General features: G+C 44.8%; 2 protein-coding genes across 3 annotated transcripts; both read left to right on the top strand.

The window, feature by feature from the left end:
• Positions 1-38904: 38904 nt before the first annotated feature.
• LOC127306138 (uncharacterized) lies at positions 38905-43096 on the top strand. Of its 2 annotated transcripts, none has more exons than XM_051336749.2 (4): positions 38905-39191; positions 40194-40722; positions 41674-41714; positions 41836-43096. In XM_051336749.2, the coding sequence occupies exons 2-4, from the start codon at positions 40395-40397 to the stop codon at positions 42838-42840; spliced, it is 1374 nt and encodes a 457-aa protein (XP_051192709.1). In that variant the 5' UTR covers positions 38905-39191; positions 40194-40394; the 3' UTR covers positions 42841-43096. The 2 variants fall into 2 exon arrangements, with proteins under 2 accessions (XP_051192709.1, XP_051192708.1); XM_051336748.2 differs by having other exon boundaries at positions 38905-39221.
• A 3032-nt stretch (positions 43097-46128) lies between these two features.
• On the top strand, positions 46129-58006 carry LOC127306137 (exocyst complex component SEC6). The gene is made up of 25 exons (XM_051336746.2): positions 46129-46482; positions 47343-47381; positions 47547-47635; positions 47746-47836; positions 47973-48062; positions 48172-48251; positions 48772-48864; positions 49533-49559; positions 49911-50018; positions 51283-51421; positions 51521-51568; positions 52150-52205; positions 52789-52897; positions 53031-53171; positions 53242-53421; positions 53541-53624; positions 53717-53803; positions 54404-54448; positions 55311-55389; positions 55899-55968; positions 56398-56485; positions 56713-56802; positions 57211-57327; positions 57430-57492; positions 57645-58006. Exons 1-25 carry the CDS (start codon positions 46360-46362, stop codon positions 57774-57776), a joined length of 2268 nt encoding a protein of 755 aa, XP_051192706.1. The 5' UTR covers positions 46129-46359; the 3' UTR covers positions 57777-58006.
• Positions 58007-72089: the final 14083 nt, after the last annotated feature.

The following is a 72089-nucleotide window of genomic DNA, read 5'->3' as shown; positions in this document are numbered from 1 at the left end:
GAACACGGGGCTGGCTCGGGCTCCCATTTTGCAACGGTCACCTGGGTAAGCTGTGGGTCCTGCGCACTTAACGTGGACAAGTTGTGGGTCCCACGAGGATCTGGATAAGTGAAGACGTGTCCACTGCGGGGCACCAACAGCGGCCCCACTTGCCAGCACCAACCAACGTTAACTAAACGGGATTCCTTCCGTCCGAGCTCCTTCTGCGGGTTTCAGACAAGGTCTTGGGGAAAACTGAGGAAAAACTAAGGGGCTGGGGAAAACTGAGCACAACTAAGGAGCCAGGGGCACGAAAATAGAAATCCCTATGTATAATATATCCTACAAGTTGCAAGCATCATGCATAGATTACCAATAGTGCCCGCACCTTGTCCTAATTAGCTTGGATTTACATGGATTATGTAATGTCCCAGGTTTAGAGACGATCGAGGGGTAGATTTTAGAAAGGGATGTGCATTGCATTGTAAATTCCGGGGAAATTTCGAGCTTTTAAAACAAAACTACATCGAAGGGGGACAGGTTTCTCTCACGACACCTTACAGGGTTAGGGTTTCGAGAGTGCGATGAACTTGTTCCTACTTGTCTAAATTAGGGTTTTGAGAGGAGAGAAGTGAAATTGCATTAAAATCATAAGTTGCATGACTGAATTACAAGTTAAGTTGTTTGAATGAATTCAAACCAAATTTGAATTTGAATTTCAAATTCAAACATCAAATGATTATCACATAATTCAAATTTGAGATAATTTAACAAATAATTATCATTAATCAAGATTATAAGTAATACAACAATTACATAAAGCTCATTAAGGAAAACTTGAGCTTTATTGATAATCACACACATAATACATTGTCTTTACAATATTCAGATTTGAATTATGGAATTACAACACATTACAAGAATTGAATAAATAGAAAAAGAAAAAGGAAAATTACAAGGTATTTAAATGACCTAAACTACATTGTGATCTTCATGAATTCTATGATCAAGATGATCTTGAGTTCATCTTGAGCATCTTCTTGATCCCTGCACACACACACAACAAACAGAACATTAAGCCAAGTGGCAAAGCCACTTGGCAGGTTGGCAAATATTACATAGAGTGGATATGATCAAGCTGCCGAGCTGATCCAACCCACCAGCCCAAGTCCCAAGCCACACACACACAGGCAACACACAAGGCTTGCTGCATGTGTAACAACACACAAGGTCAGGGGGAGTCACCAAAATAGCCAGGCAGTGCTGTCGACCAACAGAGCAAGCCTGGAACATATAAAATCTTGCCACAGTAAAACCTAGCCATTCCATCGACAGACTTGCTCTGGTAAGCCACCAAGAACACCAAGAACAGCTAGAACAGATAGAACAGCTTCACTGTTCAATCTGCTCCATAACACCACAGAATCCAATCAAGCTTCAGAAGCTCACAAGGAGGAGCAGGGCAAGCCAAACAAACCACCAGAAGCAAAACCTCTACATCAACTGAAATTCTTGGAGCTGGAGTGAGGTATACCAATCATCATGAACAAACCAGATGGTTTTGTTCATAAATAAGCATATGCACCAATCACACACAAGCAAAAAGGGTATGAAACCCTGGATGTATCATCACTTGGTTGCTAAACCAATTGGTGCCAGCAAATACAACTTAGGCTAGAAGGAAATCAAACCAGGGAACACTGGTTGTGACAACACAGTGTCACAACCAGAGAAATCCAGCATGGATTTAATCCTATGTAGCCATCCAGATCCACCAAGCACCTAATAGTCTAGCTTAACCATCAGACTGATAGGCAACATGTGCCTATCTTGTTTATCAACACCAAAGCCACTGGTTATTCACCAAGTGATTAGCCAGTGAGCACTTATTCATCAAAGAAAGCCAACACTGGTGGGAGCCACCCTAACAGCAAGGATTTACTGTCAGGGTTACCTCAACCACACAACCAATCCAAACAGTTAAGTCTTACACATGCATCATCACCCAAGTGGGTTCAGAGTGGGCTAGGGTCCCCAACAATTGTTGGCATCCCTCTAGCCCAAGCAAATCAATTGATATGATCACCACTGTGTCACAGTTCACATCATTTATCCAAATAACAAGGCAAACTAAGCAGATAAATGAAACAGATAAGCTACTGATGCACAGGGTCTTGCAGATGATCCAAAGGATCATTGCACACAGTCACTGATGCTTGGACAAGCACCAGCACACCCAGACTAAGTCTGTAGGAAGCACAAATAGCACTGAATGAGTACCAGTGAGTCACAGAGAGGGGCACCCACTAATTCACAAACAAGAAATGATCATATGATCATCAGGGCTTGCTATAGCATGCCAACATATGTTAGAGCATCACTGAGCAGCAGAGCATGAACTAGATAATTAAATAGCCACACATAATCAACAGTTGCTTCACAGATAATCACATGGATGATTTATAATTGTATCCAGAAGCACATCAAATACAGGATGTACCACTGGATCATGATAAACAAGTAAAGCACTTAGTGCTCATCACTAAACCATACCATTAAACCAACAGTAATGCTCAGATGAGCATGCTCATGAATTTGAGCACAAGAACTAGCCACAGAAGCTCTGGCACTTGCAAATTTGCAAGAATTGCATACTGCAATGAAGCCATTGAAGCATATATGAATACACATGAGTGTCAGGCAAGCATAGAAACAAGAACAGAGGCACAGGGAAGAATTCTGGCAAGTAATGCAAGCTTTAACAGGCACATAGCTTAGCAATCTAGCACACGCAGCACACGCAGCACAGCAGCAACGCAGCTGCAGTAAGCACGGCCACAGAGCAGCATGAGCACGGCTAGCCTCTCCACGAGGAGGAGAAGCTATGACCAGAGCTAAGGGAGGAGGAAGAAGAACAAGCACACAAGAGAGAGGGAGAGATGGCAAACGTACCAGGGTCGAGCTGGCAGGCAACCATGGCGGCCACGGCGGCACACGCCAGGGCGCGGCGGCGCCAGGCCAAGCCAGGCCATGGCGGCACCACAGCACCAACCCACCATGGCAGCACAGCCACGGCGGCGCCATCACGCCAGGAGCTCTGGGAGCCGCGGGATCACGCGGATCCCGTAACCCTAGCCATGGCGAAGAGGGTCGAGGACGAGCGGGAGCGGCGTCTGCTCCAGATCGACGCGGATGGAACGGATCGCCATCACCTGGTGGTACGATTGCGCCCCATGGCGAGGGACATGGCGGCCGGAGACCGCCGGAATCGGTCGGCGATGGTGAGGGCGACGCAGGTCGCCAGAGAGGAAGGGGATTAGGGTTAGGTCGAGGCGGCGCGGGGTGGTGAGTGAGCGAGCGACCGCTCGGGTCGGTTGGACCCGAGCTGGTCTAACCCAACCCGCTGGGCTCCACTGACAGGTGGGCCCAGGGGCAATTGTGACTTTTCACAATTCAATTAAAAACCAGCAACTTTGAAATTCAATAGAAAATTGATTAGAGCTCTAAAAAAATAATTAAAAATATGAAAATCAATCAGCATAAAATTCTCTATCCAAATAAAATATCAAAGAGAATTTTTGAATATAATTAAGAATAAGTCTTAATTTGATGATTTAAATAATGATTTAAATCACACCTATTATTTTCAATAAAGAAAATAAGTCCATTAATGCTATTGGACTTTAAAAACATCTTGACAATATTTCAAGATTATATTTTACCCTAAATTAAGTATCTCCAAATTATTCTTAGTATTAACCTCTCATATGAAATAATACCGACATCGGAAGGGGGGAACAAACCCTAAAAACTGGAATCATGCATAATTGCTTCTTTAACCATTGCCCTTATCGGACAATGATGCTATTTTTCAGAGACAGAGGACAAGGGTCAGTCCACACCATCCAAGTGCAAAACTTTGCAGTGTTCAGGCAAGTTCATCACTTGCACATGTCATTTGAGTATTTCTATCAAATTACTTGCAAAGTACTATGATTATCACTATTGCATAAAAAACCAAAACCACTACTTTCATAACTATGAATATGACTATGTGGTGGGCAATGGAACCATGGATTGTGTTGATATGGTGGAGGTTCCATTGCAAGGGTTTATATCCATCTAGGATTAAACAACAAATGTCGCCAGTGATTCTTGTGCCGTAATACCCGTGTTAACCATAAGATCCGGAGTGGGACGGAATAGTCAAAAGTGTTTCCACCTCTCGTTCATCAACGGATGCGCTTTACCGTAGTGCACTTGTAATCCAAGGGGGCAAGCGGTGAGGCTGGGGAGTCCTAAGTCCCCACGGCATAGTCCGTAGTACACTTGTCGCCCGAAGGAGCAAGCGGTGAGGCTGGGGAGTCCTAAGTCCCCACGGTATTGCGGTCTATGATGGGTTGCAGCTACCGGCGTAGGAGTGTATGGTAGAGCCCAGCACTGTCGTCGTGGTCGGGGTCCACCTTGAAATCTACAGGAATAATGGGACCGGCGTGGACCCAGGGTCAGGGCATGCAACAAAGGGTGGGTGTTCGAGGTAGCGGAAGAACATGATTGGCTAGACCTTATACCGGGCCTCACACCGAAGGAAGTGTGGACGGGAAAGCTGCCCGGTTGGCACCAAGGTTAAGATCTCTTATGGGTAAAGCAACACACCTCTGCAGAGTGTAAAGAACTGTGACCTGTCACTCCCTGTTCCGGGATATGGAACTGCGAACGCGGCCGGAAAGGAGCTCCATGAAGTTCTAGTAAACCGGTGAAGGCTGACGGACATAGCTCTTTGGAATAAAAGCAAACTCTTGAAGAAATGTTTATCAAAACTTGCATTGGTATTAGACTTTCTGGTCTAATATCGTAGCTAGAGCATCAAACACCTCTTATCTATAATGAACTTGTTGAGTACGCTCATACTCATCCCAATCTTAAATCTCTTGCTTAGATTGTCTGAATCATCTGGAGGAGGACTACGACAACAATGAAGGAGCCGAGATCATCGGCTATGAAGAACCAAACCTCTCTGGAGGTATCGAAGGCGTAGACTACCTCATCGTCTACGGATCCGGGGAGGCTTCCGGAGGAGATCAAGCCTAGAATCATCTAGTAGTGGTAGTAGCTGAGCGGCGTGAACTCTTATTACTTAGCTGCTCGAGAGAATAAATGTACAACTTAATGAGACATCTATATTGTAAGCTAAGTTGGGTTCGCCTCGAACCCAGGAGTATTCCTCTTAGGACCCAAGAGGAGCTCCGAGACGATATGTGTATGATATGTGTAATATTAATGAATGAGTTATGGACCTGCTATGTTCTGTTGTACTACTCTGAGGGATGTAATATTTGCGGAATGGTACTTCGTGAATGTTATATCAACGACTGGCATACTACAACATGCAGTGGTATGCAGGGTCACCACAGATTATCATCGCAATACATATGTTTTAACCAAGTATCACAAAGGGGTACCTCTATGCCGCCTATACAAAGGTCTAATGAGAAAGCTCGCATTGGATTTCTCGCTTTTGATTATTCTCAACTTAGACATCCATACCGGGACAACATAGACAACAGATAATGGACTCCTCTTTAATGCATAAGCATTCAACAACAAATAATATTCTCATAAGAGATTGAGGATTGTTGTCCAAAACTGAAACTTCCACCATGGATCATGGCTTTAGTTAGCGGCCCAATGTTCTTCTCTAACAATATGCATGCTCAAACCATTCAACTCATGATAAATCACCCTTACTTCAGACAAGACGAAAATGCATAGCAACTCACATGATATTCAACAAAGGATAGTTGATGGCGTCCCCAGGAACATGGTTATTGCTCAACAAGCAACTTATTAGGAAATAAGATACATAAGTACATATTCAATACCACAATAGTTTTTAAGCTATTTTTCCCATGAGCTATATATTGCAAAGACAAAGGATAGAAATTTTAAGGTGGCACTCAAGCAATTTACTTTGGAATGGCAGAGAAATACCATGTGGTAGGTAGGTATGGTGGACACAAGTGGCATAGTTTTTGGCTCAAGGATTTGGATGCATGAGAAATAATCCCTCTCAATACAAGGCTTAGGCTAGCAAGGTTATTTGAAGCAAACACAAGTATGAACCGGTACAGCAAAACTCACATAAAAACATATTGCAAGCATTATAAGACTCTACACTGTCTTCCTTGTTGTTCAAACCCTTACTAGAAAATATCTAGACCTTAGAGAGACCAATCATGCAAACCAAATTTTAGCAAGCTCTATGTATTTCTTCACTAATGGGTGCAAAGTATATGATGCAAGAGCTTAAACATGATCTATATGAGCACAACAATTGCCAAGTATCAAATTATTCAAGACATTATACCAATTACCACATGTAGCATTTTTTGTTTCCAACCATATAACAATTAACGAAGCAGTTTCAACCTTCGCCATGACCATTATGAGTAAAGCTAAGGACATATTTGTCCATATGCAACAGCGGAGCGTGTCTCTCTCCCACACAATGAATGCTAGGATCCAACTTTATTCAAACAAAAACAAAAACAAAAGCATACAGACGCTCCAAGTAAAGCACATAAGATGTGATGGAATAAAAATATAGTTTCACTAGAGGAACCTGATAATGCTGTCGATGAAGAAGGGGATGCCTTGGGCATCCCCAAGCTTAGATGCTTGAGTCTTCTTGAAATATGCAGGGATGAACCACTGGGGCATCCCCAAGCTTAGAGCTTTCACTCTCCTTGATCATATTGCATCATCCTCCTCTCTTGATCCTTGAAAACTTCCTCCACACCAAACTCAAAACAACTCATTAGAGGGTTAGTGCATAATCAAAATTCACATGTTCAGAGGTGACATAATCATTATTAACACTTTTGGACATTGCACAAAGCTACTGAAAGTTAATGGAATAAATAAATCCATCAAACATAGCAAAACCAGCAATGCGAAATAAAAGGCAGAATCTGTCAAAACAGAACAGTCCGTAAAGACGAATTTTTTAGGTGCACAAGACTTGCTCAAATGAAAATGCTCAAATTGAATGAAAGTTGCGTACATATCTGAGGATTACTCACGTAAATTGGAAGATTTTTATGAGTTACCTATAGAGAACACTGCTCAAATTCGTGACAGCAAGAAATCTGTTTCTGCGCAGTAATCCAAATCTAGTATGAACCTAACTATCAAAGACTTTACTTGGCACAACAATGCAATAAAATAAAGATAAGGAGAGGTTGCTACAGTAGTAACAACTTCCAAGACTCAAATATAAAATAAAAGTGCAGAAGTAAAATCATGGGTTGTCTCCCATAAGCGCTTTTCTTTAACGCCTTTCAGCTAGGCGCAGAAAGTGTGTATCAAGTATTATCAAGAGATGAAGCATTGGCATTCTTACCAGAGGTTCTGCGCCTACCCTTCTTACTCTTATTCTTACTCTTTGGTTTGGGGAATATATGACTACATCCAGGTATGGAGGAATTTAGAGTGCCTTTTCCCACATCTATGGTTACTCCGAAGAGCTTCAGCAGGGATCTTCCAAGTGTGATTTGTCCTGTACCTACACATTCAATAACGAGATAATCAGTGGATACCGTTTTTCCAATCAGCTATTCCCTTAGGAATTATAACAGAGTTATCAGTGAGAGTTATTCCTTCTCCACCTTCAGTAAGTCCCCAGAGTGTTAGAGTTTTATAAATACTTTCAGGCATAAGGCAAAATTCAGTCATAATATCACAACGAGCATCAAATTTTTTACCATCAATAGTAACTTTAATAGTGGGGTCCCACATTGACGGTTCAGAGTTTATTGGAACATAATCAAAATGCTCACGAATCCGACCATACCCTTCTTTTAAGCAAGATACACTTGTCTCAAGAGTGTTCAATCTATTAAAAATACTAACAAGGGATGGATCAAAATTATTAGTGGAGCTAGATGATGTAACCAATTTTTTTATGGCATTAAAAGCTTGATCCCCATCACAGTGAAGGAAATCTCCTCCCACTACAGCATCTAAGACATATCTATAACGAAGAATAAGCCCAAAATAAAAATTACTAAGAAGCAAACTTAGCATCATTTTAGGTTCAGTTTTATTATAAGAATCAAAAATTCTAGACCAAGCTTCTTTAAAAGTCTCTCCACCGCCTTGTTTAAAAGTGAAGATCGATTCCTCGGGTGATAGAGTAACAACTACGGGAATAGTCATGATAACAAAAATAAAGTAAATGCAAGTAACTAATTTTTTGTGTTTTTAATATAGAGAACGCAAACAAGATAGTAAATAAAGTAAAGCTAGTAACTATTTTTTTTGTATTTTGATATAATGCAGCAAACAAAGTAGTAAATAAAATAAAGCAAGACAAAAACAAAGTAAAGAGATTGGAAGTGGAGACTCCCCTTGCAGTGTGTCTTGATCTCTGCAAGAACGGCGCCTGTAAATTTAGCTTGACACGCGTACAGCACGCGACCGTTGGGAACTCCAAGTGGAAGGTGTGATGCGTACATCAGTAAGTTTCCCTCAGTAAGAAACCAAGGTTTATCGAACCAGTAGGAGCCAAGAAGCACGTTGAAGGTTGATGGCGGCGGAGTGTAGTGCGGTGCAACACCAGGGATTCCGGCGCCAACGTGGAACCTGCACAACACAACCAAATTACTTTGCCCCAACGTGACAGTGAGGTTGTCAATCTCACCGGCTTGCTGTAACAAAGGATTAGATGTATAGTGTGGATGATGATGTTTGCAGAAAACAGTAGAACAAGTATTGCAGTAGATTGTATTCGATGTAAAGAATGGACCGGGATCCACAGTTCACTAGTGGTGTCTCTCCCATAAGAAATAGCATGTTGGGTGAACAAATTACAGTTGGGCAATTGACAAATAAAGATAGCATGACAATGCACATACATGTTATGATGAGTAGTGTGAAATTCAATTGGGCATTACGACAAAGTACATAGACCGCTATCCAGCATGCATCTATGCCTAAAAAGTCCACCTTCAGGTTATCATCCGAATCCCTTCCAGTATTAAGTTGCAAACAACAGACAATTGCATTAAGTATGGTGCGTAATGTAATCAACACAAATATCCTTAGACAAAGCATTGATGTTTTATCCCTAGTGGCAACAACACATCCACAACCTTAGAACTTTCTCACATCGTCCCGCATTTAATGGAGGCATGAACCCACTATCGAGCATAAATACTCCCTCTTGGAGTTACAAGTAACGACTTGGCCAGAGCCTCTACTAATAACAGAGAGCATGCAAGATCATAAACAACACATAGATGATAGATTGATAATCAACATAACATAGCATTCTATATTCATCGGATCCCAACAAACGCAACATGTAGCATTACAAATAGATGATCTTGATCATGTTAGGCAGCTCACAAGATCTAACAATGATAGCTCAATGAGGAGAAGACAACCATCTAGCTACTGCTATGGACCCATAGTCCAGGGGTGAACTACTCACACATCACTCCGGAGGCGACCATGGCGGTGAAGAGTCCTCCGGGAGATGATTCCCCTCTCCGGCAGGGTGCCGGAGGCGATCTCCTGAATCCCCCGAGATGGGATTGGCGGCGGCGGCGTCTCTGGAAGGTTTTCCGTATCGTGGCTCTCGGTACTGTGGTATTCACGACGAAGACTTTAAGTAGGCGGAAGGGCGCAGTCGGAGGGCTGACGAGGGGGCCACACGCTAGGGCTGCGCGGGCCCCCCTTCGGCATCTTGTTAATAGGTTAGTGCCGGAAAATGCATAAATATGACATAAAGTATGTATAAAACATGTGTGTATCATCATAAAACAAGCATGGAACATAAGAAATTATCGATACGTTGGAGACGTATCAGCCACCTCTGCAAGCTTTATTTCCCGCGAAAACTTCTTGGATTCTCTTTTTGAAATGTTGGATTTGTGAATCATGTTCACATGTCCTCGAGATACGGGGTAAAGTTCGACTGGCACGTATGAACGTTCCTGTGATTGAGCAGAGGCATCTATACCCTCTTTTATCGGGTGCGCCATTGCTTCTGAGTTGAAACTCAATTCTTCGCATAACTTATGAATATCGAGGAACTGTCGACAATCCTTGAGCAGATGCGATGCCTTCTCAATGTTGTCGTTTGGGTCGATATAAACATGCAAGTAACATGGGGCAACTAATTGTTTTGCAGCTGGCAGGTGAGGTGTCTAAGGGAGGCGAACATGTCGGTTGCGACTTCTGGCTAATCGCTCATTATAACAACCTTCGTCGTGATTGTCATACTGATAAGGGCGACTTACAGCTCGGTCAATCGTCTCGTAGTGAAGATCTCTTCTCCTCTTCTGGCGCCCCTGCCTGCTCCCGATGCTAATAGGATTCCTTTGGACGCTTTCGTTGTTGTTGCTGAATGAATATGACAGATCTACCGTGGTTAGTGGTGGAGCGGCGATCGTTGGTGAAGTCCTAGTCCTTTCCAGGCTAGGTGCGACCGAGCCCGGGAGTCGAAGGAAACCTCCGGAATCGATGATGAAGTGGACGTTGCCGAACGTTGTGTCCATGCCGCCACGTAACTCCGAAGGAGTTGAACGCGACACATCACTACGCGGAGTGAACTCGAAGGATCCACAACGAATCGGATTCCCAAAGCTTGAGGATGTTGAAGCCGATGATATCGGTGACATCGGCAAAAACACAGTCGACATGACTAGAACTGCTAATGAAGTGCCTTGTACCAGCAGGTTTCCCATAGATGGCGCCAATTGTCAAGGGTGCTCCCCGGCAATTCCCACCATGAGGGACTTAGGGTTGACGGAATCCTGCAGGCTAGCACGAGAGACATCGGATACCAAACAAACGGGGGAGAGATTTACCCAGGTTCGGGGCCCTCGATGAGGTAAAACCCTTACTTCCTGCTTGTCTGATCTTGATTATCGAATATATCGGGTTACAATGGGATAGCCGATAGGCTGTGTTGGTTGTCTCGTCGAGAGGCAAGGATTCTAGGTTTTTGGCTCTAACTTGCGGTGGTTCTACGTACTGAAGTTGTGTGTCGATGTTGAAGCGTAAAGCACACGCCCGTTGGGAACCCCAAGTGGAAGGTGTGATGCATACAACAACAAGTTTCCCTCAGTAAGAAACCAAGGTTTATCGAACCAGTAAGAGATGAAGGCCACGTGAAGGTTGTTGGTGGAGGAGTGTAGTGCGGCGCAACACCAGGGATTCCGGCGCCAACGTGGAACCTGCACAACACAATCAAAATACTTTGCCCCAACTTAACAGTGAGGTTGCCAATCTCACCGGCTTGCTGTAAACAAAGGATTATACGTATGGTGTGGAAAATGGTGTTTGTTTGCGAAGAACAGCAGAGAACAATGATTGCAGTAGATTGTATTCATATGTAAAAGAATGGACCGGGGTCCACAGTTCACTAGTGGTGTCTCTCCAATAAGAAATAGCATGTTGGGTGAACAAATTACAGTTGGGCAATTGACAAATAGAGAGGGCATAACAATGCACATACATATCATGATGACTAATATGAGATTTACTTAGGGCATTACGACAAATTACATAGACCGCTATCCAGCATGCATCTATGCCTAAAAAGTCCACCTTCGAGTTAGCATCCGTACCCCTTCCAGTATTAAGTTGCAAACAACAGACAATTGCATTAAGTATGGTGCGTAATGTAATCAACACAAATATCCTTAGACAAAGCATTGATGTTTTATCCCTACTGGCAACAGCACATCCACAACCTTAGAACTTTCTGTCACTGTCCCAGATTCAATGGAGGCATGAACCCACTATCGAGCATAAATACTCCCTCTTGGAGCCTCTACTAGAACGGAGAGCATGCAAGATCATAAACAACACATATATGATAGATCAATAATCAATTTGACACAGTATTCCATATTCATCGGATCCCAACAAACACAACATGTAGCATTACAAATAGATGATCTTGATCATGATAGGCAGCTCACAAGATCTAACATGATAGCACAATTAGGAGAAGACAACCATCTAGCTACTACTATGGACCCATAGTCCAAGGATGAACTACTCACACATCAGTCCGGAGTCGATCATGGTGATGTAGAGTCCTCCGGGTGATGATTCCCCTCTCCGGCAGGGTGCCGGAGGCGATCTCCTGAATCCCCCGAGATGGGATTGGCGGCGGCGGCGTCTCTGGAACTTTTTCCGTATCGTGGCTCTCGGTAATAGGGTTTTCGCGACGGAGAGTTTAAGTAGGCGGAAGGGCAGAGTCGGAGGAGGCACGGGGGCCCCACACCATAGGCCGGCGCGGGCCCCATGCTGGCCGCGCCGCCCTATGGTTAGGGCGCCTCGTGGCCCCACTTCGTATCCTCTTCGGTCTTCTGGAAGCTCCGTGGAAAAATAAGATCCTGGGCGTTCGTTTCGTCCAATTCCGAGAATATTTCCTGTGTAGGATTTCTGAAACCAAAAACATCACAAAACAGGAACTGGCGCTTCGGCATCTCGTTAATAGGTTAGTGCCAGAAAATGCATATAAATGATATAAAGTGTATATAAAACATGTGAGTATTGTCATAAAACTAGAATGGAACATAAGAAATTATAGATACGTTTGAGACGTATCAGTCGACAGACCCTCTCCTAGCCTTTATATAGCAGGCTAGGTCCCGAGAGTCATATCTGAATTTGACTAGGTTACAATGAGATCTATTCTAGTTTTTTCTTGCACGGTTTTGTTGATTCGCCAGTGTCCTTCTTCCTAGAAACCTAAGTCCATCATCATGGGCATTGACATGGTTAACCCTTTATCACTACCTTTGTCGTAGGCACCTCTGAGGCAGACAAGCTCTACAGGACGAGACCGAGCCAAGCCAACAATTTGGAGACAAGGAGAACATGACAAAGGGAGCGAGGAGCAGCCTTAGCCGTCCTCCCGGGGCAACCCCGGAAGAAGGCTGGGAACGGCGGACTGGGGCAATCAGGCCAAGGCTTGGCCTCGACTGCCACCCAGAAGGACCAGGAAGGCACCTCTCCTGGGACACGAGCGGCTCGGGAATGGAGGTCAACTGAACTTGACAAGGCGTGTCAGGCTCAACCTTGGGAACATGCAAAGCGCCTGCGTCCCTGCGCGCCATCATGGTGCGGGTAGACAGTTTTCTGCACGGTAGATAGGAGTGACAGCTCGCTGTACGAGCTGTCACACCACCATCAAGTGCGCCGGCGCACAGCCCGTGGCCATCCATTGGCCACCGGCACCACCCACATGCGTGAAGACCACGTGTGGTCAAGCGATTGAGCCCGGGAACACCCTTGGGTGGTGCTCGAGCTAGCTGTTTGTAACATCCCACTTTTCAATAAAATGAACAAGGGAGATTTTCAAGAATCCAAAAATCAGGGTTAACAAAAACTTTTTCTTATCGTATAGGTTTATGCATATAGATCACCTCATTAAGTATTTTGAGTGTGCAATTGCCATGATGCTTGTTGTGTGTTACTCTCACTCTAAAAACCTATCAATGATCACTTGACCACCCCTAGCCAAATAAAATGGAAATATAAAGAAATTCCAAAAAATCCATTTACCTCTCACATAAGGCCTATGCCATTTTTGCTAATACTTAACCTAGCCCACTTTGGCTTGCACCTTTGTGTGTAAATGGTTACTAAACACTTTTAAACACTATTGGAAGTGAAGAAACTCAAATCAAACCAAAATCAAATTCAATTTCCAAGTCACATGAAATATGGTCACTTGTGCCATTTTTAGTCTGATGCCCACTTTGAGCCCCTGGTTTTCTTCTTTCCACTTCTAAACTTTGTCAACTCTTCACACCTCATCCAAGACAACATCAAGCACTTCAACATTGCCCAAAGTCACCACCCCAAATTCATCACCAATTTGAAATGACAAGCAAGCAAAGTCAGGACTTTGAAACAGATTTAAGATCATATGCAAAATGTGATTTTGCATATCAAATTCATTTTGACCACTACCACCACCAAAATGCTCCACTTAATATATGATTTCAACCCACCAAAAAGAATTTCAAAATTCGAAAATAACTTTCTTGCGGGCATTTTGTCGAACACATTGCAGGCAGGGTAAAATCTTGAGCCCATGCCTCATTTTTCTACTTGGACTTGGTCCAACCTGGACCTCCCTGCACCCTGGAGTCTCCCTCTCACCTCACCACATCAACCTCACCACTTGCACTGGACAGGGTTTGAATTAAACAACCCAAACCATGCCATGCCGTGGCATGGCATGCCACTTCATGCCATCTCCTCATCTGGTCAAATTCAGCATGCATCACCGTGTCAAATCTCTCCATCTCACTCCCCTGATGCTGCCCAGCCACTGCCCCGACGAAGCCAAGCACCAGAGACGTCAGCACACGCGCGCCCAGTGGCGCCCAGGACACGTCCATGCCGCGCCAGAGCGCGCCTGGCGCCGACCCTGGACGCCCAGAGCGTGACGACGCCCCGCGCCCCTGCGTCACCTCCGCCTTCACGCTCACCACCAGTAGACGCACCACGGAGCCCTGCCTCGCCTGGACACGCGCACGAGGCCGCGGGAACGCCGTGGACGACGACCGCGTCCACGACCAGCCGCCACTGTACCCCACGGACGCGTGACGCACTCCACTGTGCTTGACCACCGAACGCTATTCGGAGCTCGCCGTGACGTTCCCTGAGCTTGCCTGGACACGCCCATGACCTCGCCCACGCCGTTGATCGACGGGAGCGCGCCAGAGCCACCGTCACCATGACCGCCCGCCCTGGCTCGGAGCCGCTATAAAAGGGGCACTCCGCGCCCCAAATTGAGCACGCCACCCACCTTCCCTCACCTCACAGCTTCTCCTCGCCGCCTCAATTCCATCGATTAGCCACTGCCTCGCCCCAATTGCTAGCTCGCCGCCGCATACCGTAGCCGAAGCCCGCCGGAGAAGGAGGCCGCCCCAGGACGCGCCGCTGCTTCCAGGCGCCTCCCCATCATCGACAACGTCGCGGCGCACCACTCCGACGACCGCCGGAGCTCCGACGACCCCTCCGACCCCCTGCGGCCGCCGCGCTCGCCACTGCCTCTCGCCGTCGACGACGACAACCTCCAGCCGTTAGATCATCGCCTGATCCAACGCCTCTCCTTCCCCGTACCGGTTCGGTAAGTAAGTTCCGCTGACGTGTGGGTCCCGCCGTCAGACGGCCTGCTCGCGCTGGACGCGAAGTGGGCCGGCCCAACTCTTTTTCCCGCGCGAGCCCACCAATTCAAATTCGAATTTCCAGAGTATATGAAATTTACAATCTGATGCAAACTTTGAATTTCAATTGGGACAAATCTACTGGGCCAAATTTTGCAAACTTTATATTTTTAGAAACCTTATGAGATTATCTACACAATGCCACTGGATAGAACCCTAGATCTTTTGTAGAATTAAAATGACAAAATAAACAAGGCAGGGACTTTTCTGCCTTATAATAATTCTTAAAAATCAACCATAAATGCTTTTCAGTTAATTCCACCTCCAATAATTCACTTTTCACTTATACTAATTGTTTCTACAAAAATATGCCATGCTTACTTTGAATGATCATGGTTGAGTTGATTTAAATGCCCTTATGGCTATTTTCTAGTCAAAGATTTTGTCCAAAACTATTAATAAATCTTATGTGGGAGTTTCCCTCATTTAAATCTTGTCACCACCAATTCCAAGTGAAGTGGAGACTCTGGTTATTTAGGTCCCATAGGAATTGTTGGTGATATTAAATCCTTGTTATGCTAGAATTAAATGGTATGGGGTGCTCACCTCATTTAAATCTTTTCTCCAAATGATAAGTGTGAAGAGGTTGACTTGGGTCAACCTAGGTCACATATTATGCATAAGAGAAATTAAATCTTAATAAGATAATGAGAGGAAATTATTTTTCTTAATTGATAAGAAGAAACCATCCACCATTTTAATAGTAATATGTGATGCTAGTTTAAGTGTGTGAACCATGATTGTGCATAGTTTAGTAGATTAGTTTGGTGTGATGATTGTGTACCCCGTATTCGTATTTTAGACGCTAGTACCGAGGAGTACCAGGAGGAGGAGGAGGTCTACTTCCAGGAAGAAGAAGACCACCTTGATCAGTTTCCCAACCAAGGCAAGATAATACTCTTGCAAAGTGCAAAGCTCACCATGAGCAAGGCATTACCCCATTTACTTTATGCTTATAATCCTATTTCCCAGTTTTACTCTACAAGCTTTATTTACTTTTGTTTTATCAAAGTACTTGTTGATTTATGCTTTACTGGGTTAGTTTGGAGTTAGTACAAGAGTATCAAACTTAGCCTAGAAGCAAAGCAAATACTTAGCACCCCTCACACCTAGTGGCTAGTGCTAAATTTAAAATGACTACTCTAGATGGGAACATGTGTTGGTGAAATGATGATGGTGAAAACCTTGGAATGATTAGTCATTTCCATTGAAAGATTTTGAAGGTGAATATGACACTGAAGTTGACGTGGTGACTTTGGCTAAAAACTGATGATTGATTGGATGCGATACCACTCCAATTTTTGAGTACCCCCACAATACCTGATTATGGGTAGGGCTTAGCTGGAAATTTATGTGTCTTAGTATGGGTTCCCTCTAAACAAGCGTCATCGGGGTTATGCCGAAAGCTGCCTCTACAACAAAAGAGATGATATGATATGACGTGAATATGAGGTGAATGTCCGGCCCAAGCCCTGTGCAGTTCCCGGGTTAACAGTTGGTTTTCACCGGGAGGCCAAGCTCATGGGGAGAGGTGCCTATACTAGGGTGCGTAAGTGAAAGGTTAATGGTTGATGATCCGCGTACTGAGTTACGATTATTCAGGGTTTTACCCCTGACGGATGTAATCAAATGTTGTGGCACAAGTGTGCGACCTCTGCAGAGTGTAGAACTATTCGAATAGCCGCGTCCGCGGATATGGACAATTGGAAAGGCCATTCTGTTTCCGTCATCAGAATTTATATATTGGTGACTGGTGTTTTTGAACTGGAACTGGAAAGGTGACTTTGACTTTGAATCACAACTGAGTTGTGGGAATGACACTAATGTTCCCACTTGAGTTAGTTAGCACTTGAGGAGTTGTTTACAAAAGTGTTTACGAAATAAAATTGGCTTTATGCAAATAAACTTAGAGCTTAGAACACATTTATGTCAATACTAGTACTTACTTTAGTGTTAGATTGCGAGTACTTAAAGTACTCACGGCTTTGTCCCTGGCTATTCAAATGGCCAGAATATGAAGCCGAGCAGCAGTACGAGGAGGACGATCAGCAGGACGTCTACCACAACTAGGAGCTTCTAACGTCAAGCGTTGGCCTGTGGACTAGAGAGTCCTTGTATCTTACGCTTCCGCTATGAACTTATGTTTGTTCGTTGATCATTAGATCAACTATTTGTGTAATATGGATCATGTGATTCCAAGTTGTAAGACATTATGGTTTGTAATGAATGATGACTGTGATACTTAACTATTATGCCTCGCAACAACAATTTCCTGGGATTGCGATGTATGACATAATAGGCATCCGGACTTAAAAATCCGGGTGTTGACAAGTTGGTATCAGAGCCATTGTTTGACCTTAGGAGACCCTAGTTAGAAATGGACGTTCTGAAAAATTAAGTTTCAAAAAGGAATGAAGTATTTCTGAAAAATGTAAGTCTTTGTCTTCTCCTTAAGCTCTTTGGAAAAACAAAAAAATTCATGCTCTTCCTTAGAAAGATAACTAAAATTTTGCCACACTTGTTCACTTCTCTAACTTAATCCTTTACTTCACTTTCAGATGGAGCCCGTGAACACGAAGTTTTACCAGCTTGGGAACGGGGGTAGCTTGATCTTCGAGCACGACCTCAACGCCCTGTCCGACCACCTTGGTCGCCCGCACCCCGAGTTCCACGGTTCGCAGATCGCGAACCAGCCAGGAGGCGAGCTGCAGTGGATCATCACCGCTGACTTGAGGGGCAAGATGGAGCCTCCCACTTCTGAGAGGATCCTCTTCTCCTTCATGGAGAGCAACTGGCTGGACGGACTGGCCCGCGGCCTTCAGGAGGGACTCGCACGCTTGTGCGGGATGAGCGGGGAGGCACTCCAGCACCCTCGCTTTTCCCACCTCGCGAGGCGTAACTCTGCTGGAGAACCCATGGACATGTCATCGCACCCGCAGCTGAAGCACCACGTGGAGCATCTCGACTTCATGCATGTACCACACACAAGCAGGGATCTCGACCACTCCCGTGAGTACGCCAACCAGACTCACGCCCGCATCATCGAGCAAGGCGACTGCATCAAGATGCTCGCCAAGGACCGCAGGACTCTCCGCCAGCAGCGCGCGAAGAAGGATGCCACCATCGACCGCCTCCGCGCGAAGATCGCAGCACTTGAGGCCACTGTCAAGGCCCAGGAGGAGCAGATGAAGAAGATGGAGGAAGATGGAGAAGATATTCAGGGAGGAAGCAACTACCTGAGTGACGACGACGACTTCGAGGAGGATGAGAACCCCGAGGGGGAAGACTACGACTTCCTGGACGACGAGGATGATGACCACACCCCCATCGATGTTGATGAGGAGGAGGAGTAGTTCACTTATGCACTATCGTAGGTGTGAGTTGTATCCCGCCCCATGTATCGTAGCTTGGAGAAGAAGGGTTCTTAAAACCCTTAGTGTGTTAGCTTGTAATGTGTGTTGTTTGCTATGAATGAATGTATGGTTGTGTCATCATGAAAAGACTTCAAGTTTTAAGCCTTGAACTTAAACACAAAACAAGCCATAGAAATTTCCCTCTTTTCTCATGATCAATCTCAATACTCAGATGGCCCCTCCAAATCGCAACACGAACCAAGACGCTATGATGCAGATGTTGCAAGTTATCTTTGGAAGATAGAGAAGCGAGAAGAGCTGAAAGGCAAGCCAACATTGCAGCACTTCAACAGCTTGTCAACAACAATCAAGGCCACCATGATCATCCAGGATCTAAGCTCAAGAACTTCCAGAATACCAACCCGCCAGTTTTCAGCAAGACTGAGGAACCACTTGATGCAGATGATTGGCTCCAAACTATGGAGAACAATCTAGAAGTAGCTGGAGTGGAAGAGAATGAGAAAGTGCTGTTTGCCACGCACTACTTAGCAGGACCCGCAAGAGCTTGGTGGACAAGCACCCGTGCCATGAACGCGGGACAGTTCATGACTTGGACTGATTTCAAGCTCAAGTTCAGCAAGTACCATGTACCCCCGGGTCTGATAAAGAAGATGAGAGATGAATTCCGTGAACTGAAGCAAGGCCGGATGTCCGTGGTGGAATACCGCGACAAGTTTCTCACACTGTCAAGGTACGCCCCGGATGAGACCGACACTGCGAGAAGAGGAAGGAAAGGTTCCTGAATGGACCGCATGATGAGATGCGGACTGTGTTGATCAACATCCCCTTTGCCGACCTCGAAGCCCTCGTTGACTCCGCCATCCGGATGGAAGGCAACCGCACCAAGCCAGCGAGAACCGCAAGCGCCGCATGATGAATCAGAGTGGGCCCAGCAATGCCCCAAGGTACCGCCCCAACTCAGGCGGAGGTTTCAGAACCAACAAGCCCAATGCACCGATGTCACGTCCGGTTTATCAGAACCGGAGTGGAGGAAACCCCAGGCCAGGAGGCCACCACAACAACAGCAACTACAACACCAACAACAACTTCAACCGCGCTCCGCCGAGAGCCCCCAACAACAACAACAGCAACAACAACTCCAACACCGCACCAAGGACCGGGAGCAATGCAATCCCCGTCGCGAACAAGCAGGACAAGACCACCATCACTTGTTATGAGTGTGGTGTAGTGGGGCACTACTCCAATGAGTGTCCCAAGAGGCTCGCCAAGCTCGCAGAGCAACCCCGCACCACCTGCTCAGCAGCAACGCCGTGTCTCCACCGGCAAGAAGTTCGCCCCCAACAACCCGAACAACCGCGGAGGTCGCCTCTACCACATGAATGCTGAGGAAGCCCAGGAAGCACCTGACGTGGTGCTGGGTATGTTCTCTGTTAACTCAATACCAGCAAGAGTGTTGTTTGATTCTGGAGCATCGCATTCGTTCGTTACAGAAGATTTTGTGTGCACTAGTAAGATTCAACCAATCAGCTTGAAACATGTCATGGTAGTTCAAATACCTGGATCAACAACTAAAGCTAGAAAATTTTGCAAAGATGTACCCATCAGAATCCATGAAATAGACTTTTATGCAAACTTGATTGTTCTGGGAACAAAAGGATTGGAAGTAGTCCTGGGTATGGACTGGATGGCGAAACATCATGGATTGATAGACTGCGCCAAGAAGGCCATCACCATGACAAGTAGCACCGGAATAATAATAGAACACTTATCTGAAAAACTACCCAGAAAATTTACCTGCAATCAAAGTGTAGCAAAGCCAACTCTGGATCAAATCAGGGTCGTTTGTCGATACCCTGATGTGTTTCCGGATGATCTACCCGGTATGCCCCCAGATCGGGATATCGAGTTCATCATCGAGTTAATCCCTGGAACAGGACCTATAGCCCAGAGAGCCTATAGCATGAACCCCGCAGAACTGATGGAACTGAAAAAGCAACTGGATGATATGCTGCACAAAGGTCTGATTCGACCAAGTGCGTCGCCTTGGAGATCACCAGTTTTGTTTGTGGATAAAAAGGACGGTGCCACTCGTTTGGTTACGGATTATCGTAAGCTTAACGATGTCACCATCAAGAACAAATATCCTCTGCCAAAGATAGAAGACCTGTTTGACCAGCTAACCGGTGCCCAAGTTTTCTCAAAGATTGATCTGAGGACAGGTTACCATCAACTGAAAATCCGAGCAACAGATATTCCAAAGACTGCCTTTACCACCAGATATGGACTGTATGAGTACAATGTCATGTCCTTTGGACTGACCAATGCCCCCGCTTACTTCATGAATCTCATGAATAAGATTTTTATGGAATTCCTGGATAAGTTTGTCGTTGTCTTCATCGACGACATCCTTATCTACTCCAAATCAGAAGAAGAACATGAGCAACATTTGGAAGTGGTTCTAGAAACCCTTAGGCAACATCAGTTGTACGCCAAGTTTAGCAAATGTGAGTTTTGGTTGAGAGAAGTGGGATTCCTGGGACACATCTTGTCTGCAGGAGGAATTGCGGTAGATCCCGCAAAAATCAAAACAGTTGAGGAATGGAAGGTCCCAACCACCCAGACTGAAGTCAGAGCATTTCTAGGATTGGCGGGATATTACCGCCGATTCGTTGCAGGATTTTCAAGCATCGCAAGACCAATGACTCAACTGCTGAAGAAGGACCGGAAATTTGATTGGAATGACAAATGTGAAGAAAGTTTTCAGCTACTCAAGCTCAGATTAACCACAGCCCCAATATTGATCATGCCCGATGTCACCAAGCCTTTTGATGTCTATTGTGATGCATCCAAGACTGGACTTGGATGTGTGTTGATGCAAGAAGGCAAAGTGATATCTTACCTATCAAGGCAACTGAAGCAACATGAACAGAATTATCCAACCCATGACTTGGAGTTAGCAGCCGTAGTGTTAGCCCTGAAGGTTTGGCGTCATTACCTCATGGGTAATCGATGCGAGATATATTCAGATCACCAGAGCCTGAAGTACATTTTCACCCAGAAGGAGCTGAACATGAGACAGCGCAGATGGATTGAATTAATCAAGGATTACGACATGGAAATTCACTACCACCCCGGCAAGGCCAATGTGGTAGCGGATGCCTTGAGCAGACTGCCGTGTCAGTTAAACTCCATGATCGCAATAGAGCAACCAAGCCTGTACCAAGAGTTTGAACATTTCAGACTAGAGCTAGTGAGCGAAGGATTCCTCGCCAGCATTGAACTCCAACCCACCTTGATGAGCCAGATAAAGGAAGCCCAGAAGGGAAATGCCAGCATTGACGGAATAAAGAGTCAGATAGCTGCAGGAAAGGCACCAGGATTTACCGTAGATGAAGCTGGAGTTCTTTGGTACAAAGAACGTCTCTGCGTACCATCGGACTCTGACTTGAAACAAGTCATTCTGCAAGAAGCCCATGACACCCTTTACTCAATCCACCCCGGAGGTACCAAGATGTACCAAGACCTGAAGGAACAATTCTGGTGGCACGGAATGAAGCGAGAGATAGGAAGCTACATCGCCAAGTGTGATATCTGCCAGCGAGTCAAAGCAGAACATCAACGACCCGCAGGACTGTTGCAACCTTTACAGATTCCGGAGTGGAAGTGGGATTCTGTCGGTATGGACTTTATCACAGGATTGCCCAAATCTAGCCGAGGAAATGACTCCATTTGGGTAGTCATTGATAGGTTGACCAAGGTTGCCCATTTCATCCCTGTCAAGACCACATACCAAGGCCCAAAGCTAGCTGAGTTATACATATCCAGAATAGTCAGCCTGCACGGAACACCGAAGTCAATCGTGTCAGATAGAGGATCACAATTCACCTCAAGATTTTGGCAGAAAGTACATGAAGGATTAGGAACCCGACTGAATTTCAGCACAGCGTATCACCCATGCATCGACGGACATCGAGAGAGTCAATCAGATACTAGAAGATATGTTAAGAACCTGTGTGCTAGAGTATGGATCCAAATGGGAAGACTGCCTACCATATGCAGAATTCTCCTACAACAATAGCTACCAAGCCAGCTTACAGATGGCCCCCTTTGAAGCCCTGTACGGAAGGAAATGCCGTACCCCTCTGAACTGGTCGGAAGTCGGAGATAGTCAAGTCTTCGGCCCCGATGTTCTCCGCGAAGCTGAAGAGAAGGTGCACAAGATCCGCGAGTACCTCAAGACCGCCCAATCCAGACAAAAGAGCTACGCCGACAAGAGACGCCGAGAGATGACATTCGAGATCGGAGATTTTGTGTATCTCAAAGTCTCACCCCTCAAAGGAATGCAGAGATTCCAACTCAAAGGAAAACTCGCCCCCAGATATGTCGGACCATTCAAGATTCTGGATCGCCGAGGAGAAGTCTCATATCAGTTGGAACTGCCGGAAGAGATGTCCGCCGTACACGATGTGTTTCACATCTCACTACTTAGGAAGTGCCTAGAAGTGCCGGAAAAGACCGAAGTATTCAAGAACATCGACCACAGAGCCATTGATATCAACAAGGACCTAACCTACCGCGAAGTGCCTATTCGCATCCTTGAAGAAGCATTCAGGACCACCCGCACCAGGAGTATCAAGTTCCTGAAAATACAATGGAGTAACCACACCGAAGAAGAAGCAACTTGGGAACGTGAGGAGGACATGAAGAAGGAATACCCAAATCTCTTTAGTACCTAGTTTTCTCTAGATCTCGGGACGAGATCTTTTGTAAGGGGGAAGGGTTTGTAACATCCCACTTTTCAATAAAATGAACAAGGGAGATTTTCAAGAATCCAAAAATCAGGGTTAACAAAAACTTTTTCTTATCGTATAGGTTTATGCATATAGATCACCTCATTAAGTATTTTGAGTGTGCAATTGCCATGATGCTTGTTGTGTGTTACTCTCACTCTAAAAACCTATCAATGATCACTTGACCACCCCTAGCCAAATAAAATGGAAATATAAAGAAATTCCAAAAAATCCATTTACCTCTCACATAAGGCCTATGCCATTTTTGCTAATACTTAACCTAGCCCACTTTGGCTTGCACCTTTGTGTGTAAATGGTTACTAAACACTTTTAAACACTATTGGAAGTGAAGAAACTCAAATCAAACCAAAATCAAATTCAATTTCCAAGTCACATGAAATATGGTCACTTGTGCCATTTTTAGTCTGATGCCCACTTTGAGCCCCTGGTTTTCTTCTTTCCACTTCTAAACTTTGTCAACTCTTCACACCTCATCCAAGACAACATCAAGCACTTCAACATTGCCCAAAGTCACCACCCCAAATTCATCACCAATTTGAAATGACAAGCAAGCAAAGTCAGGACTTTGAAACAGATTTAAGATCATATGCAAAATGTGATTTTGCATATCAAATTCATTTTGACCACTACCACCACCAAAATGCTCCACTTAATATATGATTTCAACCCACCAAAAAGAATTTCAAAATTCGAAAATAACTTTCTTGCGGGCATTTTGTCGAACACATTGCAGGCAGGGTAAAATCTTGAGCCCATGCCTCATTTTTCTACTTGGACTTGGTCCAACCTGGACCTCCCTGCACCCTGGAGTCTCCCTCTCACCTCACCACATCAACCTCACCACTTGCACTGGACAGGGTTTGAATTAAACAACCCAAACCATGCCATGCCGTGGCATGGCATGCCACTTCATGCCATCTCCTCATCTGGTCAAATTCAGCATGCATCACCGTGTCAAATCTCTCCATCTCACTCCCCGGATGCTGCCCAGCCACGGCCCCGACGAAGCCAAGCACCAGAGACGTCAGCACACGTGCGCCCAGTGGCGCCCAGGACACGTCCATGCCGCGCCAGAGCGCGCCTGGCGCCGACCCTGGACGCCCAGAGCGTGACGACGCCCCGCGCCCCTGCGTCACCTCCGCCTTCACGCTCACCACCAGTAGACGCACCACGGAGCCCTGCCTCGCCTGGACACGCGCACGAGGCCGCGGGAACGCCGTGGACGACGACCGCGTCCACGACCAGCCGCCACTGTACCCCACGGACGCGTGACGCACTCCACTGTGCTTGACCACCGAACGCTATTCGGAGCTCGCCGTGACGTTCCCTGAGCTTGCCTGGACACGCCCATGACCTCGCCCACGCCGTTGATCGACGGGAGCGCGCCAGAGCCACCGTCACCATGACCGCCCGCCCTGGCTCGGAGCCGCTATAAAAGGGGCACTCCGCGCCCCAAATTGAGCACGCCACCCACCTTCCCTCACCTCACAGCTTCTCCTCGCCGCCTCAATTCCATCGATTAGCCATCGCCTCGCCCCAATTGCTAGCTCGCCGCCGCATACCGTAGCCGAAGCCCGCCGGAGAAGGAGGCCGCCCAGACGCGCCGCTGCTTCCGAGCGCCTCCCCATCATCGACAACGTCGCGGCGCACCACTCCGACGACCGCCGGAGCTCCGACGACCCCTCCGACCCTGCGGCCGCCGCGCTCGCTGCCTCTCGCCGTCGACGACGACAACCTCCAGCCGTTAGATCATCGCCTGATCCAACGCCTCTCCTCCCCGTACCGGTTCGGTAAGTAAGTTCCGCTGACGTGTGGGTCCCGCCGTCAGACGGCCTGCTCGCGCTGGACGCGAAGTGGGCCGGCCCAACTCTTTTTCCCGCGAGCCCACCAATTCAAATTCGAATTTCCAGTATATGAAATTTACAATCTGATGCAAACTTTGAATTTCAATTGGGACAAATCTACTGGGCCAAATTTTGCAAACTTTATATTTTTAGAAACCTTATGAGATTATCTACACAATGCCACTGGATAGAACCCTAGATCTTTTGTAGAATTAAAATGACAAAATAAACAAGGCAGGGACTTTTCTGCCTTATAATAATTCTTAAAAATCAACCATAAATGCTTTTCAGTTAATTCCACCTCCAATAATTCACTTTTCACTTATACTAATTGTTTCTACAAAAATATGCCATGCTTACTTTGAATGATCATGGTTGAGTTGATTTAAATGCCCTTATGGCTATTTTCTAGTCAAAGATTTTGTCCAAAACTATTAATAAATCTTATGTGGGAGTTTCCCTCATTTAAATCTTGTCACCACCAATTCCAAGTGAAGTGGAGACTCTGGTTATTTAGGTCCCATAGGAATTGTTGGTGATATTAAATCCTTGTTATGCTAGAATTAAATGGTATGGGGTGCTCACCTCATTTAAATCTTTTCTCCAAATGATAAGTGTGAAGAGGTTGACTTGGGTCAACCTAGGTCACATATTATGCATAAGAGAAATTAAATCTTAATAAGATAATGAGAGGAAATTATTTTTCTTAATTGATAAGAAGAAACCATCCACCATTTTAATAGTAATATGTGATGCTAGTTTAAGTGTGTGAACCATGATTGTGCATAGTTTAGTAGATTAGTTTGGTGTGATGATTGTGTACCCGTATTCGTATTTTAGACGCTAGTACCGAGGAGTACCAGGAGGAGGAGGAGGTCTACTTCCAGGAAGAAGAAGACCACCTTGATCAGTTTCCCAACCAAGGCAAGATAATACTCTTGCAAAGTGCAAAGCTCACCATGAGCAAGGCATTACCCCATTTACTTTATGCTTATAATCCTATTTCCCAGTTTTACTCTACAAGCTTTATTTACTTTTGTTTTATCAAAGTACTTGTTGATTTATGCTTTACTGGGTTAGTTTGGAGTTAGTACAAGAGTATCAAACTTAGCCTAGAAGCAAAGCAAATACTTAGCACCCCTCACACCTAGTGGCTAGTGCTAAATTTAAAATGACTACTCTAGATGGGAACATGTGTTGGTGAAATGATGATGGTGAAAACCTTGGAATGATTAGTCATTTCCATTGAAAGATTTTGAAGGTGAATATGACACTTGAAGTTGACGTGGTGACTTTGGCTAAAAACTGATGATTGATTGGATGCGATACCACTCCAATTTTTGAGTACCCCCACAATACCTGATTATGGGTAGGGCTTAGCTGGAAATTTATGTGTCTTAGTATGGGTTCCCTCTAAACAAGCGTCATCGGGGTTATGCCGAAAGCTGCCTCTACAACAAAAGAGATGATATGATATGACGTGAATATGAGGTGAATGTCCGGCCCAAGCCTGTGCAGTTCCGGGTTAACAGTTGGTTTTCACCGTGAGGCCAAGCTCATGGGGAGAGGTGCCTATACTAGGGTGCGTAAGTGAAAGGTTAATGGTTGATGATCCGCGTACTGAGTTACGATTATTCAGGGTTTTACCCCTGACGGATGTAATCAAATGTTGTGGCACAAGTGTGCGACCTCTGCAGAGTGTAGAACTATTCGAATAGCCGCGTCCGCGGATATGGACAATTGGAAAGGCCATTCTGTTTCCGTCATCAGAATTTATATATTGGTGACTGGTGTTTTTGAACTGGAACTGGAAAGGTGACTTTGACTTTGAATCACAACTGAGTTGTGGGAATGACACTAATGTTCCCACTTGAGTTAGTTAGCACTTGAGGAGTTGTTTACAAAAGTGTTTACGAAATAAAATTGGCTTTATGCAAATAAACTTAGAGCTTAGAACACATTTATGTCAATACTAGTACTTACTTTAGTGTTAGATTGCGAGTACTTAAAGTACTCACGGCTTTGTCCCTGGCTATTCAAATGGCCAGAATATGAAGCCGAGCAGCAGTACGAGGAGGACGATCAGCAGGACGTCTACCACAACTAGGAGCTTCTAACGTCAAGCGTTGGCCTGTGGACTAGAGAGTCCTTGTATCTTACGCTTCCGCTATGAACTTATGTTTGTTCGTTGATCATTAGATCAACTATTTGTGTAATATGGATCATGTGATTCCAAGTTGTAAGACATTATGGTTTGTAATGAATGATGACTGTGATACTTAACTATTATGCCTCGCAACAACAATTTCCTGGGATTGCGATGTATGACATAATAGGCATCCGGACTTAAAAATCCGGGTGTTGACAAGTTGGTATCAGAGCCATTGTTTGACCTTAGGAGACCCTAGTTAGAAATGGACGTTCTGAAAAATTAAGTTTCAAAAAGGAATGAAGTATTTCTGAAAAATGTAAGTCTTTGTCTTCTCCTTAAGCTCTTTGGAAAAACAAAAAAATTCATGCTCTTCCTTAGAAAGATAACTAAAATTTTGCCACACTTGTTCACTTCTCTAACTTAATCCTTTACTTCACTTTCAGATGGAGCCCGTGAACACGAAGTTTTACCAGCTTGGGAACGGGGTAGCTTGATCTTCGAGCACGACCTCAACGCCCTGTCCGACCACCTTGGTCGCCCGCACCCGAGTTCCACGGTTCGCAGATCGCGAACCAGCCAGAGGCGAGCTGCGGTGGATCATCACCGCTGACTTGAGGGGCAAGATGGAGCCTCCCACTTACGAGAGGATCCTCTTCTCCTTCATGGAGAGCAACCGGCTGGACGGATCGGCCCGCGGCCTTCAGAGGGACTCGCACGCTTGTGCGGGATGAGCGGGGAGGCACTCCAGCACCCTCGCTTTTCCCACCTCGCGAGGCGTAACTCGCTTGGAGAACCCATGGACATGTCATCGCACCCGCAGCTGAAGCACCACGTGGAGCATCTCGACTTCATGCCGTACCACACACACAGGGATCTCGACCACTCCCGTGAGTACGCCAACCAGACTCACGCCCGCATCATCGAGCAAGGCGGCGCATCAAGATGCTCGCCAAGGACCGCAGGACTCTCCGCCAGCAGCGCGCGAAGAAGGATGCCACCATCGACCGCCTCCGCGCGAAGATCGCAGCACTTGAGGCCACTGTCAAGGCCCAGGAGGAGCAGATGAAGAAGATGGAGGAAGATGGAGAAGATATTCAGGGAGGAAGCAACTACCTGAGTGACGACGACGACTTCGAGGAGGATGAGAACCCCGAGGGGGAAGACTACGACTTCCTGGACGACGAGGATGATGACCACACCCCCATCGATGTTGATGAGGAGGAGGAGTAGTTCACTTATGCACTATCGTAGGTGTGAGTTGTATCCCGCCCCATGTATCGTAGCTTGGAGAAGAAGGGTTCTTAAAACCCTTAGTGTGTTAGCTTGTAATGTGTGTTGTTTGCTATGAATGAATGTATGGTTGTGTCATCATGAAAAGACTTCAAGTTTTAAGCCTTGAACTTAAACACAAAACAAGCCATAGAAATTTCCCTCTTTTCTCATGATCAATCTCAATACTCAGATGGCCCCTCCAAATCGCAACACGAACCAAGACGCTATGATGCAGATGTTGCAAGTTATGCTGGAAGATAGAGAAGCAGAAGAGCTGAAAGGCAAGCCAACATTGCGAAAAGCACTTCAACAGCTTGTCAACAACAATCAAGGCCACCATGATCATCCAGGATCTAAGCTCAAGAACTTCCGAATACCAACCCGCCGGTTTTCAGCAAGACTCGAGGAACCACTTGATGCAGATGATTGGCTCCAAACTATGGAGAACAATCTTGAACTACATGCAGTGGAAGAGAATGAGAAAGTGCTGTTTGCCACGCACTACTTAGCAGGACCCGCAAGAGCTTGGTGGACAAGCACCCGTGCCATGAACGCGGGACAGTTCATGACTTGGACTGATTTCAAGCTCAAGTTCAGCAAGTACCATGTACCCCCGGGTCTGATAAAGAAGATGAGAGATGAATTCCGTGAACTGAAGCAAGGCCGGATGTCCGTGGTGGAATACCGCGACAAGTTTCTCACACTTGTCAAGGTACGCCGGATGAGACCGACACTACCGAGAAGAGGAAGGAAAGGTTCTGAATGGACCGCATGATGAGATGCAGACCGTGTTGATCAACATCCCCTTTGCCGACCTCGAAGCCCTCGTTGACTCCGCCATCCGGATGGAAGGCAACCGCACCAAGCCGGCCGAGAACCGCAAGCGCCGCATGATGAATCGAGTGGGCCCAGCAATGCCCCAAGGTACCGCCCCAACTCAGGCGGAGGTTTCAGAACCAACAAGCCCAATGCACCGATGTCACGTCCGGTTTATCGTAACCGGAGTGGAGGAAACCCAGGCCAGGAGGCCACCACAACAACAAGAACTACAACACCAACAACAACTTCAACCGCGCTCCGCCGAGAGCCCCCAACAACAACAACAGCAACAACAACTCCAACACCGCACCAAGGACCGGGAGCAATGCAATCCCCGTCGCGAACAAGCAGGACAAGACCACCATCACTTGTTATGAGTGTGGTGTAGTGGGGCACTACTCCAATGAGTGTCCCAAGAGGCTCGCCAAGCTTGCAGGCAACCCCACACCACCTGCTCAGCAGCAACGCCGTGTCTCCACCGGCAAGAAGTTCGCCCCCAACAACCCGAACAACCGCGGAGGTCGCCTCTACCACATGAATGCTGAGGAAGCCCGGGAAGCACTCGACGTGGTGCTGGGTATGTTCTCTGTTAACTCAATACCAGCAAGAGTGTTGTTTGATTACGGAGCATCGCATTCGCTCGTTTCTGAAGATTTTGTGTGCACTAGTAAGATTCAACCAATCAGCTTGAAACATGTCATGGTAGTTCAAATACCTGGATCAACAACTAAAGCTAGAAAATTTTGCAAAGATGTACCCATCAGAATCCATGAAATAGACTTTTATGCAAACTTGATTGTTCTGGGAACAAAAGGATTGGAAGTAGTCCTGGGTATGGACTGGATGGCGAAACATCATGGATTGATAGACTGCGCCAAGAAGGCCATCACCATGACAAGTAGCACCGGAATAATAATAGAACACTTATCTGAAAAACTACCCAGAAAATTTACCTGCAATCAAAGTGTAGCAAAGCCAACTCTGGATCAAATCATGGTCGTTTGTCCATACCCAGATGTGTTTCCGGATGATCTACCCCGTATGCCCCCGAGATCGGGATATCGAGTTCATCATCGAGTTAATCCACGGAACAGGACCTATAGCCCAGAGAGCCTATAGCATGAACCCATGAATCGATGGAACTGAAAAAGCAACTGGATGATATGCTGCACAAAGGTCTGATTCGACCAAGTGCGTCGCCTTGGAGATCACCAGTTTTGTTTGTGGATAAAAAGGACGGTGCCACTCGTTTGGTTACGGATTATCGTAAGCTTAACGATGTCACCATCAAGAACAAATATCCTCTGCCAAAGATAGAAGACCTGTTTGACCAGCTAACCGGTGCCCAAGTTTTCTCAAAGATTGATCTGAGGACAGGTTACCATCAACTGAAAATCCGAGCAACAGATATTCCAAAGACTGCCTTTACCACCAGATATGGACTGTATGAGTACAATGTCATGTCCTTTGGACTGACCAATGCCCCCGCTTACTTCATGAATCTCATGAATAAGATTTTTATGGAATTCCTGGATAAGTTTGTCGTTGTCTTCATCGACGACATCCTTATCTACTCCAAATCAGAAGAAGAACATGAGCAACATTTGGAAGTGGTTCTAGAAACCCTTAGGCAACATCAGTTGTACGCCAAGTTTAGCAAATGTGAGTTTTGGTTGAGAGAAGTGGGATTCCTGGGACACATCTTGTCTGCAGGAGGAATTGCGGTAGATCCCGCAAAAATCAAAACAGTTGAGGAATGGAAGGTCCCAACCACCCAGACTGAAGTCAGAGCATTTCTAGGATTGGCGGGATATTACCGCCGATTCGTTGCAGGATTTTCAAGCATCGCAAGACCAATGACTCAACTGCTGAAGAAGGACCGGAAATTTGATTGGAATGACAAATGTGAAGAAAGTTTTCAGCTACTCAAGCTCAGATTAACCACAGCCCCAATATTGATCATGCCCGATGTCACCAAGCCTTTTGATGTCTATTGTGATGCATCCAAGACTGGACTTGGATGTGTGTTGATGCAAGAAGGCAAAGTGATATCTTACCTATCAAGGCAACTGAAGCAACATGAACAGAATTATCCAACCCATGACTTGGAGTTAGCAGCCGTAGTGTTAGCCCTGAAGGTTTGGCGTCATTACCTCATGGGTAATCGATGCGAGATATATTCAGATCACCAGAGCCTGAAGTACATTTTCACCCAGAAGGAGCTGAACATGAGACAGCGCAGATGGATTGAATTAATCAAGGATTACGACATGGAAATTCACTACCACCCCGGCAAGGCCAATGTGGTAGCGGATGCCTTGAGCAGACTGCCGTGTCAGTTAAACTCCATGATCGCAATAGAGCAACCAAGCCTGTACCAAGAGTTTGAACATTTCAGACTAGAGCTAGTGAGCGAAGGATTCCTCGCGACATTGAACTCCAACCCACCTTGATGAGCCGGATAAAGGAAGCCCGAAGGGAAATGCGCATTGACGGAATAAAGAGTCGATAGCTGCAGGAAAGGCACCAGGATTTACCGTAGATGAAGCTGGAGTTCTTTGGTACAAAGAACGTCTCTGCGTACCATCGGACTCTGACTTGAAACAAGTCATTCTGCAAGAAGCCCATGACACCCTTTACTCAATCCACCCCGGAGGTACCAAGATGTACCAAGACCTGAAGGAACAATTCTGGTGGCACGGAATGAAGCGAGAGATAGGAAGCTACATCGCCAAGTGTGATATCTGCCAGCGAGTCAAAGCAGAACATCAACGACCCGCAGGACTGTTGCAACCTTTACAGATTCCGGAGTGGAAGTGGGATTCTGTCGGTATGGACTTTATCACAGGATTGCCCAAATCTAGCCGAGGAAATGACTCCATTTGGGTAGTCATTGATAGGTTGACCAAGGTTGCCCATTTCATCCCTGTCAAGACCACATACCAAGGCCCAAAGCTAGCTGAGTTATACATATCCAGAATAGTCAGCCTGCACGGAACACCGAAGTCAATCGTGTCAGATAGAGGATCACAATTCACCTCAAGATTTTGGCAGAAAGTACATGAAGGATTAGGAACCCGACTGAATTTCAGCACAGCGTATCACCCACCATCGACGGACAGACCGAGAGAGTCAATCAGATACTAGAAGATATGTTAAGAACCTGTGTGCTAGAGTATGGATCCAAATGGGAAGACTGCCTACCATATGCAGAATTCTCCTACAACAATAGCTACCAAGCCAGCTTACAGATGGCCCCCTTTGAAGCCCTGTACGGAAGGAAATGCCGTACCCCTCTGAACTGGTCGGAAGTCGGAGATAGTCAAGTCTTCGGCCCCGATGTTCTCCGCGAAGCTGAAGAGAAGGTGCACAAGATCCGCGAGTACCTCAAGACCGCCCAATCCAGACAAAAGAGCTACGCCGACAAGAGACGCCGAGAGATGACATTCGAGATCGGAGATTTTGTGTATCTCAAAGTCTCACCCCTCAAAGGAATGCAGAGATTCCAACTCAAAGGAAAACTCGCCCCCAGATATGTCGGACCATTCAAGATTCTCGGATCGCCGAGGAGAAGTCTCATATCGCTTGGAACCGCCGGAAGAGATGTCCGCCGTACACGATGTGTTTCACATCTCACTACTTAGGAAGTGCCTAGAAGTGCCGGAAAAGACCGAAGTATTCAAGAACATCGACCACAGAGCCATTGATATCAACAAGGACCTAACCTACCGCGAAGTGCCTATTCGCATCCTTGAAGAAGCATTCAGGACCACCCGCACCAGGAGTATCAAGTTCCTGAAAATACAATGGAGTAACCACACCGAAGAAGAAGCAACTTGGGAACGTGAGGAGGACATGAAGAAGGAATACCCAAATCTCTTTAGTACCTAGTTTTCTCTAGATCTCGGACGAGATCTTTTGTAAGGGGAAGGGTTTGTAACATCCCACTTTTCAATAAAATGAACAAGGGAGATTTTCAAGAATCCAAAAATCAGGGTTAACAAAAACTTTTTCTTATCGTATAGGTTTATGCATATAGATCACCTCATTAAGTATTTTGAGTGTGCAATTGCCATGATGCTTGTTGTGTGTTACTCTCACTCTAAAAACCTATCAATGATCACTTGACCACCCCTAGCCAAATAAAATGGAAATATAAAGAAATTCCAAAAAATCCATTTACCTCTCACATAAGGCCTATGCCATTTTTGCTAATACTTAACCTAGCCCACTTTGGCTTGCACCTTTGTGTGTAAATGGTTACTAAACACTTTTAAACACTATTGGAAGTGAAGAAACTCAAATCAAACCAAAATCAAATTCAATTTCCAAGTCACATGAAATATGGTCACTTGTGCCATTTTTAGTCTGATGCCCACTTTGAGCCCCTGGTTTTCTTCTTTCCACTTCTAAACTTTGTCAACTCTTCACACCTCATCCAAGACAACATCAAGCACTTCAACATTGCCCAAAGTCACCACCCCAAATTCATCACCAATTTGAAATGACAAGCAAGCAAAGTCAGGACTTTGAAACAGATTTAAGATCATATGCAAAATGTGATTTTGCATATCAAATTCATTTTGACCACTACCACCACCAAAATGCTCCACTTAATATATGATTTCAACCCACCAAAAAGAATTTCAAAATTCGAAAATAACTTTCTTGCGGGCATTTTGTCGAACACATTGCGAGTGGGGTAAAATCTTGAGCCCATGCCTCATTTTTCTACTTGGACTTGGTCCAACCTTGGACCTCCCCGCACCCTGAGTCTCCCTCTCACCTCACCACATCAACCTCACCACTTGCACTGGACAGGGTTTGAATTAAACAACCCAAACCATGCCATGCCGTGGCATGGCATGCCACTTCATGCCATCTCCTCATCTGGTCAAATTCAGCATGCATCACCGTGTCAAATCTCTCCATCTCACTCCCCTGATGCTGCCCAGCCACCGCCCCGACGAAGCCAAGCACCGAGACGTCGGCACACGCGCGCCCGGTGGCGCCAGACACGTCCATGCCGCGCGCGAGCGCGCCCGGCGCCGACCCCGGACGCCCAGAGCGTGACGACGCCCCGCGCCCCTGCGTCACCTCCGCCTTCACGCTCACCACCAGTAGACGCACCACGGAGCCCTGCCTCGCCTGGACACGCGCACGAGGCCGCGGGAACGCCGTGGACGACGACCGCGTCCACGACCAGCCGCCACTGTACCCCACGGACGCGTGACGCACTCCACTGTGCTTGACCACCGAACGCTATTCGGAGCTCGCCGTGACGTTCCCTGAGCTTGCCTGGACACGCCCATGACCTCGCCCACGCCGTTGATCGACGGGAGCGCGCCAGAGCCACCGTCACCATGACCGCCCGCCCTGGCTCGGAGCCGCTATAAAAGGGGCACTCCGCGCCCCCACTGGCGCACGCCCCCCACCGTCCCTCACCTCCCCCCTTCTCCTCGCCGCCTCAAGTCCAACGACTACCCACTGCCTCGCCCCAATTGCTAGCTCGCCGCCGCATACCGTAGCCGAAGCCCGCCGGAGAAGGAGGCCGCCCCAGGACGCGCCGCTGCTTCCAGGCGCCTCCCCATCATCGACAACGTCGCGGCGCACCACTCCGACGACCGCCGGAGCTCCGACGACCCTCCGACCCCTCGCGTCGCCGCGCCGCCATCGCCTCTCGCCGTCGACGACGACAACCTCCAGCCGTTAGATCATCGCCTGATCCAACGCCTCTCCTTCCCCGTACCGGTTCGGTAAGTAAGTTCCGCTGACGTGTGGGTCCCGCCGTCAGACGGCCTGCTCGCGCTGGACGCGAAGTGGGCCGGCCCAACTCTTTTTCCCGCGCGAGCCCACCAATTCAAATTCGAATTTCCAGAGTATATGAAATTTACAATCTGATGCAAACTTTGAATTTCAATTGGGACAAATCTACTGGGCCAAATTTTGCAAACTTTATATTTTTAGAAACCTTATGAGATTATCTACACAATGCCACTGGATAGAACCCTAGATCTTTTGTAGAATTAAAATGACAAAATAAACAAGGCAGGGACTTTTCTCGCCTTATAATAATTCTTAAAAATCAACCATAAATGCTTTTCAGTTAATTCCACCTCCAATAATTCACTTTTCACTTATACTAATTGTTTCTACAAAAATATGCCATGCTTACTTTGAATGATCATGGTTGAGTTGATTTAAATGCCCTTATGGCTATTTTCTAGTCAAAGATTTTGTCCAAAACTATTAATAAATCTTATGTGGGAGTTTCCCTCATTTAAATCTTGTCACCACCAATTCCAAGTGAAGTGGAGACTCTGGTTATTTAGGTCCCATAGGAATTGTTGGTGATATTAAATCCTTGTTATGCTAGAATTAAATGGTATGGGGTGCTCACCTCATTTAAATCTTTTCTCCAAATGATAAGTGTGAAGAGGTTGACTTGGGTCAACCTAGGTCACATATTATGCATAAGAGAAATTAAATCTTAATAAGATAATGAGAGGAAATTATTTTTCTTAATTGATAAGAAGAAACCATCCACCATTTTAATAGTAATATGTGATGCTAGTTTAAGTGTGTGAACCATGATTGTGCATAGTTTAGTAGATTAGTTTGGTGTGATGATTGTGTACCCCGTATTCGTATTTTAGACGCTAGTACCGAGGAGTACCGGAGGAGGAGGAGGTCTACTTCCAGGAAGAAGAAGACCACCTTGATCGGTTTCCCAACCAAGGCAAGATAATACTCTTGCAAAGTGCAAAGCTCACCATGAGCAAGGCATTACCCCATTTACTTTATGCTTATAATCCTATTTCCCAGCTTTACTCTACAAGCTTTATTTACTTTTGTTTTATCAAAGTACTTGTTGATTTATGCTTTACTGGGTTAGTTTGGAGTTAGTACAAGAGTATCAAACTTAGCCTAGAAGCAAAGCAAATACTTAGCACCCCTCACACCTAGTGGCTAGTGCTAAATTTAAAATGACTACTCTAGATGGGAACATGTGTTGGTGAAATGATGATGGTGAAAACCTTGGAATGATTAGTCATTTCCATTGAAAGATTTTGAAGGTGAATATGACACTGAAGTTGACGTGGTGACTTTGGCTAAAAACTGATGATTGATTGGATGCGATACCACTCCAATTTTTGAGTACCCCCACAATACCTGATTATGGGTAGGGCTTAGCTGGAAATTTATGTGTCTTAGTATGGGTTCCCTCTAAACAAGCGTCATCGGGGTTATGCCGAAAGCTGCCTCTACAACAAAAGAGATGATAGGATATGACGTGAATATGAGGTGAATGTCCGGCCCAAGCCCTGTGCGATTCCGGGTTAACAGTTGGTTTTCACCGGGAGGCCAAGCTCATGGGGAGAGGTGCCTATACTAGGGTGCGTAAGTGAAAGGTTAATGGTTGATGATCCGCGTACTGAGTTACGATTATTCAGGGTTTTACCCCTGACGGATGTAATCAAATGTTGTGGCACAAGTGTGCGACCTCTGCAGAGTGTAGAACTATTCGAATAGCCGCGTCCGCGGATATGGACAATTGGAAAGGCCATTCTGTTTCCGTCATCAGAATTTATATATTGGTGACTGGTGTTTTTGAACTGGAACTGGAAAGGTGACTTTGACTTTGAATCACAACTGAGTTGTGGGAATGACACTAATGTTCCCACTTGAGTTAGTTAGCACTTGAGGAGTTGTTTACAAAAGTGTTTACGAAATAAAATTGGCTTTATGCAAATAAACTTAGAGCTTAGAACACATTTATGTCAATACTAGTACTTACTTTAGTGTTAGATTGCGAGTACTTAAAGTACTCACGGCTTTGTCCCTGGCTATTCAAATGGCCAGAATATGAAGCCGAGCAGCAGTACGAGGAGGACGATCAGCAGGACGTCTACCACAACTAGGAGCTTCTAACGTCAAGCGTTGGCCTGTGGACTAGAGAGTCCTTGTATCTTACGCTTCCGCTATGAACTTATGTTTGTTCGTTGATCATTAGATCAACTATTTGTGTAATATGGATCATGTGATTCCAAGTTGTAAGACATTATGGTTTGTAATGAATGATGACTGTGATACTTAACTATTATGCCTCGCAACAACAATTTCCTGGGATTGCGATGTATGACATAATAGGCATCCGGACTTAAAAATCCGGGTGTTGACACTGTTGCAGTGTCTCCTTGAGGTATAAAAGGGGCACCTCGCTGGCGTGTAGGAGGTTCGGTTCGAAAGGATTGTCCAGAGGGTTTTAGAGAGGAAGATTGGATCATTCGTGAGGAGAACAGACTTAGCCGTGTGTGAGAAGAGAGAAAGTAGACCAAGAGTTGAGTGGAGAAGCTCATTCGTGAGGAAGAGGAAGCCCAGGAGGTGCAGAAGCTAGATAAAGCACCCTCCCGGCACCACAATGTTCATCATCTTGTAGCACCATCCACCCCAGATAATTCAGCAAAGCAGGGCGTATGGTTGTTAGCCAAAGGGCGACCCAAATCTAGGTAAAAAAATACTCGTGTGTGCTTTGTGTGTGCTTTTCACTCGTCCTAGCAGGTTTTTGAGATTACCCTGTTGAGGCCGAAATGCCTTTGTTCCCACTACCGAACAAAAAGAAGGTGTGAACATCCCGATGAAGATCCTCCGCTACCGGATGGCAGAGCCCCGGCTTGCGGCCGTCTCCTTCGCTGCATAGCGCAAGCTCACACGGCGGTGAAGATGCCCTAACGCGAACAACGCACGCCACATGTGAGTATGGCCGGAAATTAGCTAGCTAGCCTATGTTTGACTGGCTGATAACTACCCGTGCTATCTCGTGCTGGTAGCTACGCAGGGAGAAGAAACCCCACCTCAAGAATGCAGCCAAGAAGAAACTAGTCTATAATTCAGTTCAGTGAAATATTATGAGAGCTAGTTGGATCATGTGCGTATTCCATGAAAAAATGTAAGTATTAACAGTAACCCGCTACATCACGAGAGTATGCTCTTGAGTTTCTGTTTTTTGACTTGGTTCGCCTATGTGCATCCTCGCTATGAAGTGGCCCTTAAATTTTTTAAGTAACAAAACACTCTTAATCAAAACAAAAAAACTTAGTAATCACGAGAGCAGCTTTCCGGGCTCTATCGGCATCAAGGTTTCGGTTGATTCCCGAAATTGGCGTCGCTACCGCTACGTGTGCACACCGCACTTGCACGACGGCAGGAGCTGCCTGGCAGGTGTGCCTTCCCTCCCATAGCAAAAGTACCGGAATGCCCCAACAAGGTAGTATCTTGCGGCGAGTACTGAAGGCTCCTCCGGCCAATCCGGGCCGTCCGTGGCCAGATCCCACGGTCCCCGAGCGCCTAAACCCCACATTCCGCACAGTCACATTACTGTTGCGGAAAGGCGGATGATGCGCTTCCCCATTCCGACCGCTCCCCCCTCCCCTCTCCTCTCCTCTCCTCCCCACTGCCACCCACCGCCGCCCGACGCGTCGCCGAACCACTCCCTCGGCCTCACCACCGCCGCTCTCCGTCCCCGGGGAGGGCTCCTAGCTCCGCCACGCGCCTGCGCCATATCCCCCTCCCCACAAACCCCCACCCGCTCCACGACCGCCGCCGTCGAGCGCGTCGCCGCGCCGCCACCGGAGGGACCGCCGCTTCAATCGGGAGCTGGAACTTGCGACGCGCAGGTGAAAATCCCCCAGCGCGTCCTGCTAAAGGTCGAATCGAATCGAACCTTTTTTTCCCTTCGTAGTTGAAAATTGGGGTTTCTTGTCGAAAGTCTCGTGCTTTTTCTACCAGGAGAAGAAAGTTTCGGAATTTTCTAATCGAAAGGTGAAATTTCCATCCAGAAGTTCTAGGGCGGCGGCACCGGGCGGAATAGCCGCCGGTGGTGCTGGCGGGGCTGCGGGCAAGGACGGGCCAGGGGTAGGTTAGAAGTTGGGGAAGACGCATGGGGGTGGGAGCCGCCGGGGTTTGGTGAGGTCTGCCAGGATTTTAGCCATTTACAAGAACTCTTCTCCTGGTAGTAACCTCGTAGGCTTTATCCACCTCATCCCCCGTCTAATGCACAGGCGTGGAGTGCAGATCCATCCGGACATGGATTGATTCCCCTTATTAGGACTATCCATCTGTGTGCGCGCACCTGCCCATATTCAAGTACATGTACTGTGTTTTGGTGCCTATTACACTGAACTAATACTACTGATAGCCACTTGCTTTCAAAGGGAATCAAGGGTTTAACTGAACCTTAAGTCTGCCCCTGCTTTCAGAACTAGGTAGGTAGGTTGGTGTCACACAATATATTTTTATTTATGGCTGCAGATATTCTTGAATCGAAACCTCTATGCGTACGGCGCTCATATGCTCGATATCTGTCCGACGCTCATCGCGAGGTCTGCTTTATTCGGCCACACGCGTGTACGGCTTGATGGTGCATGTCGTATGGAAATCGGACAAAATATGTCGTGTGTATAGCAGCTCTCTTCTTGAATCTTGTATGCATAAAATGTTTGTCTGGTGCACAATTCCTTATTTGCATGGTTGTGAGTACGATGAGAGTTCGTTTGTGCAGTTGGGTTTGCAGGTGCACCCTTGTTATTTTAAGATGGTAGCCTTTTGTAGATCAACACAATAGCCTTTCTATTTCTATTTAGGTAAAATCTTGCTGACATGTTCTCTAAATGCCGCAGGTGACACACTTTCGTGCCCTCCGTCTCCTCAACTGGATATAGCAAGTTATCTGCGCTGCGAGTAAGCTTTATTTGTCAAACACAAAATAAGCTAGTAGTGTTTGCACGTGATTGGGAAAATTAGTCAAGACGGGTGCTCTTTGCTGCGTGGCCGCTAGGCCACATGGGACAAAGTCTAATCCTGCTAGCAGAGACTGTTCCATGGATCCTACAGAGCCTCGCTGGCGGATGAATTCGAGCTTCTCTCCTCCGGCGTCCAGGGGATGGGACTGCATGTACTCATCAGACGGATTGCCTCATAGGGTTCATGATGCTCCACATGATCATCCACCTTATGTCTCATCACTATCATCACATAGTAAAGGAAGTAGAAGCGCATTTGGCAGTGACCAGTACCTGAATCACCACCACTCTGTATCTGATGGGGCACTTTCTTATTTTGGTAGTCCTGTTGACAGCCTTCAGGCTCCACGTTGGACACCCTCTCTTCAGAGATTTGATCTTGGCGAGTTTTCTACACCTGCAGGAGGTATATACTTGGTCCTTATTACATACAATGGATGCTCACATGAATTGATTCAGGACATGTTTGTATTTGTTAATATGCTTCATCTCTTCACAGCATAATGGATCGAGACTCCTACTAAAATTAACATACTACTAACTAACTTCATTGGAAGAACATTTCGATGCTTCACATAGGCTTTGTTTGGTAGTAATAGTATGGAAGAAAATTACTGAATGGCCCCAGCTTCTACTTGTAAATAGTTAGTGTGAAATATGACATGAATCGTCGTGTTGTCACTATGTTCCTGCTTAATGCATCTGCGTGTTAGTATGGCAATGTACCTTCCACATATGTCGGAAGCTAATGATGAAATTTACCTCTGCAGGAGAGAAACTATATCATTTTCTTCTGTGAATAATCTTAATATTTTATGTAATTTGCTTCTGATGCCTTTATCATTTGTTGCAATTATGCCTTCACAACAAATGTGAACCCTGAGAATATTATTTGTCTATTCCCATGTCAAGGGGAGATGAGTACAGCATGAAACTTAGGGAGTAAGATCTTTACCCATGTTTGGATGATACAACACATGCTGGTATTTGAATGCATACAAGTTCATTGAAGAATTACTTATATACAAGCACATCAAAATATGCTTGGGCCATAAGCAGAATGTATAAATATGTTGACGCACTCCAGGGACACATTAGAAGAGCTGGTTTTGCATATTTTGTTACTCAGTTTCAAATTGTATTACTTTTCGTTCTCGATTGGTTCTTAAAAAAACATCTCCATTGAAATGGGCATCAGCGATTTAGCGCTTGTTAGAGACAGCTGCCCCTGCGACACCCGAAATTTTCGTGTTTTGTTTCAGTAATTAAGATATAGCTGAGCAGCCGTTGCTATCGTGCTAATATTCCTTGGGTAGCTATCTGTTTAATTAACAGTTTCTCTATTCTTTGGCACCAGGACCAAAACCTGAAAGTTTTGATCATCTCCAATCCAGCGAGGTAAGCTCCATTTTATTTTCATTTAGTTAATCCCCTAGTTCTCTGACACTTTTGCATGCTTAATAAGCATGCAGTGCACTTTTATCATAGTGCTGACGTTTATGTTTATTGTATGCTGCAGAGACATTTAACTGCTGTGAGCAGTTTCAGTTCTGCATCTCCATTCTCAGAAACAAGTCAGATGGCATCTTCTAGTAAACGACCAGCTTCACATCTACCTCGCAATCATCTGGGAAGGCGATCCTTTATGTCAACACCAGTGTACCCGCTAGTCTTCCGCAATCCAGTGTCAGAAGCAGGAGCCTCTGGGATGCCTGAGGCGAGTAATGCTGGGCGTACCACGCCGAGTGACGACAGCCAAGTTTCTCCTGTATGGCGACGCAGTTTGACGAGTCCTGAGCTCAAGTTTCATGACACGCTGAGTGAACTTCGGAAGATGGAAGCTTCTCCTGGGCCGAACACAAGCTCAAGGAGGGAAGGATTCAGATGGAGCAGTGCTAGCAGCTATGATTTTGGATATGATGGAGAGGCCATTGACATTTCAGATCATATCAGTGTTGAATCCCAAAGATCCCCGACAAGTTCAGTGAGTTCCCTGAAATGTGGCTTATGCGAGAGATTCCTTCGGCAGAAATCACCATGGAGCTCGAATCGGATAGTCCGAAATACCAACATGCCAGTAGCAGCAGTGCTCCCATGCCGACATGTCTTCCATGCAGATTGCCTGGAGGAAAGCACTCCCAAGAGCGAAGTCCACGAGCCACCTTGCCCACTGTGTGTACGAGCTACTGATAGTGAAGGATGTGTATCATTCTCGGAGCCTCTACATGTTGCCCTCAGATCCGCTCGCAGGAATCAAAGCATTAGTTTCTCTTCAGGTGGTGCTGGTGGGAGTAGCAGCGGAAACCCTCCTCGCAATGATCATGTCCTGAAGAGAAATCAATCTGCACTTGTGCCCAGGCGAAGCGGGTCGCTGTTCCGCAACCGCTTGAAGAAGCAGTTCCCCTTCAAGGGGAGGATCAGTAAGGAATTCTTCGGTGGTAGAGTTTTCAGGAAGGTCGGCTCAACGTCGTCTTCGGGTCAACAGGACGAGGCAGCAAAGCCTGATGACCAATCCATGAAGTAGCTAGATTGAAGCCACGCTCCATATACTGTGCACTGCTGCTACACTACCATTTACCCCCTTTCATGTCCAGCGTCCGTAGTACATGTATCATAAGCTGTGGAATGCAGTGTCCATGCCGCTGCAAGTAGTCGTCCAAGACAGTTGTTTTGTGTGGACGGTGCCTGTCTTGGATGTGGCACCATGAATGCGTGAACTAACTGTGGTTTGATCATGAATCCTTCCCCGCCTGTTTGTTATGTATGCCTGAATCTGTTTATGTTTGAATGTTGCACATGGGCAGGCTAGACTGTTGATAGACGAGAACGGTTATCGGTTGCTGCTATTGTGCTTAGTTTAACGTGGGCGTAGTACTTGATCTGTGATGTTCTCTTTTGGCTGGAACACGGGCATTCCATATTCCCATTGACAGCTGATCAGCAATATTGCCGGCGCAAACACTTTATGGCATTGGGGCGGTTCTCTATATGACTATCGCCTATCAGGACCACTACTCGACCCAAAGACGCACATGTGCTGGCATTTTATACAGCTCGCTACCCTTGGTGAGGGCTATCTCAGGTATTTTGCGTCATTCCGTTTCAGCTTTTATATTGTAAAAATTCACCACGTTGCCAGGAATTACATCAAACTGTAGCAAAAATACTTCAGGCGCAAAACTAGGGTGCTTGACGTTAGGATTTACATAATTATGCATCTTTTTTTGAATAATCTCAAAAAATCATAGATGTGCGTCATGCTATAACATGAGCACCCGCTAAAAATCATGTAAAACTATGACCAGTCATTTTCAAAAACTAATTGCACGTCTTTGAAACTAAAACTCAAGAAAATTACTAAAATGTCTATGAGATTAAAGACTATTACGAAGTGTTTCCTAAAAATACGAATTATACTTAAACATTAAGTAATCTTCAAATCATTTGCTTATAAACTAGGGGTACATTCAAGAAACTTCCTAGTGTAGGGTCCATGGCGGGGCCATGTCCCCCGTTGACCCTAGGGAACCTCCACCATTCAATGGCTCTCACGTACATACACACTTGATCACAAACCTAAAATACGCAGTGGATCTTGCATACTATAACTTGCTGGCCCGAAAATTCACATTTCTAGCGTTCCAAAAAGTCTGGAAAAAAATTGTAGGTAGAGGACACACGTATGTATATGTGTGCCATTTTTTATATCAAAATTGAAAGTATACTTAGATAGAAATGAAATTTTTAAATGAACAGTCTAAAGGAAACTCCCTCCTCCTAAAATTTATGTAACTTAGTGGTCGAACAACTATGTAACATAAGGTCAGAGTATGTTTAATCAGGTTCAGAGTACCCATGTCCAACATTTTCGCTTTAGTCACAAACCTTGTCTTGTTGTTGGTTACACAAAGGCATTACAAGTATGAAATCAACAAACCATCCAACATTTACCCTAACCATGGGAGAGGACATAGAGGAAAGTTCCTATGGCGCCCACATGAAGCGGATACAACTAATGTTATAGATTGGTGAGCAGTGAGTAAAGCGATTTTTTTTAACCTGGCTACTGCAGAATTCGATTAAACGTACTTCAATAGTAAGTTACATAGTGACCCGACCTCTAAGTTATAGAAATTACTGTGCGGGTGAGTTTCCTTCATAATATTCATCTAAACCTTGTCATTTATTCCTAATCTACATACTTCTAAATTAATTTGGATATAAAAATTGGCACGCACATACATACGTGCATCTTCTACATGCAAAAATTTTATTTGAAATTCTTAGAGGTCCGGAAATACGAGTTTCCAGCCTGTATAGTGAAACAGGTTCCGGAGTACCGGGTTCCATCAGGTATTTTTGGTGAGGGATGCATGTTCCTTTGTCCATGAAGACAGCATGGGCAACTTCCTCTGCACGTATTGGTCGTGATGCCGGTATGGTGACGGTACTTGATAACAAGACAGTTCAACACATGGATCTGTGCAAACTTGTTGTGAATGAGCTTAAGAAGGGAAAAGTACCGTGCTAAGGTTGGCAATAAAAAGATCCTGCTGAGAGGCCTCTCAGCCTGCTGCAATACCTCTTAATATATTATTTGAATTCTCAGAAACACAGACACGCGCTATTGAAAGATGAAGTCTCGTGAGTACTGCACCTAAATGTGAACGTGCACTTGTTGAAAATCGAGAACGGTGACTGGATATTGAAAAAGGAGTTAGAACAAGCTTGGGGTTATTTTTTGTTATATACTCACTCCCCTTTCCTAGTCATATATATATATTTATAATTAATTGCAAGAGGATACACACAAAGAATCAGACCAAACGATGTATTTCTATGTAAATTTCTTTTTGCAGGCAAAAGGAAACTTTTATTACTCACAAAGGGTTACAGATCGATAAGAGAAGAAGCTTTAGATGTTGTTGATTTCACCGGCGAGCATGGTGAAGAAAACGCAACACGAGGTTCGTGGATGCACTTGGCATATCATACATACCCCTAGCTGATATCATGGTGTAGGGACCCCCAACATGCAAGAGCACAACCCACAAAAATGGGTTACTCGCTCCTCACCACGAGGCATAGCCTACTTCGAGGTTGCCTATTTGGGTAATATGTAAAATTATTTATGACTAGAGCTCTTTAAGAAACAGTCACATTTTCTCTACGAGTAGAATTTTCATTGATTGAGCATCCTACCCGTTTTCACCAGCTTTGCAAAGACCTATGTACTTAATAATATCGTTTTTGGACTTCTTTTCTAAGAGTGCGGTTGACAAGTCCAAGAGAACAGTTGTGCTTATATTTTAATTAAGGTTTAAAATGTAAGCCTAATAATTATGATTAATGTTAAGAATTTCTCTTTAGTAGAGGCGACAACTATACTTCTACAAAAAGCCATCATCTAAGAAGCTTACTGAATACTTGCTCCGTCCATAAACGTATGTATGGACGGAGTTAGTATGAGAGTTGATAATTTCAATTTTAATTTGAAAAAAAATGCACATTCTAAAACTAAAATTTAAAACAAAAGGTAGGATATATATATATATATATCTTCTAGAAAGGAACAAAATAGTTGAGCCTGCCATAAAAGTGAATATTTTTCTACTATACTACAAACGAAGTGTAAATGTCGCATGCTTCTCCTTCCCCCCGTTTTTAGTCACGAACCACCATGGAGAAGAAACTACACCACGCATTCTTCGCGACCTCCGCGTTGAACTTTCGTCACGAGTTTCGTAAAAACTCGTTTTCAAGGACTAGATTCAGATTTTTTGGAAAGAAACATCAAAACAGGAGAGTGAAAGCAGACTAATATGAATGAAGTGAGTTTCTTCGAAAGAAAGCCTCATCAGATCTCTCGTCCTCACTGTTTTTCTACCCGTTAGCCATAAAACACACCCGACCACGCCTTGGTCGCGATCTCTCTTGTTTTCCTCATCACCAATTCGCCACACCCGCGGCGGCCTCCACCGAGCTCCCATCCGCCTGGATTCGGACGAGGCGTAGGGCGGCGGCAGGCCGGCGTCCGGCGGCCATGGAAGATCTGGGCATCGAGGCGAAGGAGGCGGCGGTGCGCGAGGTGGCGAAGCTGCTCCCGCTCCCGGACCTCCTCGCCTCCATCGCCTCCATCAAGTCCGACTACCTCGCGCGGCAGCAGGTGATGCGACGCGATCCCCCTCGGTCCTGCTCCGCTCTGTTCTGCTCTCGTGGACGTGGTCAATTGTGGCGGAATCTCATGTAGCGGGCGGGTAGATTCGGTAAACCGTCAACACTGTCCGATAGGCAATCCCCAATCTCGCCCCGAATGCATCCGGCATTCCAAAACTCGCCCTGAAATTGTTTGTTCTCGGGCCGTGATCCGGTGCCTCTGATTCTGCTGCAATTGACGAGCCCGCGCTCTGATCACGGCGGAATCGTATTCTCAACTTACGCCCATGTTCGATCACGGACTAGCTAGTCATGCATAATTGCGCTTGCTTAAGGGGAAATGTTGTAGAGGTCTCGTACGAGCGAGCTGTTCGTGTGAAGTGATGGTGGCCTCTGAGATTCAACGGAGCCTTTTTTCGTGGATTTTGACACAATCTCACATGGTTTGTACTAGGTCTTTCCAGTAGTCAGAATTTTTCGGCAGCTGAGCTGGAACTGCGACATTTAGCTTTGAGCCCTGATGGGTTATCTGTAGTTTCTGTGCGGTGAGCTGTTCCTGCTGAAGTATGCACTGCCATCAGGCATTAGTTAAGGTGCACACAAGCCGGAACTGTTAATATGGTTTGAGCACCAGGCTGTCAATGCTGAATTTGAACTCGCATTTGATTCACAAGTATTTCTTTATTTTTTGGTACTGTAAAATAAGGCTAAATTTCGTTGACATGAAAGTAAGAAAACAACATGCTGTAATGTATATGCGCGTTAAAACGATCCAGACATACATTTCCATTGGGGTATTATGTGTATATTAATATTTATGTCACTTTATACACTTTCTGATTATCTGACTATCTTCTACAATTTCTTCAGACAAATGATACTCAACTCAGTACAATGGTGGCAGAACAGGTGCGCCTTAATGTGTACTATGAGCTGCCAAACTTACTACTTTTAATACTACTATTAACCAGGCTGAGCCGTGCCCAAATTACAGTTTCTGCCCCAGTCATTCACGCTCCTTCATGTCTGCCTGCTAGATGATAAATTCTTTACGTGAATATTTCAAAATTGCAGGTTGAGCAAGCTCATGCTGGTATCAATGCTCTTGCGGTATCACAAGAAACAATAAACAGTCTCCGTGAGAACTTCATAGATATTGACAAGTAAGCTTGCTGTCTTGATTTTAACATTTTCATATGCTATGGATAGAGTATTTCTTGAGGCTGTATGTTTTCCTTCATCTCTCAGCCCTATTTGTCATAAATGATGGCAGGTTGTGTCAGGAGTGTCAAACGTTAATTGAGAATCATGACAGGATCAAGCTCCTTAGCAATGCAAGAAACAACCTGAATACAACTCTAAAGGTTTGCTGAGTGCCAACTTTAATTTAACAATAGCACTCTTTATATATTATGTATTACTTTCCAACTTACCAATAGGTTGAGCTAATGAAGTTATTGAGCATGAATATTTGATATATTGATTGTCAATGCCTGGTAGGATGTGCAAGGTATGATGTCCATTTCTGTTGAAGCAGCTGCAGCACGTGACTCCTTGAGTGATGACAAAGAGTTAATTCACACTTATGAGGTTGTTTCTTCTTCTCTGGCTTGTCGATTAACACAACAATTGGATAATCATAATGGTTATGTTCTATCTATCTGACTTCTGTCTATGATCTTTCCTGTGATGAAATTAGAGATTAACAGCTCTTGATGGAAAGAGGCGTTTTGCTTTAGCTGCTGCTGGATCTCATAAGGAAGAAGTTGGCCGATTGAGGTGGACCCCCTCCCATAATCCGTATAACTAGCTACTTTGATAATTATGAGACACACCATCCCTATATTACTTTTGCCGTTGCCTTTCTTGTTAGAACGAGGTTTGGTTCATCTAAGCTCACATATGCCAGTAGGGTTTAAAGAAACTTATAATGCATATGCAGCTCTACTCAGCCAACCGCTGTCTATTTTTGAAGTTTAGTCCATCTGTAAAACATGTACTCCATTGAGTACATGAGTAAAATTGCTATAATCGCTGACCTAATAAAAATGATAAACACTAGCGTATGAAACACAAACCTATGGCCCTGTATCGATCCATGTTAGGATGACATGTTTAGAGTTATAAGATCTGCATGATGGATCTTTTCTAAGTACAGCTTGCATAATTGAAATTTTCTGCAGTCTGATAGCAAATTCTGTTACGATTAGCAATAATGTTAATTAAATCTTGCCTGTAGCCTGCATTGCAGTTAAGTACATAAGTTTAAATCTCATGATGTTTCTTTTCCTCTCCACAGAGAATACTTTGAAGATGTTGATCGATCTTGGGAAACATTTGAAAAGGCGTTATGGGCACATATCACTAACTTTTTTAGACTTTCAAAAGAGAGGTACTAATTTTTATTATCATGCACTTTGAGTTTTGTATTAACATGGTAAATGCTTGTACACAAGTTACGAAAACTGAGGCGATATTTTGTTGCCATCCTTGTATTCTCATTCATCTTGAATACTATTCATATATGCTTGTGGAACTTACCAAATGATGGTTGCAAGAGGAAGGTTACTTCAAATACGTGATGACAGAGTAACTTTGAAATTTTGAAAGTTTAAGCATGACTAATTTGAAATTGTAGTCAGGATGAGGCAAGTCATGAAATCCTTGCATTGATCTGACATGACCCAAAGAACCACAGAGACAGTATGAGAAATCTATATTTCAAGCTCTTTGTTGCCTTCCCTGTTACCTTTTACCGTTAAGCATGGGGCTGCCACTCGGAGAAATTTCTGCAAATATAATAACACATCTTCTCAATAGACATGTTACACAACTTCTTATGATCTACTCCTATAACACATCTTTTCAATAGACTGAGATTGTTGTCTTAACTCTTAAACTAGTTTTTTTTATACTTTATCATTTTGCACTGCACATTTTATCCAAAATATGGGTGATCAAATATTCCAAAGGTGACCTAAGATGCATGCACATACCCTAATATATTCATCCATGTGTACACCTGTTACTCATACTTCTTCTCTTTTTTCCCTTTTGCAGCCCTCAGACGTTGGTCCGAGCTTTAAGGTATAGCTTATGCTTACCATGTACTTTTATTTTCAATACATCAATGTTCAAAGCTGAATGGTTGAAGGCAGCCTGCAGTCAAATACTGTTTCCCCTTGTCATTTCCATTTGTTGAAATGTTTATTAAGGAAATACTACCTCTGTCCGCCTTTAATTGACGCAACCACCCGCTAATTACATGCATGCATGCCACTCCGTGCCAATTAAAGACGAACCGAGGGAGTAGTTTACTGAAATATAAGTTTTCCTTAGGGTTGGAAAATGAGTTGTGCTGTCTCTGTTTCATGTTTATCTTTTAGTTCACACACATATTACTGCACGTGATCCTTCAAATTTACATTTTTATCTCAGGGTTGTTGAAATGCAAGAGATCATAGACCAACAAGTTGCAGAGGAAGCAGCTGAGGCTGAGGGTGCAGGCGCTATGGCTGCAATAACAAACCAGCGTAGAACGACCAAGTACTATACTTCTCTAGCATTTTTCTGTACTTCCAGTTCTAGTAGGAAGATGATATTGTACATTTCATGCTTGTGTAGCCAAGTCATAACATCTGTCAGGACATAGCATTTATATGGCGTGAAAATGTATCACTAGATTCGTTTTCAAAAGTACTTACTGATAATTTTTGTTTTGTATCATATAAACCACGTACTGGTGGAGTAAATCTTGGTGAAAGCCTTACCTTAGCGAAACCCAATACACCCTACATATTGGAACGGAGGGACGGAGGGAGCTATACCCTGTACTTTCGTGCTATCGTAAATGTACTTAGACAATCCGTGTTCAGACCAGAATTTGCTCATCTATGAACTTGGGCCCCAATTCAGTAAATGAATTTCATGACTTGTAAAGGGGCAGAATCCGTGTCAGCTGTTGTAGCATATTGTCCTGATGGTCATTTTACGATGGACTATTTCACATATACATATAATTTATTTATTTTTTGAAAGTGGGATATTATTAATCAATCAACAGAGTACAAATTACAATCAGACTTGATTGCGTCCACAACACAGGGTGGAACTGATCATAACAGAACACCCTTACTTCAAAACAGAACTTACCTAAATTGGGGGGAAGCACCATTGCCAGATCTATTTATATTGCTAACCTTGGAACTAGGAAAACTTGGAAGCAATCCCTTTATCTCTTTTACAATACCTGCAATGGCTGATTTGCTGAACATTGAATTATTGATCTCCTGCACAATCAAGCTCCACATGTACTGGTTTAGCAGAGATAGAGAGGATAGACTTAATCCCTTGTAGACCAGATACAGCCTCAGCAGTTTTGGAAGTTGTGCTATTAGGGATCGACCTCCAAGCTGATAAGATGGTATTCCCAGAATCACTTATAAGTACGCAGTTCCCCAGCCAGCCTCCAAATTTAATTTTAGCTAGCCTACTTCAGGTTTCTCCCATCCCACCTTTACCTCTTTATTCTTCTTGAACTTTACATATAGTTAAAACTGCAGTCTGGCTAAATATGGGTTCACAGATCAATTAACTTGAGCTAGCGTACAATATTTTGCACAACCTTGCTCGCCTGTGTTATATTTTTCTGTCGTATCCAACAACTTGACCTTTTGCAACTGTGACTTCTCAATGTATTATTTATTTTATTGTCTATTGTGAACCACCCATCATAACATATGTGAGGATGTCGCAAAATAGTACTCATTTTCGCCCTATTGATTGCTAATGATTTGGCTCACTGTGGCAGAAAAGGTGCAGGGGCAGCATCAACCCCAAGAAATGGCACCCAAGAGAAATCAAAGAGCCAGGGAAAGGGCTACAAAGACAAATGTTATGAGTGCATAGGGAAGGCTGTTGAGGATCGCTTCAGCAAATTGCTCAATGAGGTAGCACACCCTGATCCCGGATTCGAGTCTTCATTGTGTGCTTAACTGATTACCCACAATCCATGCATTTCCACAGTTGCTAATGATTTCATCACACAGCTTGTTTTCTCAGAAGATTTTATGGAAGCTCTGGAGGAAGCTAAGGCAGTAAGTAGTCTGACTTCTACACTTGTTATAGTACCACATCACAATAGAGAGAACAAAAAGTTTAACCCCTCCATTTAGTTTTCTCTGGAGTACAAACTGGTATAAGAGCCAACCTGGACTTCTCAATTCCGTTTAGTTAACCCTCTGGGATTCTGAGATGATATTTCTGTGTGTACATGACAAAATCCCCTCTGACTAGTCAGTTCAACTTGATTTGATTAGTCACAATTAGTTTCCTAGCAGATGGGGCAGCTACTCGTCTCTTGGACCTAAAGCCTCAACAGTGAACTATCCTATTCATTTCCACTGCATGTTGACTTGTTATTTTCTAAGGAATTTAAAAAGAGACTAGCGTGGCTTTGAGAAATTTAACTATTACAGTTCACTAGTAATCATGCACCACTGTGTACATTTTTTTGGCTCAATAGTTTACCACTCCTTTGATCTAAATGATCTCAGTGTGTGTTAATTGTCATCTCTACCACTATACCTTAATCCCACTTGTTCTGCAAAATGGTCTTGACAAAGAATAGCTGATGACTTACATAAGGATCATCTTTCTTGCCCCTGATGCAATACAGATTGGTGATGAGCTTGGCGATATCTATGACTATGTTGCACCATGTTTCCCTCCTAGGTATGACGATGGTATTACAAATATACTTATCCTTGGAAGAAATTTCCAGAACTATTTGTTCTATATGCACAAAAAATTAATACCTGTTTGCTACAGAAATTAATAAGACAAAGACATGTCGAGGGCTCCTATCATATGGCATTCTAACTTGTACATCAATTGCTTAAAAGTTTCTCCCTCCATTTTGAATTAATTGAAGTTGTAGCCCTGTCATAAGTAAAACTTCTGTAATTTTGACCAAGTCTAGAGAAAATATATCAGCATCTACACCACTAAATTATTTTCTTTATTTGATTTTGTCCATATTAGCACACATATTTGTATATGCTTGTCAAACTCAAATAAGTTTTACTTATGACAAAGTTAAAAGTTTAATTAATTTGGAATAGAGGAAGTACATCACAGATTCACGTGGTGAAGAACATGTTTTCATCTTGTATGAAATATTGGTGGCTTGATTTCATGATTCTTTCTGTATTCTAGAAAAAAATCTTGATCTTTCTTTGCCATTTTGACATTTCATTGATGGCTAATATTTCCGGTGCTTTTCACTAACTTTATTGGTCTTCTTATTTCCACGCAGATATGAAATTTTCCAGCTCCTTGTAAATCTATATACCGAAAGGTTTGTTCAGATGCTAAGACTTCTCAGTGAAAGAGCAAATGATATTCAAAATATAAATATACTAAAGGTATATGATTTTTATATTCATTGTGTTGTTATGCTATATTTTTTCTCCATGAGATGAACACTTGTCAGTATATTGTTTCTGTTTGTTGTATTTCTCTTATAGTGCAAGCGCATTTACCGACTGCTCACTGCAGGTAACAGGTTGGATTGTGCAGTATCAAGATAATCTTATTGGCCTTGGTGTGGACGAGTCTCTTGCCCAAGTTTGTTCAGAAAGTGGTGCATTGGATCCCCTCATGAATATGTATGTAGAGCGTATGCAGGCAACAACTAAGGTACTAATTTTATCCCTTGAATTCAAATTGACCTTAATCATGATTATTCATACTCCTTTTGCTTCTGTAGAAATGGTACACTAACATTTTGGACGCTGATAAAACACAACCACCAAAGAGTACAGAAGATGGAAAACTATATACACCTGCAGCTGTAGATTTATTCAGAATATTGACAGAGCAAGTGCAGATAGTTAGAGAAAATAGCACTGATGTAATGCTATATCGTATTGCTCTTGCAGTTATTCAGGTATTATGCAGTTTCCGTTCAAGATTATTTAAGCCTCACCTGTTTTGCTTTGCTTCATGCGGTTTCAACTAAATTACTGAAATATGCCAATTCAGTCTTACTCCTTGATTCCTTCATAGGTCATGCTTGATTTTCAAGCAGCTGAGAGGCAAAGACTTGAGGAGCCAGCTTCTGATGTCGGTTTGGAATCTCTGTGTGCTTTGGTGCGTTTTTTTTTATGTATATTTTGTCACTCCATGATAGTCCCCTGCTGCCCTTCGTATCTTATCATGTGGTCCTTGTATTATTTGAGCAGATCAACAACAACCTGCGTTGCTACGAACTTTCATCAGAGCTAAGTAGCAGCACACTGGAATCACTTCCAGAGAACTATGCTGAACAGGTGCAAATGAGTCATTAAGCCTGGTCCTCTTAGATGCCATTCTTTCACGTTTTCAAACTTGTCTGGAGATGGCTTCATGTGTTTTCAGTCATATACATCATCAAATTCTCCCTTTTCTTTTACTAAAAATGCTATTCAGACATCAATACTATCAGTCTATGCGCATGGAGGTAAACTAGCACTTTCAGAATGGAGGTAGAACATTTTCATGGACCATAACTCGTATAATAGAACTTTTATTCTAGTATTCTACATGCATGCAGACTAGTTCTAGATATATGTATTGCTGGCAAGCAAACTGAGTTGGATAAATCTGGTCCGTGCTGGGACATAGGCAGATTACTGGTCAGGGCACCTTTTGGGATTTTCTGTAACGTGTTAAGACTGGTAAATTGGGAGAGTTAATTGAATTCAGAAGTTGATGACAACCTAGAGTTGAAAATCTGTGTTACTATTGCATTTTTTTCATCTCTAGGCTACCGCAACTTGCTTGGAACAAAAGGCTGTGTTGTTGTATTCCAAATTTTCTATGTTTCTTTCCATTTGCACACCTCAATCATTTTTAGGCTGTAGATGGGAAAGTAAAAATCAGTTTTGCAGGTTAATTTTGAAGACACTTGCAAAGGATTTCTTGAGGTTGCCAAGGTTTGTTCTACAATCTACATGCATAAGATAAATTATATATGTATAACTGTGCAAGTAACCTTAGTGTTAGGTTTCAGAAATGACCTGCTGATCAGCGTGAAACTATTTCTTGAGGTGTCTGATGTTTACTCTACACAGTGGCGAATCCAGCCCATTTTGCTAGGGTGGGGCATGCCTAACTGGGTTGGGCTTTTTTATTTTTTTTCTCATTTTCTATAGAATATATATGGGTTGGGCCAAATCTTAGCCCCACCCTTCCACCCTGCCGGCTCCGCCACTGCTACACTGATGTATTAATTGCATACATTGTTACAACTTATACCCAAGGAAGTTCATAAGTAATTTTGGTGAAGTTTCCAGATCCTGCTATGGGCTAGTTGAAATTTTCGTTTTGGCATTTCATACACCCCTTAACTGCTTGCTGATGTGGTCCTGTAACCAAGATCCTTTCTTATACATACTACACTAGATACTTACGAGATTGTATAGAAACTGAAACACTCCAGCACAAAGTGGGGAGTTAATGAAAAAAGACACTTCCTGAGACACCTAGTTATGGTCTAAGGACTCTTTTTACCACATTACTTTGCCAAGATTCTAGAAAAGCTAGTTAAATATTGAATACTAGTAAAAATGAGCACTGCACTGGTAAACTCTTGGTTGTCAACACTGGTTTCTGGCAAGTTGCTGTCCAGTACTGCCCAAGAGACAGGTGCTAAGAGTGGTGGGCACACATTGACTCAACTGTCTTGCCTCAGATGTTGTGAGAATTGGCCAATTTTTGTTGGTTCATCTTCCAGACAATGTTATTTGATATGGCTGCATCTGTAGCTCTAACTAAAGTTCGTGATTCTTTCGACAGGAGGCAGTCCTTCAGACTGTTGGTGTTATTTTCGAAGACCCAGGTGTGCAGGATTTGCTTGCAAAGGTTTACCAAAAAGGTAATTCATTGATAATATTTGGGTAACAAATTATGACTTCCCATGCACCCTTTGTATGAGTTATTTCCTTCTTTTTGTCAAATTTTCGAGCTTCAAAACATAAGCAGCTCCTGTCCGTCTGTGAAAGTCTGAGAGCCTTATCTAGAAACCCAGAAACGCACTGGGATATTTCTAGCATTTGTATGCTTACATAATAACAATGATGACATGTATCTCCAGATATTTCATTCACTGGTATTGATTATTTTGCTATCGCTGTTGCGTCTCTATTCAATTGTCGCTTGTGGTTGGCAGCTGTATGCAAATAGTTGTTTACCTCTTCTCCTTATGGCTAACTGCTTTAGGAATTCTCTGGGCATTGCTTTCTAAGGCTGTATGCAAATAGTCGTTTACCTCTTCTCCTTATGGTTAACAGCTTTAGGAATTCTCTGGGCACTGCTTTCTAAGGCTGTATGCAAGTGTTCCATAGTGAATCAGTTAGTCTCTAACAGTGGTTCATGTTTTTTCAGACTGGATGGATGGAATGGTGACTGAATATCTGGTTGCAACATTTGCTGATTATTTTGGCGATGTGAAACTGTAAGTTTACACAATAGGTTGTGTTATGGGGTGGATGGGTTATCCCCTTAAAAATTACATTGTTTATGCTTATTGTACATTAACTGTGCCTTTACTATAAGTTGGTTTGGGAGACTTAACTTTTCAGATAATTGCACCTCCACCAAATTTTCTGATATAACCTAAAAATACAACTGAACCCTGAATTCTCAACATAAATCATATTCATACATAGTTTACCATTTCTGGATACGAAGTCCAAATCGATAAATTTCAAAATTTGTAATGATCATCTTATATTTATATTTTTTATAAGAGACGCCATCCTATCATTAATACTCCTATGAGCTATGGGCTTATGGCATGCTAATGCAGTCTATCACCAATAATATCATAGCTCGTTCTATCTTTTTGCTCATAATTGTAAAACTTTTGGGTTTATTTCTCTAGATATATTGAAGAAAGATCATTTCGAAGATTTGTGGAGTCTTGCCTAGAGGAAACAATAGTTATATATGTTGATCATCTTCTCAGTCAGGTTTGCAGAACTCCCCTTAGTACTATTGAGAATAACTGTGTACTTGTGATTTCAAAGGATGTTGGGAACATATGTATTGAGCATCCAAAAGGAAGAACTTTGTAGTGTTTCTTAGAATCATTCTGGAATATGGGCTGTTGCTATTGCGCTCTGGGTTCAGATAGCATTTTTACTGATTATTTCACACTTAATTTCATCTTATCTCTTGCAATTGCTTGGACCTTTAGAAAAGCTACATAAAAGAAGAAACGGTTGAGAGGATGAGGCTAGATGAAGAAGTGCTTATGGATTTCTTCAGAGAGTACACTAATGTGACAGTAAGTATACTTATTGCTGGAGAAGTTTCGTACTACAATTCCTTTTGCCACATTTTGTGGCAGTATGAATATTGAAAAGCATTTCATGCAGTAGTAGAGTGCATGAGAACTGAGTGCTAACTCTGTGGCAAGGCTAGCGAGTGCGCAGCCAGCCCGCCGGGGTTTGAATCCCCACCTAGCGGTAATTTCGCGGGGAGGGGAGGACTTTAAACCAGGTTATCATCCTAGCGTCCATCCGCGGGGAGAGTCTCGTCCTACCTAACAACGTATAGCCAAGGGAGGGATCATTCCCCCGTTGGTCAACGTTAATAGTAGAGTGCATGCATTTTCTGGTGCAATACAGTCTAGTCCCACATTTTATTCTTTTTCTTCTATTCTCTGAAATGCTGGCTTTGCAATGTGGTCCAGAAAGTTGAGAACAGAGTACGGATTCTGGCTGATCTAAGGGAGCTTGCGTCAGCTGAAAGTCTGGATACTTTCACTCTCATTTATACAAATATTCTGGAACACCAACCAGATTGCCCGGTAATTTCTTTCAAGCATAATGATTTCCCATGTTTAATTATACTATTATAGTGCATAAGCTTTATCCTTCCAGCTCCGCAATCTGACTTTTCTGTTATGTAGTCTGAGGTGGTTGAGAAGCTTGTTGCATTGCGGGAAGGAATTCCACGGAAAGAAGCCAAGGAGGTAAGGCTGTTATTTCTCACACTATAAGCATGTGGTGTCCGACTGTCTGTATGAACCATTCCAGGCTAGACCTATGCTAATTTAATTTTAAAACATGGAAATAATTTCATGAAAATTTGGTTTTGGATTCTTATACCATACTCATTTGTTAGGTAGTACAAGAATGCAAGGAGATATACGAGAACTCCCTCGTAGATGGCAATCCTCCAAAGTCGGGATTCGTGTTTGGCAAATTGAAGTGCCTAACAGTACGGAAAGGCATATGGGGGAAGCTTGGACAGTGACAACGTGCTGCTGAACATAGTAAATTCACGTACCAAGAAAGATTTTGTTTTCTTTTTTGCTCATTCTTTTGTTTTTCTTGTAAGCCTGTCGCCCATGTGACGTGTGTATGCCTTAGCATGAGAAGAGCTGGAATGTATTGTTTCTACTATTTGGTTAGCAATTTTTTGCTGTAAAGATGAATGGTTCGAAATTTCATATTTATTCGTTGAATAAAATGGTTAGTAATGTATTCCTGAGTGGCACCAAGCTTGCCATTACCATACGAGCTACGGCGAGCAGCTGCCATTTTTAGGATGGACTGCTTTGCCGTTTCTTCCTGCAACCTGACACGGTCCAATACAAGGTTCTGAAATTCTTACGGAATACGCTTCCCATCCGTTGGCTGATCAAGGGGAAAAGATCGGTCGTCCCTCTCATCATGCATCGTGTATTCCGCCAGGCCTACCCACGTGCTCCTCTCTCCTCCTTCCCTCGCCCCCCTCTCTCCAAATTGTTATTATGCTGCAGCGCTGCTTTTCCATGGAATACAAGGAACTTGAGGGGAATAGTTCGTGTCGTGGTCATCAAATCTCCTGCCGCCGATGAGGCTCTGACAAGCTGAATCTGTGGCCGTCCACCGCTCCTGACCCATGTCCTTTATCCTCCACGTAAGCCATGGCCATGGTCATGAGGAGCTTCGAAATTTGAGGTCTCAACCCGAGCCTTGAAACTGGTTGGAATGGGTTTTTGGTTGTCTTCTCCAGTGCCAACTAGGCCCCGGCGAGCCAGATTCGCAGTCGGCGACACCAAATCGGTGAGATGTGGTCCGCCATGGACAAGTCTCGTACCTGTTTTTTTTCAATGTTGCATACATCAATTATTTTTGTAACAAATGCGTATGAGTTTTATAGCGAAAGTGCAAGCCAGATGTTGTATTGTCTATCTGGGCGTTTGCCACAAGTTTGAGTTTTTCCATATTATATAATGTTGTGTAGGTTATTCAAATTTGTAACAAATGTGTACGAGTTTTATAGCAAAAACACAAGCGAGATGTTGTTTATCTGGGCGTCTCCCAAACGTTGAGTTTTCCCATATTATCTGATGTTGTGTAAGTTATTTAAATTTGTAACATACATGTGTATGATTTGTTGGAAATGTAGATGCCAGATGTTGTAAAGGTTTGGTACATGTTGAATATTTCCTCGGATTTTTTGACAATGTTTTCGTGCATTTCAACAAAAATGTAGCAAATACATAATTATTTTGTTGGAATAGTTGGTGATTTTTTTGCAATCAATCTATATCAAGATAAAAAAATCTTAACCACTTTTTAATTGCTACAAGCCCACGGTATTTTTGTTGTGCTAGTTTTCTGTTAAAATTGTTGCTGATTTTTGTTGTAAATCAATCTAAAAAAATGTTGTTGCTCCCAAGGTATTTGATTGGGAACTGATCAATGGCTGCTGGGAGGTTCAGTTAGATTAGGGGAAGGTTGATATCACAGCACCAAACCGTTGCAAAAGAGTTTTTGGCCGCATTGGTACCAAATTTATGTACCCAAATTTACCGCCGGACTGTAGCGATGAACTGTCATCTTAGTTAAAGTTGTATTGACGACCTACCATTTGTAATAGGTAGAACTTGTATTTAGTTCCATACTCACATGAAGAAATTTTATTTATTATTGTTTTATGTCTGTGATGTGGTGTTCTACAGTAAGGTCACGATCAGAGAGAAGAAATAACCATGAACATAGGTTGCAAACAATGAGACATGAATATTTGCATTGTTGTAGCTATTTTTGTTCGCGCGCAGAAAAAACTATACGTCAGGTTTGAAACTGAATGCATATGACAAAGGCTACGGAACATGACTCTCAACGTGGCCCTACCGCAACAGGCTCCGGCATGCATGTCCCTGTGATAGCCAAAATGGCTGTTCGTAGGCCTCTCAAGTTAAGATAGCCATGTTTATCTTACCAGTTTGTACTTATTTTGTATGTTTCACTATTTCTCCTACTTTCGTGGTTCTTGACACTAAATCACGAAATATAAATTCATCAACACAACTCAACAACAAATGAGCCAAAGAATGCAATACCATTAGGGATGCAAAGCAACACCAAATCTGCCCTGCTTCGTAGTTAAAATCAGTTAGAGCATCTCCAGCCGCGTCCCCCAAAGCGTCCCCCAAAGGGATTTGGGGCGCGCCGGACAGGAAATGCGTTCCAGCCGCGTCCCCCAAATCCCTTTTTTGTCCGGCGCGCCCCCATTCGGTGTCCGGCGCCCCGAGCCCGTCCCCGTCCCACAGGGGACGCACCGGGGACGCCGGACACAACGAAATGCGAGGCGGGGAGTGTAACATCCCAAGTTTCAACCATAATAAACAAGAAAGAGAAATTCCCCAAACCCAAAATTTGCAATTAACAAAAAACTTTTTCCATGCATATAGTGCCACATATAGATATATGCATTTGAGTGATATTCTTTTGTGCAATTGCCATGATGAGTGTTAGTATGATTAAATATTGTTATGTGAACCCTAAGCAAGATCACTAAACCCTAATTTGAGGGGAAATGGAGAAAATGAGAAAAACTCATTTCTCACTCACATACACAATATGCATTTTAGCAAATCCTCAACCATGGCCAAGATTGCTTGCCCCATTGCTTCTAAAATGCTTCAATGTGATAAACTAACACTTTTGCATCCTTGGATCAAGAATCAAATCAAAAGAAATCAAGATTTCATCATACATGTGATAATGGTCACTTAACCCAAAATTATTTTCTTCACTACTTTACCCCTCTGTATTTCTCAAATCTTAAACTAAGCAAGGTCAACTAAAGCCAGGTCATCCAAGAACATGTCAAGGTGAGTAACTTTGATGTTGACCACCCTCCCTAAAGTTGACTAGGTTGACCAGAATAAGAGGGCAAAGAGGGAACCCGAGAGAGAGAAGAAGATCACCTCAAATTTGAAATGTTGCAAATCACTTCCAAATTGAGTGCCACCACCACCAATACATCACAATAATTATATAAATGAGATTCACCAAAGAGATTTTCAAAATTCAAAAGAAAGTTTCATGCGGGCATTTTGTCGAACAGGTGGCAAGATCCTGGAATTTGTGTTACCTGCTATTGTCCAGCAGATTTGAGCCTAAACCACTTTTGCAATGTGATCATCAGCCTCCCCTACACCCCCTGCCTCTAGCCCAGTACTTGCATGGTCGATTAAAGTCGAGGAGAAACCCTAAAACATGCCAAACAATGCCATGCCGGCCACCTTTGGCACTCCTCTCCCTGGCCTCTCCCTCGTCGTTTCTCCATGTCCTCGAGCATCCCTGCAGCACAAGGACGCCAACGGTACGCAGCCCCAGCTCGCCAAGGCTTGGCATTGGCCAGCAGCAGCGCGTCCAAAACGTGCCAGGACGTGCCGCCCGGCGTGGTGATCACGCCCTGGACGCGCCGGACGCCACGGACTCGACCGCTACCGTCCTCGCCCTGCATCCCTACGCCTGGAACGAGAACCGCCTCTACGCCCTCTACAGGCTAGACATGCTCAAGCACGCGCAGAAGCCTTGTCGCCGTCGTCCTCGCCGGCGAAGTACCGCGGGTACCGCCACACTCATCACACGCGCCCGATCGATCCCATCTCCCTTTTTCTGCGCCGCCTACTCCTCGAGCACCGCCAGACAAGGCCTACACGCTGCCGTCCTTCGCTTGCCCTTTCGCTCGCCGGAAACGCCACGCCATGGCCGCGCCCTTGCGGCACCCCGCGGCACCCTCGACACTATAAATAGAGGCCCTCCCCGCAAGCTCTCCTCACACCAATCGACTCCTCTCACCACCGATCTTCCTCACCACCATAGCTCGTTCGATTGCCGCCGGAGGAGAAGCAATTTCAAGATCGGAGCCGCCGGGGACGCAGCTCACCGTCGACGATTGGCGCCACCCGAGCGCCGCCGCTGCTCCCAAGCTCTTCCCCATCTACTACACCTTCACCGCGCATATCGCTTCGAGACCTGCATCGGCCTGGTAGGCTCTCCGACCCCCTACTGCCGCCATGACCTCGTCGGAATCCCGTCGGTGACGACGACGCTCACCCGCCGTCGATCCTCTTTCTAATCCTACGGTCGAGATAGAAAATACCGCTTCGGCGTTTAAAGAGGCGCCGACAGGTGGCCCCCACCCTGTCAGCGCGGCCCGAGCGCTGCACGTGTGTTGGGCTGCGAAGTGCTGTTGAATTTCGTTTCGGCCCAATAACTCTTCCCGCCTAAGCCCACAAATTCAAATCCAGTTTTTTCTTTATTCAAATTGCTCTGCTGAATGTTTAGTAAAATTTGAATAATTTGAATTCTACCAAACCAAATCTAGCAAACTTTATACCGTTGGAAAGCCCATGAATTTATCTATCCAATGCCACTGGCCCCATCTCCATTTTCCTTTTAGATTTAATTTGACAAAAAAGACAAGACAGGGACTTTTGTACATTCAAACTTTATTTAAAATTCAACCAGAATAGATTTTTAAGTAATTCCAATTCTAATAAATCACAAATGATGTCCTCTAATTGATTATGCAATAACATAGCCCTGTTGTTTGTATGATCATGGACTAGATCAAATAAAATGGCTATGTAGTCATTTCTAGAGCTTTTTAAAGTGGAATTCAAACTCAACCCTAATATGAGAATTACCTCTCATTTAAATTTTGATCCTAAGTACTAATAACCAGGGGGAATGACTTAGGCTAATGAACCCTTGAGAATTACTACTTAGAGATTTTAATTCATTTAAATGTTAAGTTTTAAAACTATGTGAAGTATAGCACTTCAATTAAATTGAACTCACATATAATAGATATGAAATGTTGACTTTGGGTCAACCTATATTTCATACCTTATTATTATATGAAGAGATTAAATCTTAATAAGAGGTAGTGAAAAGAAATGATTTCTTTTAAAGACCTACCTACCAAATTTAACTTTGAGGAATGATGAGAGGAAATTATTTTTCTTTCAAATAAAGACAAATCCAATAATCCACCATGCCGTGTTTGATTGATGATAGGACTAGTGTGTGAACTATTTTGAGTGCCTCTAGTTTAGTATGTGAGCTTGGTTTAGTATTTATACCTCGTATTCGTATATAGACGCTAGTAACGAGGAGTACCAAGAGGAGGAGGGCTACTCTCAGGAAGAAGAAGAGAACTTCGATAACTACCCAGCTCAAGGCAAGCTAACCCTTGCTGAAAACAAGTGCTTAGCTCTACAAGAGCAAAGGCATCTTTACCCTTTACTTTTATATATTACCTATCCCATGTTTTTACTTACATTTGCTTTTGCTTATTTATTTCAAAGTACTTTTTGATTTATGATTTACTTGTCTGGAATAGAACAAGAGTATCAAAGTTAGCCTAAGCAAATAAAGCTAGATAGCACCCCCTCATGACTAGTTGCTATCGCTAAGAACTAAAATTGACTACTCTAGATGGGAACATTTGTGAAATGAACTAAAGTGAAAGATTTTGAAGGTGAATGTGACCTTGAGGAGATGGTGATTTTTGATAAAATAGATGATTGAGTTTGAATGCGATACCCTTCCAATTATACAAGTACCCCCACAATACCTGATTATGGGTAGGGCTTAACTAGAAACTTGTGTATTTTAGTATGGGTTCCCTCTGAACAAACATCATAGGGGTTACGCTGCGGCTGCCTCCGTTACTTGTGGATTGAGGTTGAAATGAGGTGAATGTACGGCCCAAGCCCTGTGCAGTTCCCGGGTTAACTGCGGTTTCCACCGGGAGGCCAAGCTCATGGGGAGAGGTGCTCATACTAGCATATATAAGTGAAAGGTTTCGATTGATGATCCGCGTACTGTGTTACGATGATTCGAGGTTACCCTCGACGGATGTAATCAAAAGTTGTGGCACAAGAGTACAACCTCTGCAGAGTGTTAAACCTATTCGAATAGCCGTGTCCACGGTTACGGACGATTGGAAAGGCCATACTATCTCCGTTATCATTAAAATGTTTTGATTCTAGAAATGAATGGTGGTTTGAAAGGTGACATTAGGGTTATCCATAATGAGTTGTGGGAATGACACTAATGTTCCCACTTGAGTTAGTCTAGCACATGATAAGGCTTTACCAAAGATTTATGAAACTAAAACTTGGCTTTATGCAAACAAACCTAGAGCTTAGCACCCCCTTTCACTTAATGAGTATTTATCTTAGAGTTAGTTTGCGAGTACTTTAAAAAGTACTCATGGCTTTGCCCTGGCTATTCAAATGCCAGACTATGAAGGAGAGCACCAGTATCAGGATGACGGACAACAGGACGTCTACGATAACTAGGATCGTCTTCTGACGTCAAGCGTTGCCTGTGGAATAGATCGTCCACTACTACTTCGCTTCCGCTACTATTTGTGATGTTGAACAATATATTCGTGTAATATTGGATCATGTGATCTATGGTTGTAAGACAATATGTGTTGTAATAAATGATGACTCTATGCTACTTACTATTATGTCTCGCAAAAACATTATTCCTGGGATTGCGATGTACGGCATAATAGGCATCTGGACTTAAAAATCCGGGTGTTGACAAGTTGGTATCAGAGCCATTGTTTGACCTTAGGAGACCCTAGTTAGAATGGACGCTCAAAAACTTAGTTTCAAATTTCATGAGTTGACTAGTTATGAAAATCTTATTCACCTCCTTACCTTGAAGAGTCTTTTACAAACTTTAAATTCATGCCCTTCTTCTAAGAGAATTAAAAATTTGGAACACTTGCACTTATCTAACTTAATCATCTCATCTCTCTACAGATGGATCACGTCGTGGACGCGCAGCCCTTTCTCCGCATCGAGTTCTATCGCTTGGGGAACGGTGGAGAGATCATCTTCGAGAGGGACCTCTTCTCCCTCTCGTAGTTCCTCGGCGCCCACCACCGGAAGTCTTTGGCGGAATGCTGAATGACCAACCCGGTGGTCAACTTCAGTGGGTGATCATGGTGGACCTTCGTGGAAGGTTCACGCTCCCAATGAGCGCAAGGATCCGGTTCTCCTTCGGGGAGAACAACCGGGCGTATGGTCTCGCAAGGGGACTTCGGGAAGGACTCGCACGTACGTGCGGGCAAAACTTCATGGACTTCACCGACAGTCGCTTTGTGCACTATGCAAGGCACAACTCACTCGGAGTGCCAATGAACCTGCCGTCACACCCGCAGCTTCGCCACCATGTTGATCATCTTGACTTCATGCTGAGTGAGACCCGCATCGACCTCGACAACTCCCGCGAATACGCCAACCACACTCACATCCAGTTGGCGCAGCAGGCGGAGACCATCAAGGTCATCGCCGGAGAACGCAGGGCACTCCGCCGTGCCAACCAGAAGAAGGATCACGCCATCAACCGCCTGAAGGCCAGGATCGCCACTCTGAAGGCGACCATCGCTGCACAAGCTGAGCAGATCCAGGAGTTGGAAGGCGAAGGTGAAGGGGAGAACATCCAGGGGGACGGCTACTCCTACGTCAGCAACGACGACGACTACGAGGAGGAGGAAGACGACGACCTGGAGTTCCACCCTTACGAGGATGGCCACGAGCACCTCGATGCCGGGGTAGACAATGTCTACCCTATCAACGTCGATGGCGAGTAGTCCCGTCTGAGCACTTGCGCCGCGTGTTATGTATTGGTCCTTTGTACCCGCCCCATGTATCGTAGTTTGTTGAAAGGGTTCTTAAAACCCTCCTGAACATTTGGCTTGTAATATGTGCTACCTCCATGACTATGTTTGTCTGTGTGTAATATTATTATTATTATGAATCAAGTTTAAGTTGTATTTTATCCCAAAATGAGCCATAGACATCTCCCTCTTATCTCATGATCCCTATCACTGTTCAGATGGCACCCCCAACTCGCAACATGACTCAGGAGGCAATGCTGCAGATGTTACCTTGAGATGTTGGCTGATAGAGAAGTTGAGAGAGCTGAACGGCAAGCCAACCTAGCTGCACTTCAACAACTTGCTCAGGGCAATCAAGGCAACGGAAACCACGACCACCCAGGGTCAAAGCTGAAAAACTTCCAGAACACTAACCCACCTGTGTTCAACAAGACAGAGGAACCCCTCGATGCTGATGATTGGCTCCAGACTATGGAGAACAATCTCGAGGTTGCCAGAGTGGAGGACAACGAGAAGGTGTTGTTCGCCACCCACTATCTGGCTGGACCTGCACGTGCCTGGTGGACAAGTACCCGCGCCTTACATGCGGGGAACCTGATGACTTGGGAGGACTTCAAACTCAAGTTTAGCAAGTATCATGTGCCCCCGGGTTTGATTAAAAAGATGAGGGATGAGTTCAGGGAACTGAAGCAAGGCAGAATGACCGTGGTAGAATACCGCGACAAGTTCCTCACTTTGTCAAGGTACGCCCCGGATGAGACGGACACCGTCGAGAAGAGGAAGGAGAGGTTTCTGAATGGACTGCATGATGAGATGCAGACTGTACTGATCAACATCCCCTTTGCTGACTTAGAAGCCCTTGTTGACTCCGCCATTCAGATGGAGGGGAAGATACACCAAGCCAATGAGAACCGCAAGCGCCGTATGATGAACCAGAGTGGGCCCAGCCACAACCACAAGTATCGCCCCAACTCAGGTGGAGGGTTCGCCCCAAGAAACAACAAGCCCCCGATGCAGAATCCACGTCCGAGTTATCAGGACCGGAGTGGAGGAAACCCTAGGTCAGGAGGACACAACAACTACAACAACAACAACAACAACTTCAACCGCGCCCCACCTCGCGCCCCCAACAATAACTCCAACACTGCTCCAAGGACTGGGAGCAACGCTGTTCCCATCACCCCCAAGGACAAGTCAACCTACAACTGCTACGAGTATGGAGTGGCTGGACACTTCTCCTATGAGTGCCCCAAGAAGCTCGCCAAGACTGCCGCCAACACCTCAGGCCCTGCGCAGCAGCAGCGTCGTGTCACCACCAACAAGAAGTTCGCCCCCAACAACCCGAACAACCGCAACGGCCGCCTCTACCACATGAATGCAGAAGAAGCTCAGGAAGCCCCAGACGTTGTGCTGGGTATGTTCTCTGTTAACTCAATACCCGCAAGAGTGCTGTTTGATTCTGGAGCATCGCATTCATTCATTACCGAAGATTTTGCATGCACTAGTAAGATTCAACCCATCAGTTTGAAGCATGTCATGATAGTTCAAATACCTGGATCAACAACTAAAGCTAGAAAAATTTGCAAAGATGTGCCAATCAGAATACATGAAATAGAATTCTATGCAAATTTGATTGTTCTGGGAGCCAAAGGTTTGGAAGTAGTCCTGGGAATGGACTGGATGGCGAAACATCATGGACTGATTGATTGTGCCAAGAAGGCCATCACCATGACTAGTAGCACCGGAATAATAGTCGAACACATATCCGAAAAGATGCCCCGAAAATTTACCTGTAACCAAAGCCTAGCCAAACCCACCTTGGATCAGATCAGGGTCGTTTGTCGATATCCTGATGTGTTCCCAGATGATCTACCCGGTATGCCCCCGTGATCGGGATATCGAGTTTATCATCGAGTTAATCCCCGAACCGGACCTATAGCCCGAGAGAGCCTACGGCATGAACCCGGCAGAGTTAGTGGAACCGAAGAAGCACTGGATGATATGCTATTCAAAGGTCTGATTCAACCAAGTGCGTCACCCTGGAGATCGCCAGTTTTGTTTGTGGATAAAAAGGACGGTGCCACTCGTTTGGTTACGGACTATCGTAAGCTTAACGATGTCACCATTAAGAACAAGTATCCATTGCCCAAGATAGAAGATCTGTTTGACCAATTGACCAGAGCCCGAGTATTCTCAAAGATTGATCTCATGGACAGGATACCATCGATTGAAGATTCGTGCCACCGATATCCCCAAAACTGCCTTTACCACCAGATATGGATTGTATGAGTACAATGTCATGTCATTTGGATTGACCAATGCCCCCGCTTACTTCATGAATCTCATGAATAAGATCTTTATGAACTTCCTGGACAAGTTTGTCGTTGTTTTCATCGACGACATCCTCATATACTCCAAGTCCGAGGAAGAACATGAGCAACATTTGGAAGTGGTCCTAGATACCCTTCGGGAACATCAGTTGTATGCCAAGTTCAGCAAGTGTGAATTCTGGTTGAAAGAAGTAGGATTCTTGGGTCACATCTTGTCAGCCGGAGGAATTGCCGTTGACCCCGCAAAAATCAAGACTGTTGAAGAATGGAAAGCCCCAACCACTCAGACCGAAGTCCGTGCTTTTCTTGGATTGGCGGGATATTACCGCCGATTCGTTGAAGGGTTCTCGAGTATAGCAAGACCGATGACCCAATTGTTGAAGAAGGACCGGAAGTTCGAATGGACCGACAAGTGTGAAGAGAGCTTTCAACAGCTCAAGTTAAGATTGACAACAGCCCCAATATTGGTGATGCCGGATATTACCAAGCCCTTCGATGTGTACTGTGACGCCTCCAAGATTGGTCTTGGATGTGTGCTGATGCAAGAAGGCAAAGTGATATCTTACCTATCAAGACAAATGAAGCCGCATGAACAGAACTACCCAACCCATGATTTAGAGCTAGCAGCGGTGGTGTTAGCGCTGAAAGTATGGCGTCATTACCTCATGGGTAATCGATGCGAGGTTTACTCGGATCACAAGAGCCCGAAGTATATCTTCACCTGAGGAAGGAGCTGAATATGAGACAAGCGCAGATGGATAGAGTTAATCAAGGATTACGACATGGAAATCCACTATCACCCCGGCAAGGCCAATGTGGTAGCGGATGCTCTGAGTAGACCGCCGTGTCGGTTGAACTCCCGTTAGCAATTGAGCAACCTAGCCTGTTTGAAGAGTTTGAATAGTTTAGACTTGAACCGGTTAGCGAAGGATACCTCGCGACATTGAACTCCAACCCACCCTGATTAGTCAGATCAAAGAAGCTCAGAAAGGAAATGCTAGCATTGACGGAATCAAGAACCAAATAGCCGCCGGAAAGGCACCAGGATTCACCGTAGATGAAGAAGGAGTGCTATGGTATAACAAGCGCCTTTGCGTACCGTCAGACTCAGAATTGAAGCAAGTTATCCTGAAAGAAGCTCACGACACCCTATACTCCATTCACCCCGGAGGAACCAAGATGTACCAGGATTTGAAGGAACAATTCTGGTGGCATGGAATGAAGAGAGAAATTGGAAGCTACATCGCCAAGTGTGACATCTGTCAAAGAGTCAAAGCAGAACACCAACGCCCGCAGATCTGTTGCAACCCCTCTGATTCCCGAATGGAAGTGGGATTCCGTAGGAATGGACTTCATCACCGGACTGCCCAAGTCTAGTAAAGGAAATGATTCCATCTGGGTAGTGGTCGACAGACTGACCAAAGTCGCCCACTTCATCCCCGTCAAGACCACCTATCAAGGACCGAGACTCGCAGAGCTATATATCTCAAGGATAGTCAGCCTTCACGGAACCCCGAAGTCGATAGTATCCGACAGAGGATCCCAATTCACCTCCCGATTCTGGCAGAAAGTCCATGAACGACTCGGAACTCTTTGAATTTCAGCACAGCCTATCACCCGCAGACAGATGGACAGACAGAAAGAGTCAACCAAATATTAGAAGATATGTTGAGAGCATGTGTGCTAGAGTATGGATCTATGTGGGAAGACTGCTTGCCGTACGCAGAATTCTCGTACAACAACAGCTACCAAGCCAGCTTGCAGATGGCCCCCTTCGAAGCACTGTATGGAAGGAAGTGCCGTACCCCTCTGAATTGGTCGGAAGTAGGAGAGAGTCAAATATTTGGACCAGATATTCTCCGAGAAGCCGAAGAGAAGGTTCACAAGATTCGTGAGTACCTCAAGACAGCCCAATCAAGACAGAAGAGCTACGCCGACAAGAGACGCCGAGAGATGACCTTCGAAATCGGAGATTTCGTATATCTCAAAGTGTCCCCTCTTAAGGGAATGCAGAGATTCCAGCTTAGAGGAAAGCTCGCACCCCGTTATGTCGGACCTTTCAAGGTCCTGAGTCGCCGAGGAGAAGTATCCTATCAGCTGGAGCTACCGGAAGAAATGTCAGCGGTGCACAATGTGTTTCACATCTCGCTACTCCGGAAGTGTTTAGAAGTGCCTGAGAAGACCGAAGTTTTCAAGAACATCGACCATCGAGCTGTCGATATCAACTCAGATCTGACATACCGCGAAGTACCTATTCGCATCTTGGAGGAAGCTTTCAGAACCACCCGTACTCGAAGTATCAAGTTTCTGAAGATCCAATGGAGTAATCACACCGAAAAAGAAGCCACTTGGGAGAGAGAAGACTTTATGAGGACTGAGTACCCAGATCTCTTTAGTACCTAGTTTTCTCAGATCTCGGGACGAGATCTTTTGTAAGGGGGAAGGGTTTGTAACATCCCAAGTTTCAACCATAATAAACAAGAAAGAGAAATTCCCCAAACCCAAAATTTGCAATTAACAAAAAACTTTTTCCATGCATATAGTGCCACATATAGATATATGCATTTGAGTGATATTCTTTTGTGCAATTGCCATGATGAGTGTTAGTATGATTAAATATTGTTATGTGAACCCTAAGCAAGATCACTAAACCCTAATTTGAGGGGAAATGGAGAAAATGAGAAAAACTCATTTCTCACTCACATACACAATATGCATTTTAGCAAATCCTCAACCAAGGCCAAGATTGCTTGCCCCATTGCTTCTAAAATGCTTCAATGTGATAAACTAACACTTTTGCATCCTTGGATCAAGAATCAAATCAAAAGAAATCAAGATTTCATCATACATGTGATAATGGTCACTTAACCCAAAATTATTTTCTTCACTACTTTACCCCTCTGTATTTCTCAAATCTTAAACTAAGCAAGGTCAACTAAAGCCAGGTCATCCAAGAACATGTCAAGGTGAGTAACTTTGATGTTGACCACCCTCCCTAAAGTTGACTAGGTTGACCAGAATAAGAGGGCAAAGAGGGAACCCGAGAGAGAGAAGAAGATCACCTCAAATTTGAAATGTTGCAAATCACTTCCAAATTGAGTGCCACCACCACCAATACATCACAATAATTATATAAATGAGATTCACCAAAGAGATTTTCAAAATTCAAAAGAAAGTTTCATGCGGGCATTTTGTCGAACAGGTGGTGACGACATCCTGGAATTTGTGTTACATGCTATTGTCCAAATAGATTTGAGCCTAAACCACTTTTGCAATGTGATCATCAGCCTCCCCTACACCCCTGCCTCTAGCCCAGTACTTGCATGGTCGATTAAAGTCGAGGAGAAACCCTAAAACATGCCAAACAATGCCATGCCGGCCACCTTTGGCACTCCTCTCCCTGGCCTCTCCCTCGTCGTTTCTCCATGTCCTCGAGCATCCCTGCAGCACAAGGACGCCAACGGTACGCAGCCCCAGCTCGCCAAGGCTTGGCATTGGCCAGCAGCAGCGCGTCCAAAACGTGCCAGGACGTGCCAGCCGGCGTGGTGATCACGCCCTGGACGCGCCAGGACGCCACGGACTCGACCGCTACCGTCCTCGCCCTGCATCCCTACGCCTGGAACGAGAACCGCCTCTACGCCCTCTACACGCTAGACATGCTCAAGCACGCGCAGAAGCCTTGTCGCCGTCGTCCTCGCCGGCGAAGTACCGCGGGTACCGCCACACTCATCACACGCGCCCGATCGATCCCATCTCCCTTTTTCTGCGCCAGCTACTCCTCGAGCACCGCCAGGACAAGGCCTACACGCTGCCGTCCTTCGCTTGCCCTTTCGCTCGCCGGAAACGCCACGCCATGGCCGCGCCCTTGCAGCACCCCGCGGCACCCCTCGACACTATAAATAGAGGCCCTCCCCGCAAGCTCTCCTCACACCAATCGACTCCCTCTCACCACCGATCTTCCTCACCACCATAGCTCGTTCGATTGCCGCCGGAGGAGAAGCAATTTCAAGATCGGAGCCGCCGGGGGACGCAGCTCACCGTCGACGATTGGCGCCACCCCGAGCGCCGCCGCTGCTCCCAAGCTCTTCCCCATCTACTACACCTTCACCGCGCATACTTCCTGAGACCTGCATCGGCCTGGTAGGCTCTCCGACCCCCTACTGCCGCCATGACCTCGTCGGAATCCCGTCGGTGACGACGACGCTCACCCGCCGTCGATCCTCTTTCTAATCCTACGGTCGAGATAGAAAATACCGCTTCGGCGTTTAAAGAGGCGCCGACAGGTGGCCCCCACCCTGTCAGCGCG

The sequence above is a fragment of the Lolium perenne genome, chromosome 6 (genome assembly GCF_019359855.2).
Source record: "Lolium perenne isolate Kyuss_39 chromosome 6, Kyuss_2.0, whole genome shotgun sequence".
Taxonomy (NCBI): domain Eukaryota; kingdom Viridiplantae; phylum Streptophyta; class Magnoliopsida; order Poales; family Poaceae; genus Lolium; species Lolium perenne.
The sequence above is the reverse complement of the archived record's forward strand: the minus strand, read 5'-3'. Positions and strand labels throughout refer to the sequence as shown.

Coding starts and splice junctions, on each gene's coding strand:
- LOC127306138 (XM_051336749.2), top strand. CDS start 40,395: ATGGATCCTACAGAGCCTCGCTGGCGGATGAATTCGAGCTTCTCTCCT. Junction 40,723..41,673: donor GTTTTCTACACCTGCAGGAG/GTATATACTTGG, acceptor CTTTGGCACCAG/GACCAAAACCTGAAAGTTTT. Junction 41,715..41,835: donor ATCATCTCCAATCCAGCGAG/GTAAGCTCCATT, acceptor TGTATGCTGCAG/AGACATTTAACTGCTGTGAG.
- LOC127306137 (XM_051336746.2), top strand. CDS start 46,360: ATGGAAGATCTGGGCATCGAGGCGAAGGAGGCGGCGGTGCGCGAGGTG. Junction 55,390..55,898: donor TGCAAAGGTTTACCAAAAAG/GTAATTCATTGA, acceptor ATGTTTTTTCAG/ACTGGATGGATGGAATGGTG. Junction 56,486..56,712: donor TTGATCATCTTCTCAGTCAG/GTTTGCAGAACT, acceptor TTGGACCTTTAG/AAAAGCTACATAAAAGAAGA.